General features: G+C 42.6%; 1 protein-coding gene across 4 annotated transcripts; it reads left to right on the forward strand.

The window, feature by feature from the left end:
* The first annotated feature begins 2973 nt into the window (after positions 1-2973).
* Positions 2974-29856, forward strand: LOC116990118 (RNA-binding protein 4B-like). 4 transcript variants are annotated; one of them, XR_004416420.1, is made up of 5 exons: positions 2974-3277; positions 6024-6330; positions 22743-22843; positions 24823-24950; positions 29409-29856. XR_004416420.1 is itself a non-coding variant. In XM_033047649.1 (4 exons), the coding sequence occupies exons 1-3, from the start codon at positions 3173-3175 to the stop codon at positions 14000-14002; spliced, it is 1125 nt and encodes a 374-aa protein (XP_032903540.1). In that variant the 5' UTR covers positions 2974-3172; the 3' UTR covers positions 14003-14008; positions 18524-18841. The 4 variants fall into 4 exon arrangements, 2 of the variants coding, with proteins under 2 accessions (XP_032903540.1, XP_032903541.1); XR_004416421.1 differs by having other exon boundaries at positions 24823-24938; XM_033047649.1 differs by lacking the exons at positions 22743-22843; positions 24823-24950; positions 29409-29856 and adding exons at positions 13290-14008; positions 18524-18841.
* The last annotated feature ends 42233 nt before the right edge of the window (positions 29857-72089 follow it).

Consider the following 72089-nt stretch of genomic DNA (forward strand, 5'->3'; position numbering starts at 1 on the left):
AATATGAATGAGATATGAAATATGAGCATTAATTTGCTATAAGGCCGTCTTAACCAAGGTGAACTCCTGGCGGCCCAGCACTTCAACTCCAACTCCCATTTCTAATGTGACCTTTCTGTCCTGGGCCTCCTCAATTGTCAGAGTGAGGCCCAGCACAAATTGTAGGACCAGCACCTCATATTCCGCTTGGGTAGTTTACACCGCGGGAGATGCAACACCTGTCCCTTTACCTTCCCCCCTCGACTCCATCCAAGGACCCAAACAGTATTTCCAGGTGAGGCAGAGGTTCACTTGCACCCCCATCGAAACTCATCTACTGCATCCGCTGTTCCATGTGTCAACTTCTCTACATCGGCGAGACCAAGCGCAGGCTCGGCGATCGTTACGCTGAACACCTCCACTCAGTCCATCTTAACCAAGCTGATCTCCCGGTGGCCCAGCACTTCAACTCCCCCTCCCATTCCCCTTCTGACCTTTCTGTCCGGGGCCTCCTCCATTGTCAGAGTGAGATCCAGCGCAAATTGGAGGGACAGCACCTCATATTTTGCTTGGGTAGCTTACACCCCAGAAGTATGACCATTGACTTCCCTAACTTCAGGTCACCCTTGCTCTCTATTTTCATTGACCCCCCCCCCACTTCCCAGTTCTCCAAATATTCTACTATCTCCGCCATTTCCACATTCTTTCTTTGACCCCCTGAAATCCCCTGACATCGCCAATTCCTGCTTTCCATAGATGCTGCCTCACACACTGAGTTTCTCCAGCATTTTGTGTCTACCTGGCATTCAGGTACATCACAGCTAATTTATGAAACCTCATTTTCACTACTTTGCCGAGCCCCCACAGCCAATTGATTCTCCAACTTATCATGAATCAAAATCCTTGCAAGAATTTCATTGTTCTATCTGGGACACATGACAATAAACTCTCTTGATTTGACTTGACTTGATCCTAATTTTGATTCCTCCTTCTTAACCGTAAAATATTTAGATTCAGATTCAAACTTTATTGTCATTGTCCAGTGTACAGTACAGAGACAACGAAATGAAGTTAGCATCTCCCTAGAAGAGCGACATAGAATACGAGCAATAAATAAATATATTTACGTGCATAGTCATAGTAGTGCAATTATTTTTTTAAATTAAAGATTACATTACAATAGCTCTCCAGAGGTACAGCAAGATTTTCATTGTACCTGTCCCACACCATACTCATGTATATTACAGTAAATTTGAACTTGAAATAGAGCAGCGAATTCCGGAGATTCATGATTTTTTGTGGGAAGAAATTCAACTTCAACATCATATGGGGGACCATTTATCTGGGATCTAACTGGACAAAAGAGTCTGGACAAAAGGGCATTCGATCCAATTCGTGATCCCAGCTACAAAGACAGATGTGTACAGCAATTCGTTCTTCCCCCGCACAATTAAAGCATGGAATTTGATTTGAATTTGAATCTGAATTTGATTCCTTTATTGTCATTCAGACCTGTCGGTCTGAACGAAATTACGTTGTAATCTCCACCCTACTATAGTTACCCAACCATATGCAACTAAATTTAAAGTAGCTCTTTGTTCCCAATAACCCTTTCTGGCTTAAGCCCTCCCTTCACCACCTCCAGTTTAAATTCCATTTGGAATATTTTGGAGGACCAAGAAACCAAGAACCAAGCAAAGGTACTAGAGGAGCTCCTCTAGTATCTTTGGTCTGAAGAAGGGTCTCGACCCGAAACGCAACCCATTCCTTCTCTCCAGACAGCTGAGTTACTCCAGCATTTTGTGCCTATCCTCTGTTTAAACCAGCATCTGCAGCAAAGATCATTGATTGCATCATTGATCTGCAGTTCCTTCCTGCACAATAGACAGTTTTAACCCAGACTGATCTCCCGCCCCCTTTAGGCCCGCTGTTGATTGGCTCCCGCACGAGCAAGTAGGGGGCGGGTCTATTGCGATGATTGACAGCGCAGCGTCGAATGAGAGCACACGTCCTCTGAGTATTACCCAATCAGCACAGTCGGAGTGATGATTGACATGCCCGTCTCCAATCAGAGCACACCTCCACCGTGTATCACCCAATCAGCACAGTCGGAGTGATGATTGACATGCCCTTCGTCCAATCAGAGCACATCTCCACCCAGTATCACCCAATCAGCACAGTCAGAGTGATGATTGACATGCCCTTCGTCCAATCAGAGCACATCTCCACCGAGGGTACACAAAATTGCTGGAGGAACTCAGCGGGTGCAGCAGCATCTATGGAGCGAAGGAAATAGGCGACGTTTCGGGCCGAAACCCTTCTTCAGACTCCTTCGCTCCATAGATGCTGCTGCTGCACCCGCTGAGTTCCTCCAGCAATTTTGTGTACCTTCGATATTCCAGCATCTGCAGTTCCCTTTTGAACACATCTCGACCGAGTATCACCCAATCAGCACAGTCAGAGTGATTCAGTCAGAGTGATGATTGACATGCCCTTCGTCCAATCAGAGCACATCTCCACCGAGTATCACCCAATCAGCACAGTCAGAGTGATGATTGACATGCCCTTCGTCCAATCAGAGCACATCTCCACCGAGTATCACCCAATCAGCACAGTCAGAGTGTTGATTGACATGCCCTTCGTCCAATCAGAGCACACCTCCACCGAGTATCACCCAATCAGCACAGTCCGAGTCATGAATGACATGACCTTCAGAGCACACGCCCGCCGAGTATCATCCAATCAGATTGGAGTATCATCCAATCAGCACCGTCGGAGTGATGACTGACATGATGGTCGTCCAATCAGAGCGCAGTCGGAGCACACGCCCGCCGAGTATCACCCAATCAGCACAGTCGGGGAGATGATTGACGTGCCCGTCGTCCAATGAGAGCACACCTCCGCCGAGTATCACCCAATCAGCACAGTCGGAGAGATGATTGACGTGCCCGTCGTCCAATCAGAGGCGCGGGTGCGAGGAGCGCGCGCGACGTCAGGAGAGAAGCGGGGAGACGAGCGGCGCCATTTTCTTTGCCCTCGTTGGCGGAGCCGGAGCCGGAGCCGTTGTTTGTCGTTGTTTGTCCTTGTTTGTCGTTTTTAAACTCGTGTTTATCGCTCATTGTCCGCGTGTTTCTCCCCCCTCCCCCTGTATCTCCTGCTTTATCCCTTATTCCTCTGCGAAACGAAGAAGAAGATGGTGAAGATATTCGTGGGCAACTTGTCGCGGCCAACAACCGTGGACGAGATCCGCTCCCTGTTCGAGAAGTACGGGCCGGTCAGCGAGTGCGACCTGATCAAGGTGGGGACACGGACACGGACACGGGGGCTGTGGGGCCCCGAGTGCAAGTTGTGTGGGGGGAGGGGGGGAGGGGACAGGTGGCGCCGAACACCATTCATAGCAAAAGGATTTCAGTATAGAAACAGAAACATGGGTGCTAGTGTCGAGTTATCGGCTTAAAAAACACACACACACACATATATTTATATATATATATATAGTTATATATTCATTTATTACCACTGCTAGTGTCGAGTTATCGGCTTAAAACACACACACACACACACACACGCACACATATATAGTTATATAGATATATATATATATATATAGTTATATGTTCATATAGAAACAAAGAAAATTGGTGCAGGAGTAGGCCATTGAGATAAGGGGCTGGAAAGTTGCACTTTATTTATTTATTACCACTGCTAGTGTCGAGTTATCGGCTTAAAACACACACACACACACCACACATATTTATATAGTTATATATTCATATAGAAACATAGAAAATAGGTGCAGGAGTAGGCCATTGAGATAAGGGGCTCGAAAGCTGCGCTTTATTTATTTATTTATTTATTACCACTGCTAGTGATATATATTACCACTGCTAGTGATATATAGTTATATATTCATATAGAAACATAGAAAATTGGTGCAGGAGTAGGCCATTGAGATAAGGGGCTGGAAAGCTGCACTTTATTTATTTATTACCACTGCTAGTGTCGAGTGATCGGCTTAAAACACACACACACACATGTTTATATAGTTATATATTCATATAGAAACATAGAAAATAGGTGCAGGAGTAGGCCAATGAGATAAGGGGCTCGAAAGCTGCGCTTTATCTATTTATTTATTTATTTATTACCACTGCTAGTGTCGAGTTATTGGCTTAAAACACACACACACACATATTTATATAGTTACTAGACCAAGTGCAGACCCGTTGGGTCTGTTTCCACAACAGCGTTTGCGGGGGGGGAGGAGAGGAGGAGGAGGAAACGGGAGAGATTTGGGAGGGAAAGGAGAGTGGGGTATGTGGTGAGAGAGGGGGATGGGGAGAGAGGTGTGGGGGAGGGGGGGGGGGGGGTGAGGAGAGGGAAACATAGAAATTAGGTGCAGGGCTAGGCCATTCGGCCTTTCGAGCCTGCACCGCAATTCAATATGATCATGGCTGATCATCCAACTCAGTATCCCATCCCTGCCCCCTGATCCCTTTAGCCACAAGGGCCACATCTAACTCCCTCTTAAAGATAGCCAATGAACTGTGGCCTCAAATACCTTCTGTGGCTGAGAATACCAGAGATTCACCACTCTCTGTGTGAAAAATATTTTCCTCATCTCGGTCCTAAAAGATTTCCCCCTTATCCTTAAACTGTGACCCCTTGTTCTGGACTTCCCCAACATCGGGAACAATCTTCCTGCATCTCGCCTGTCCAATCCCTTAAGAATTTTGTTAGTTTCTATAAGATCCCCCCTCAATCTTCTAAATTCTAGCGAGTACAAACCGAGTCTATCCAGTCTTTCTTCATATGAAAGTCCTGACATCCCAGGAATTAGTCTGGTGAACCTTCTCTGTACTCCCTCTATGGCAAGAATGTCTTTCCTCAGATTAGGAGAACAAAATTGTACGCAATACTCCAGGTGTGGTCTCACCAAGATCCTGTACAACTGCAGTAGAACCTCCCCGATCCTATACTCAAATCCTTTTGCTATGAATGCTAAGTATAGGAGCAGGGAGGTTCTACTGCAGTTGTACTCGCTAGAATTTAGAAGATTGAGGGGGGATCTTATAGAAACTTACAAAATTCTTTAGGGGTTGTACAGGCTAGATGCAGGAAGATTGTTCCCGATGTTGGGGAAGTCCAGAACAAGGGGTCACAGTTTAAGGATAAGGGGGAAGTCTTTTCAGATTCAGATTCAAACTTTATTGTCATTGTCCAGTGTACAGTACAGAGACAACGAAATGAAGTTAGCATCTCCCCAGAAGAGCGAACATAGAATACGAGCCATAAATATATACCATTTTTCACACAGAGAGTGGTGAATCTGTGGAATTCTCTGCCACAGAAGGTAGTTGAGGCCAGTTCATTGGCTATATTTAAGAGGGCATTAGATGGGGCCCTTGTGGCTAAAGGGATCAGGGGTATGGAGAGAAGGCAGGTACGGGATACTGAGTTGGATGATCAGCCATGATCATATTGAATGGCGGTACAGGCTCGAATGGCCTACTCCTGCACCTATTTTCTATGTAAAATCTGGAGTGTTCGTGAGTTTGGACTGAATTTGTTCATCCACTAGACCACAAACAAATCTGTCGCGCAATGCGCGTCCGATAAAGGTTCCAAAGTTACAGTGCAGAGTTAAGTTGTTCAAAGCAACAATGTACTCATTGATTGCCTCATTCTGCTTTGGTTTCTAGTGCCAAATTTATAGTTTTCTGCAATTTCCGGAGGCTTTGGGTTGAAATGCTCCTCCAACTACTTCATAATGTCATTGAATGGCACGTCTTTTGCCTTTATAGGCGAAAGGAGATTCACGAGTGTGCCGTACACTTCAGGGCCGATCTCCATGAGCAGAATCGCTTTCATACATTCGCAAACAGCCTTATTTGTTTCAGTCTCTATCTCTCCTTCACCACTAATCTCCATTATGTTGTTTCCCAACATGTGAATGTAAAGTGCAAATGCACGTGCTATTGCTTGTGTATAGGAGGAATTGATTTAATTTGATTTGTAACCTCTATGTCCTTGTCCCTCAACAGAATTATGGCTTTGTGCACATGAAGGACAGGGAGGCAGCAAAGGAGGCAATTGAGAACCTGCATCACTATAAGCTGCATGGCGTCTGCATCAATGTCGAGGCCAGCAAGGGTGGGTCCAAGTCGTCCACCAAACTTCACGTGGGTAACTTAGGCAGTGGTTGCACCAGCGAGGAGCTGCAGGCCAAATTTGAGGAGTATGGGACGGTCCTGGAGTGCGATATCGTTAAGGATTATGCCTTTGTGCATTTGGAGAGGAGTGAGGATGCCATGGAAGCCATCAGGGGACTTGATGGCACAGAATTCAAAGGTGAAATTCCTGGAATTGGCTTATTCAAAATGCTTTGTTTTATGGTGATGTACTAATTTGGTGCATATGCATGTACTCTTCACTGCTGGCTTAATTCTGTCCAAATACAATGCATAATATCTGTGGCATGTTCTTTTGAGCTCTGCAGTGTCCCCTTGAAGGACTGCAGTGATCTAAAGTGTTGAATAATGCTCAGTCTCTTTGCTTCTGCATTGAGCAACAATCTAATTTTCATTGATGTATGAGGGCTTTCAATTTCTACATTAGGTGCTTATCAAGTGGGAATACTTTCTTGGTGAACATAAATTTAAATCTGATCTACAGACTGTTGGAATATTTTGAAGTTACTAAGTCTCTCCGGAACTTGTTTCAGTAGCATCTAAGTCATTGCATTGCCTTGTTTCAATAACATCCAAGTCAAAAAGCATCTTTGTCAGGATGTCCGGTGGGAAACAGGCTACTGCTAGTCATTTAAATGTGGCACAGATCATAAAATGTCACAACAATTTAGCACTGCTGAGCCTTTCGATAAATCTACATAGTAAATCTACATAGTATCTCATAGAAAATATGTATAGTGTATTATTTAGAAACATAGAAAAATAGGTGCGGGTGGGCCATTCGGCTCTTCGAGCCAGCACCGCCATTCAATATGATCATGGCTGATCATCCAAAATCACTACCATGTTCCTGCTTTTTCCCCATATTACTTGATTGGTTTAGTCCTGAGAGTGAAATCTAAAACTCTTGAAAACATCCAGTGGTTTGGCCAAATAGTTGGCTTAGTTTCCCCACTATCTTGCTGGGTTATACCTACTCTGCACCTGCTGCAAGTTAGAGTGTTATTATTTTTCCTTTAGTCCATTGGGCACCAGATATATATCTATATGTCCAAGTTATGGGCTGTCCTTGAATTGAGAAAATTGTACAACTTTCCACATCAATGACCCAATAGCACAATTTAACATTATTAAACATCTTAAGGGGATATTGTTATGTGTTGTATTCATGCAGCTGAGATGGAAGTAATTGTGTCAGTTAAATCTTTGCAGCTAGCCCAGATACTCTTTGTACTCTCCCAGCTGCGTGGTTGGATATATGCATGTTTGCTTGTTACATTCTTCTGCCATTTCATTGGCAAGTTAAATACAGGCACTCTCCGACTTGCATAATTGTGTGTAATCGGTGACTTGTATAAACTTGCACTGACACAGTCGTAATCGTAATTAATTTACTAGCCAAGTATGTTTTGTAACATACAAAGATTTTAGTTTTGTCATACCAAAAACAAGCAACAAGACACACAACTACATGAAAATTAACATAAACATCCACCACGGCGGCTCCCCCACATTCCCCAGTGTGATGGAAGGCAATAAAGTCTTATCTTCTTTCCTCCTTTTCTGCCGCGGTCGGGGCAAACAAACCACCTGTAGTCGGGGTGGTCGAAGCTCCTGCGGCTTCGATCTCCTGAAGTCGATCCCTAAACAGGGACCGCGTGCTCCACGATGTTAAGTCCGCACCTCCCACGGTTGGAGCTCCCTCGGGTGAGAGATTGCTCTGGCGTTCACTGTGACCCGTCAGCAGTCAAGACTAAGAGAGCTGTTGGACTCTTTTGAGCTTGTCGATGCATGGCAGAATTTCCATCCTGACTAGTGCCTTCTTGTACAGGTTTGAGGGTGGATGGGCTGTATGGGCTGACGGTGGGAGTTTCTTAGAGCCTTCTGGGATGTCCTGGGGGGGGGGGTGACTATATGAAGGTCCTGGAGGAGAGCCTGGCGACCGGGGAGATGCCCTTCCCGTGGCGCAGGGCAGTCGTTGTCCTGCTACCGAAGAAGGGCGATCTCCGCCTTTTGAAGAACTGGCGCCCGGTCCCTCTCCTCAGCACAGATTACAAAATCTTTGCACAGGCAATGGCGAACCACCTGGGCTCCGTGCTGGCCCAAGTGATCCACCCTGACCAGTCCTACACAGTCCCGGGCCGGTCCATCCAGGACAATATACATCCTGGATGTATACAGGGGGCTGGACAATCAGTCGCCTTTCTCTCCCTTGACCAGGAGAAGGTGTTTGATAGGGTGGATCATGACTACCTTCTTGAGACTCTGCAGGCGTTCGGATTTGGCCCACACTTCGTGGCCAGAGTACGCTGCTGCGGTGTGCCTTGTTGAGCTCAACGGTTCTTTGTTGGCACCCATTCACTTTAGGAGGGGGGTAAGTCAGGGATGTCCCATGTCCGGCCAGCTGTATTCCGTCTGTGTAGAGCCATTCCTGTGCCTTCTACATAGGTGGTTGACAGGCCTGTCTCTACCTGGGCCGGGGGTGGAGGTGGTTCTTTCGACCTACACCGATGATGTCCTTTTGATGTTCACCGACCCTGTTGACCTGCGGAGGATGCGCGAGTGCCAGCCGGTTTACTCAGCTGCATTCTCCGCCAGGATCAACTGGGGGAAGTGTTCTGGTCTCCTGGTGGGTCAGTGGGAGATGGACTCCCTGCCGGAGGAGATGACATCTTATGCGTGGAGCACCAAGCACCTCCTCTACCTGGGGGTCTACCTGTGGCCCGCTGAGGGGGGTTGGCCGGCGAACTGGTAGGGGCTAGAGGCGAAAGTCGTTGCCCGGCTAGGGCCTTGGTCAGGCCTTCTTGGTGTGCTCTCTTACCGGCGGAGACCTTTGGTCATAAACCAGCTGGTGGCCTCTATGTTGTGGTACTGGCTGGCCACTCTAGTCCCACCCTCTTTATTTGTCACCATGGTCCAGAGGAGGTTGGTGAACTTGTTCTGGGGAGGGAAGAATCATTGTATCTCTGCAGGGGTTCTGAGTCTCCCGTTGGAGGAGGGCAGTCAGGCACTGGTTTGCGTCCGTACCCAGGTGGTGGCTCTCCACCTCAGAACCCTGCAGAGGTATATGTATTCCGAGTGTCCTCCTAGATGGCACGCGCTGGCAATTTACTTTTTCCGCCAGGGTCGCTGCCTTCAGGAGGGCACACAGCTCCCAGTAGCGGGCGTCAGTCGACACGCTAGGCGGGAGTTACCTGGCTTTTATCGAGATATACTTAAAGCCAGGAATCTGGTCACCTTCAGCCAGGGAGTTGCTCCACAGGGTGTGGGAGGTGTTGTGGCTGCGAGGGTGGGCGGTCCTCACCCTGTTATGGTGGGTATCGAGGTGAGGCGTGTGCGTGGAGTGATTCCGGCCGAGCTTGTCTCTGCTCCATCGGAATTGCTCATAGGACCTTTCCGAGATGCCCAGCGTGCCGTTCCATGACGCGGAGAGGCACGTACTGTACAGGCTGCTCCTGTATACTCTGCACTTCCTCGCTCTTTTCTTCCGTCTGGATATGCCCTGGCGGTCTGTGTTACCACCTGATGGCGGGAGTGGTCCACAGTGGAGGTTGGTAGATTCTTTAAGCCCATTGGCGCCCACATGATCTCCATGTCGGATAGCATATTTACATGTGCGCAGTAACACAGTGTTTCCAATTAACATAACATTTGACTTGCACAGGGTCCGCGGGGCGTAACCCTTGAGTAATATTCAGGGAGCATCTGTATTGAATTATTTTCATTAGCCTTCCCTATGATGTTTCTTCTTTATCATTTTTTCTGTTAACGGATCATGTATATGAAAACTTGAAAAGACATTTTGTAAGGTTTAGGTAACTGGTTGTAATTATGTTCTGGTCATGCCCATGGACACTTGGGAGAGGTTCTGCCTCCTTAAGATGCTTGGGGCAAACGTAATAGTTTCATGGTAATGAAATAACTAAGATCCAGAAGAATGGGGGTCTCTTGTGTCACTAGAGTGCGAGAGTCAGCCATGTCTGCTTCATTCTAGTTTACTGAATGAAAAAATGCCATCATGTACCGAAGTGCGATTGGAATGTGCTTTTGTTTGTCAGAATAGGAAATGGTGCTGCGATGGAGTGCTGCACTTCCCATTTCAAGTCATTATGAATGCCCAAGAGCACATGTGAGTAAGGAATGTTGTGAATTGCGCAGGAATAAAATGTCTGCCCACCAATGATTCCAAATGAATGGGTTTGACCTGGCCCTTCAGAAAGGATACTTCGATGCACGGATGTGGAAATTGACAGGCATTTCTCTAGTTGATGCCTAACCCATACTAATTTTTGTGGCATTTATATCACTCGTTCCACACCAGATATATGGCCAGCAGAACAATGGTTACGGCTTCTTGAAATCAGATTGCGATCATTGAAGACATGAAGAATTAGCATCAGTTGTGGGACCCTTTTGCAAAATGCATGAAGAGTGAGGCACATGTGCAATGTTGTGTCCGGTTGTGTTTTTTTTTTTTGCATTTGTGCTCTTTTCCTTAAAGTTAGCCATAAAAGCCAGGAAAGATGTCTCACAAATATTGTCAGTACTGAGAAAAATTTGGGATTGAAATCCAAGATGACCATGTTATCACCGAAAAAAAATGGATGAGAATAGTCCCCTGGATTCATGCGGTAATTTTGCCTGGGTCCATCAAAAAATAAACTGTCGGAAGAACTCTGTGTGTTAGGCAGCACCAAGAAACAAAATTGCTCCGCAGTTTTTTCCCCATCTTCCAACAGCTTCAACTCTGCAAATGTATACCAAATGCACACCCATGTACTAATTAAATATTTAAGAAGGAACTGCAGATGCTGGAAAATCGAAGGTAGACAAAAATGCTGGAGAAACTCAGCGGGTGCAGCAGCATCTATGGAGCGAAGGAAATAGGCAACGTTTCGGGCGGACACCCTTCTTCAGCCCCAAACGTTGCCTATTTCCTTTGCTCCATAGATGCTGCTGCACTCGCTGAGTTTTAAATGTGCCCCGTTTCTTTTGTGGACAATGAGCTCCAGATCATACTAACATCTGGGTGAAGATATTTTTTTCTCTTGTCAATTTCCTCTGATTTTAAATCGGCGTCCCAAAATGGATTTTGAGTAATGGTTTCTACTTATTTCCTTTGTCCAGATTCCACATAACTTTATGTATCCAAAATCAATATCTGCTCACTCTGCTCCGTCTCAACAATAAAAAAACACATCCTACATACCATTCATAGATGGACACAAAATGCTGGAGTAAATCAGCATGGCAGGCAGGCAGCCTCACCAGAGAGAAGGAATGGGTGATGTTTCGGGTCGAGACCCTTCTTCAGACTCTACCATTCTTTTAGCTAAAATATCCAGCACAAGCAAAGTCTTTGTAAATCTCAGTCGGTCATTTGTGGAAAGAGATACGCTTTCATTTTGGAAAGCCAATGTCTGAAACTCTGATAAAGTGTCTCAGAAAAGCAAAAACCCGTTTTGTTCCACAGTTGCTCTCTGGCCAACTGACTGTTTCTACCACTGTTTGCATTTAAAATTCCAGTATCTGCCGTTTTCAAGATTTTCCATTCTTTTAAATTTGCATTGTACAGTCTTGAAACAATTGTATCTCAATATGTTGTGCCCATCACTCTTTCCGCTGTGGTATATAAATGATGTCCATATTTCAAACCATAGCTTCCTGCCACTGCATTTCATAGCATGGCTAAATAAAGGAAAGCATCTGGTGCGCCCTTTTAACCACCGTTATTTACCCTGCCCTACTGTTCTTAAAACATCTGTGGACATGCATGCACACACCAATATCCACTTATCGCAAAATATGAGGTGCTGTTCCTACAATTTGTGCTGGGCCTCACTCTGACAATGGAGGGGATGGTGGTGACGTCACCCATTCCTTCTTTCCAGCGATGCTGCCTGTCCTGCTGATTTGGTACACATATAGCATTTTTTGTCCATCTTCGGTTTAAACCAATATCTGCAGTTCCTTCTTATCCTGAGTTGCTGAATGACTGTTTCTGCAATGAATCAATCCATGTGTATACCTTCAATTTTCCCCTGTCTGTATTGTCATCATGTGAAGTAATGTGTTTCTTGGTGCGATTGCCTGGCGAGGTAAGTGAACAACCCCACAACTGTTTCCAGACATTGAGTTTATGAAGTCATGTAGCTCAAAAATGGGGCCTTTGGCCCACCGAGTCCATGGCAACCACCCAGTTACAGTAATCCTAGATTAATGACTATTTTTACTATCGCTCACCTACTCTCTATGGGTAATTTACTGTAGCCGATCTACCTACCAACCATTCTTGGGGATGTGGGTGGAAGCCAGAGAAATCGGAGAAAACCCAGGCAGACACAAGGAGAATGCATCTTCCCCCACCAACAGCATTTGAAGTCTGGATTCAACGTGCATTTGTAGCATTAGGAGGCGGCAGCTCCACGAACTGTGCCACTGCTACCTCTAATTCGTATTAAATAGCCAAAATGCTGTGAAATTTATTAAAACTTCCAACAATATTCTATTGGGTTACCTTCTAATCCACAATAATTATGTAAACAACTTGGGCAGAAAGTTTCCTTACTTGGTAACAAACTTTATTGTGGTTAACAAAAAATCTGTGAGCTACATTAAATCCAACTAACACTCTATAATTGCATTACTGAAATTGATTTCATATTCTGTATCCTTTGTAACAAGCATTGGGTTACTTTTTATTTGTGCATGACTGTTTTGCAAAAAGTTAACTCGGCACTCATTGTTCATTGACAACTGAACGTCATTGTATTTGGATCAAATATTCCAACTTTTTATTTCCCAATGAGCAAGTGTATGTTTTCCACGCTTTAATTATGATTTTTGCATTCCACAGCTCGGAGCTATCACGAAAGTCGGTAATCTTGTGGATAAGCTGTGGCTTAAAAAAAAAAGCCAAGTCATCACTGCTCAAGAAATGAGCTTTGCACTTCCAGGCCTGGTTCAGATATACAGTGATTATGTCCTGTGTTAGTTAAGATGTGATGTCATTGTATTGTTTGACAAGCAAAGCAAAGATCCTTATTGATGCTGATGTGTCAGCCAGTGCATCTGGTTAATGTTCTTCATACTGATATTGTATTGCATCTCCTTTTAAAGGCAAACGGCTGCAAGTTGAACTGTCCAAGAGTCGGCTGCGGATGCAACCTGGGATGGGCGAAAAAAACGGCTGTTTCCGGTGTGGTAAAGAAGGCCACTGGTCTAAAGAGTGTCCCAAAGATCAAGGCGGTCTCGAAAGCAGTTTTGATGGCAACTTCTCACGCGATTACCTAGATCCTTTTTCGATGACCGCGCGCCCCATAGCTGGGTATGGAGACCGCCCTCTATACGATGAGCGATACGAGGCCGCCGACTACTACGAGAAGTATCGGGCAGGATCATATGGAGCAGTCGGAGATCCTTATGGACAAGCAGCACAATATACGGCAATTGGCACTTCCCTGCGAGATCGTATCCCCGGTGCGGTAAACCTATATGAGCGGCGGCCATTGTCGACTCCCTCTACCTATTACGGTCGCGACAGGAGCCCTATACGACGGCAAGCGTCCATGTCTGCTGTGGGCAGTGGATATGGGTTCGAGCGCGGTGGGCTTTCTCCATCTGAGTATGACCATACAAATACTGCCGCGAGGGATGCGTACGCTGCCGCTCAGTACACTGAAACTCCGTACTCAGCAGCACATTACACTGCCGCGCAGTATTCTGCTGCTCAATACTCTGCTGCTCAGTACTCTGCCGCGCAGTACTCTGCCGCGCAGTACTCTGCTGCTGCAGCCGCCCAGTACCCTCGTGCTCAGTACCCCACATACTAACTTAAGGTGAGGATTGTTTAACATTGGTCATGCGTTTGTATTGTCATTGGCTGGTGTTGGGGAGGGTCCAGAGGAGGTTTACGAGAATGAAGCTGGGGATGAGTGCGTTTATGTATGATGAGCGTTTGGTGGCTCTGAGCCTGTACTTGCTAGAGTTCAGCAGATGAGAGGGGATGGCATCGAAAACTACCGAATAATGAAAGGCCTGGATATAGTGGATGCAGTAAGGATGTTTCCACTAGTGAGAGATTCTGGGACCAGTGAGCACAGCCTTAAAATAAAAGGACGTACCTTTAGAAAGATTGGATGGAATTTCTTAGCCTCTCGGTGGTGAATCTTGGAATTCATTGCCAATGATGGCTGTGGAGGCCAAGTCTTTTAATGAATTTTAAAGTGGAGATTGATAGGTTCTTGATTAGTTAGTGCCAAAGGTTACAGCGAGAAAAAAGGTGAATGGGATTGAGAGGGAAAGCGGTTCGCCATGATTGAATGGTGGCGTAGACGGGATAAGCTGAATGGCCTAATTTTGTTCCTATGTTTTATAAAGCTCTGGAACGTCAGCCTTGGTTTATGAACGTGAATTACAAAGCATCGGTTGTCACAGTCACGGACTCTAGGTTTGCATATTATGACCCATGCAAAGGCTGCCATCATTGTGCATGGATTGTTGTCAAGTCTGCACGGTTATGGTTTTGGCTGGCCTGGTGTGGAATCCTCACTTTTTTTTCCTACCAAGGACCGTGCCTTCAGTTCCCATATGCCCACAGAAATGTTGCTGGGCCTTAATTTGCAGTAATATGGATTGCCATATAATTGTCTTCCCACTGCTGGCCTGTGATTCTGCATTTAAATGTGCAGATCTGATTGGTTATACTTTGCACTGGTAAGCACTACATGCATTAACAGATATTTGATGCCCATTACATTCTGGAAGGCTAGTAATCCATACAGCCACAGTGAGCTTTTTTTTTTTTTTTTTTGCCCCATCCCAAATTTATTCACCAAGTTTTATTTTTTTTCTTGACAAGAAAAATTTAAGCACATTGCCTCATTGTGTGGGATGCTATTAGGTTAGAACATGTAAGAGTATGTGACAAAAATGTGGTAGTGGTAGACTGATGCGGTGAGGTCTGTTTTAGAACTGAACTGTAGGAGAGAAGGGATTGACAGGAGGAGAGGATCTAGCCTGATATAAAACGAGTAAAAGTTGGAGAGTGCACAAGAGAAGCAGTAGCGGGGAGGCCAAACTGAAGTTGGGGTCCGAGAATAGGAGCAGAGCATTTAGCGCGTCTTCTGCAAAGCCCACTGAGCTTTAATTAAACAGTGCTCTGTGTCACTAATCTAGATCAGTCCAATTTCCAGAACCGTTTGACTCCTGTGAAGGATTGCACAAGAAAACCAATTAATATATTATATCTTTATCGCAACTGAAACTCACATTCCAATGGTTCGGGAATATGATTGGGTATATTGTTTAATTATTTTTCTTCCATCACTAGCAGAGATGTTCCAAGCTAAGTTATCATACCTGATTTTCCTCGGGGTGAGATTAACTCGCAGCATGGAATCTGACACTTCCCATATCTCTCCATTTCCATGCTGCAATAAACTAGTTGGGTCAGTGGTGAGAATATTAAAGAGAGAAGCAAAGGACACCTTTGGTGCGGGTTGGGTAAGGTAATGAAGTATATGCCAACAGTTTTCCCAGGCAGTGAAACACAAGGGCAGATAACTGCACCTCAATGAAGCAAAATAATCTTACTAAATTTCAACAAATTGAGTGCATCACAATCATTAGGACCAGAGTTAATAAAGATCAAGACACAAACACAGTTTTCTGGAAATTTGAAATGGAATTTGTAATTTTTGTGAATTTTTTTATGCTCGATCCTATCTAGTCATAATGTAGATACCCTTCTGAGAAAGGTGACACCTTTGTCCCACCATTTCAATCTAGCGTTTCCTATTAAGTTCTATTCATTATAGAGAGGCAGTTGGATGCATACTGTAGTCACATTTTGTATGGACATATACTTTTCGACTTGTATGAGAAGCTGATCAGGAAATCAATAGTCAATTTGCATTCATTGAGCTGCATGGGATACACACATCCCAGTTTGTTACCTAGTACAAAGGTGGTGATGGCATCAAAGAATAAGCCCTGGAAGGTGTATCTGACAGATGTTGCTACTGTTCAATCCATTCAGCATATTGTCAGTACATCCATTCTTTGTATTCAGTGGCTAATTGTTTGGCTAAGAGTCTGTGGGCTTGGACAAGAAATGTATCCCAGAGGCCTCTTGCACTAGGTAACAGAATAAGTGTTCACTTTTTTCCAAACAGTACTGTGAGGTTTTGGGTGCCCTCTCTGCTGACTAAGTGGACTTTAATTTCACAAATCCATAGATGATGTTACAGTTACTCCAAATTTAAGTGTGTAGAAGTAGTGTCACTTCAGTAGTGCAAAAAAATTTGAAGTGCAACTGGTACCTCCAAAAATCTGCTAAAACTACATCGATCGAGCCTCTACCTTCGTCGTAAAGTCATTTTTATTTGCTAGATAAATAAATCCTGCTAGAGTGGCTGCATTTTTTCTTTGGGTATCTGGTGTACTTGTATCCAGTTTTTAATAACCTGCAATTGGGAGATTCAATATTGTCTTTCGTTGTGCAGACATATGACAATGTACCCACTAGCCTCGGTTAAGTTTTGAAAAAAGAGTATATTTGTTGTCAATAACCTTTTTTTGCTATTTACTGAACCGTTGTCAAAGATCCAAATAGTGAGGCGTGTTGCTCTATTAATAGCAAGGGATGTCCCTTTTCCAGACACTGAGGGGTGGTCGTTGATGTGCTACGCAGGTCTTGAGTCTTGGATAGCAGGTATTCGGACTGCTTCCTGGCCATGTGTATGGTGCAACTGATTGAATGTCGCTAACATAAATGAAGATGTGGTTGTGTCCCATTTGCAGTCGCTGCTTGGGTACCACAAGGTTCAGACAAGACTTGTTGGCAGGTCGAGATCAGGATTGTTGATAAGCATTTGATAAGGTCCCACATTGGGGATAGGTGGGCAAAATTAGGGCACATGGTATTTGGGATAGAGTGCTGACATGGATAGAATATTGGTTGGCAGACAGGAAACAAAGAGTAGGGATTAACGGGTCCCTTTCAGAATGGCAGGCAGTGACTAGTGGGGTACCTCAAGGCTCGGTGCTGGGACCGCAGCTATTTACAATATACATCAATGATTTAGATGAAGGGATTCAAAGTAACATTAGCAAATTTGCAGATGACACAAAGCTGGGTGGCAGTGCGAACTGTGAGGAGGATGCCATGAGAATGGAGTTTGTGTGTTCTCCCTGTGACCGTTGGTTTTCTCCGGGATCTTCGGTTTCCTCCCACGCTCCAAAGATGTACAAGTTAGTAGGTTAATTGGCTTGAGTTGTATACTTGGTATAAGTGTATATTATCCCTCGTGTGTGTGGGATTGTGTTAATGTGCGGGAATCACTGATCGGCTCAGGTCCCCTCCGTATCTAAAAACTTAAAAACACTAAACTCAGTTAGTTCCCAAAGTGACATCTAAACTTGCTTTCTTCTAGCTACAGTCACTACAGTAACTTTTATCCAGCCTTGAGAAAGCAAATTGAAAAGTTGCGTGGACAGGTTGCGGGAATGGGCAGATGCCATAGCAGATGCAGTTTGATGTGGATGAATGTGAGGTTATCCACTTTGGTAGCAAAAACAGGAGGTCAGATTACTTTCTAAATGGTGTCAAGTTGGGAAAAGGGGAAGTACAACGGGATCTGAGGGTCCTTGTTCATCAGTCAATGAAAGTACGCATGCAGGTACACCAGGCAGTGAAGAAAGCAAATGACATGTTGGCCTTTATAACAAGAGGAGTTGAATATGGGAGCAACGAGGTCCTTCTGCAGTGTATAGGGCCCTAGTGAGACCACACCTGGAGTATTGTGTGCAGTTTTGGTCCCCTAATTTGAGGAAGGACATTCTTGCATTGAGGGAGTGCAGCATAGGTTTACAAGTTTAATTCCCGGGGTGGCGGGACTGTCATATGGTGAGAGAATGGCAAGCTGTGCTTGTATACTCTGGAGTTTAGAGGGATGAGAGGGCATCGTATTGAAACTAATAAGATTTTTAAAGGTTTGGACATTTAGAACGAAGACGAGGAAACACTTTTTCTCACAGAGCAGTGAGTCTGTAGAATTCTCTGCCTCAGAGGGAGGTGGAGGCCGTTTCTCTGGATACTTTCAAGAGCTAGATAGGGCTCTTAAAGATAGGGGATATGGGGAGAAGGCAGGAACGGGGTACTGATAGGGGATGATCAGCCATGATCACATTAAATGGCGGTGCTGGCTCGAAGGGCCTAATGGCCTACTCCTGCACCTATTGTCTATTATAGAGTCCTGTTCTTAGTAACATATTCTCAGTGGTATGCACCTGTGTGGCGGAGAATTCAAAGGATTGTTTTTAATCAATCTGCACTGTCCCTTCTTTCGCAGGTTTGCTTTGCATCGTGACGAGAGCCGCGGGTCCCCTTGGTACGTGCAGAAACTCGGGTCATATCTTTTGCTTGTTGGTTTTAGCGTGGACAAATGTTAGTGCGACACTAACTCTTAAAATATTGGTGTTAATTAGCTGCTGACTCAACTACTCACCAAATTGTGAGCGTTATTTTAAAAAATCTTTTTGGTTTTAATTTTTCTCTGGGTTTCTTATTGCGTTCAGCAAAAATGACGCGTAATTGTGAAACATTTAATTCTGAAGCATTTGGATTTTCTGTAATGCGATTTACAATAAACAATCAGTATTCAGCCTGAGCGTGTTGCGTCCGAGTTAATCTTTAAAACTGACCGGTGAAGGTATTCAGTAGTATCTTTGTCATATTTATTAATGTACAGTCTCACCTGATGGTATGTACGTTGGGGCTTACCATCTATGCAGGGGTTTGCGATCAACTTCTATGGTGGCGTGCTGCCTACTATTAGGTATTTCGAAGTAAAGACGAGGACGAAGTCTGTTATAGTTAATTCTGCCGCTTGCTGTACCTTTCCAGCAACATGTACTAGTTGAACTGGTGTCTGCTTTAACAGATTTCAGACTAATTTGCTGTGGTTCCTACTCATCATTAGGCTGTAACCTTGAGTGTGTGTGTGACTTTGCTTCATGAAGAATGGTTGGTCAGATATGCAAGATGGACTCCAGCTTGGAAAATGAGGAGAGGAGAGGACAGTGCAATTTTGTTTCTACTCATTTTTAGTGTGGGTGGTCATCACTGACACAATAGGGCAATTCACTGGGTTATTCCTGAGATTACAATTAAGCCTTAAGGTTGTTAAAAGCAAAATATGACAGATTATAGAAATCTGAAATAAAAACAAGACTGCTCAACCAAATCAGGCAGGGAGATCACACTTGACAGATAGCAAATGTGCAAGGTCCAAAGACTTTCAGTGCTTTCGCAACAAGGGCAGAGTCCCCCTGGTCCTCACCTTTCACCCCACTAGCCGGCACATACAACAAATAGTCCTCCGTCAGTTTCGCCACCTCCAATGTGACCCCACCACTCGCCACATTTTCCCATCTCCCCCGCTGTCTGCCTTCCGCAAAGACCGCTCCTTCCGTAACATCCTTGTCAATTCTTCCCTTCCCTCCCGCTCCACCCCTTCCCCGGGCACTTTCCCTTGCAACCGCAAGAGATGCTACACCTGTCGCTTTACCTCCCCCCTCGACTCCTTTCAAGGACCCAAGCAGTCGTTCCAGGTGCGACAGAGGTTCACCTGCACCTCCTCCAACCTCATCTATTGCATCCGCTGCTCTAGATGTCAGCTGATCTATCCTCCTCCCCCCGACTTTCAGTGCTCAATGGGAGGAATTGGCAGTTTTTATTTTCCATTGGGTGGATTTATCTTTTCAAAGCAAATTTTTATTCCTATCTTTCCTGATAATTAGTTAGTTTGGTAAGTTAAGTGCATACCTGCAATTTGGGCCGCACAGTGGTGCAATTGCGGCCTTACAGTGCCAGCGACCCAGGTTTGATCCTGACTATGGGTGCCGACTGTACGGAGTTTTGTATGTTCTCCCTGTGCTAAAATTGGAGAATTCAATGTTTGTACCGTTGGGTTCTCGACTACCCGAGTAGAATATGAGGTGCTGTACCTCCAGTTTGCTTGTAGCCTCAATGTGGAAATGGAAGAGGCCCAGTAGAGAGAGGTCTGTATGGAAGGGGAGTTACAATGGTAGAAACAGGCAGGTTCAACAGATCTGCTAACTTAATTTTAGTCTCCATAAGTGGTATCAGCCTTGACTAAAATTTGCAAAGCTAGAATTTTAAATCAAGGTAGTCGTGACTTGGGAGCCAGTTGAAGTTGCTGAATGCAGAGGAGATAGATTAAGTACAAGTTATAATATGGACTGTACAGTGTTCATGCTCAAAGCATGACAGATGGCCGAGTAGAGTTTTCAGTGAAATATCAAGTTGGGAGTAATAATGGAACTGATGGCTATTTTCGCAGCAGAGAAGCATGGGTGATGTTCTGGATATCGTACTTAAAACCAAGGTAAATAATGTCTGGTGATGATCCAGATGTTATACTTAAAAGCAAAGTAAATTAATTAGAATCATAGTCATACAGCACGGAAACAAGCCCTTCGGCCCAACTTGCTCATGCCGACCAAGATGCTCTATCTACACTAGTCCCACCTGTCCCAGTTTGGCCTATATCCCGCTAAACCTTACCTGTCCATGTACTGGTTAACAAGCAACACAATAACAATAAAATAAACACATGTCCAAATGTGTTTTTGTTTCTTTTTGACAATTATTCTCCTGAAAATGATTTGACAGGTGCTTTATAATAAATGTTTTTGGACATCGGGCAAAGCCGCATATATCACCTCCGCCTAATTTCTGCTGAAAGTGAAGGAGGCTAAACACATATTTGATCTGCTAAAATCTACAGGTGAAAGGTGAGACACGAGGAGCTTTACACAAAAAAAAGACACAAGGTGCCGGCGGCGTAACTCAGCGGGTTAGGCATCACCTCTGGAGCACATGGATAGGTGACGTTTTCAGGTCGGGACCATTCGCCAGACTGCTCTGAAAGTGCTCTCGCAATGTTGCTGTAACTTTATTGTTGTTGTCTGTATGCGTTGTTAAAAGCAAAGCTTAAACTTCATGTCCAATCCTAGATTCTCTGAGTAGGTTGTGGATCTTCTGTTTGATTTTTCGGGAAGATTTAGGAGTCAACCACGTTGCGTCATCGGAGTCAATCTAGCCCAAGATGGGTAAGGACGGTGTTTTTACTTATCTCAATGGTGCAGTTTGTTTTGATTGAAAGGCTGCTGTAGTGATAACTCATTTCCCAGCTTTGATTTGGCTAATTTCACCATCAGTCAATCTAGTGACTGAACTGTTCCAACCAAACTGAGTCCCATTGTTACATATTATACATGCGTCTGCCACTTAGGGGAAATTAGATTGCTTTATGTAAAACAAAAACTTTTGTCATGGGTTCAGTATCCTTCACACATCATGGGCTTGCTTTCTGAGTAAATTGACTGCTTATTGAGGATACTTTTAGGTTTCTAGCTTGCCACTATCATTGGTTGATGCAGTGTTGTCAGTAAGGTTCCTTTCTGAAAGTCCAATACTTTGCTTGACACTTTGTCAGTGATTATTTCTAGATTCTCTCATAATAAACTATTAAACTAAATGAGGGGCGGCATGGTGGCACAGCGGTAGAGTTGCTTCCTTGCTGCGCCAGGGACCGGGGTTTGATCCCGATGACAGTTCCTGTCTTTACGGAGTTTGTGTGTTCTCCCGGTGACCGCGTTGGTTTTCTCCAGGATTTTCGGTTTCCTCCCACGCTCCAAAGATGTACAAGATAATAGGTTAATTGGCTTGAGTTGTATACTTGGTGTAAGTGTAAATTGTCCCTAGTGTGTGTGGGATTGTGTTAATGTGCGGGAATCACTGGTCGGCTCGGACCCGGGTCCACTCTATCTAAAAACTTAAAAAAACACTAAACTCAGTTAGTTCCCAAAGTGCCATCTAAACTTGCTTTCTTCTAGCTACAGTCACTACAGTAACTTTTATCCAGTCGTGAGAAAGCAAATTGAAAAGTTGTTCCAAGTTAGAGTGGACATAGTGGGGATTAGCACCCTTGTCCTTCCATAAGGTTTGGAAGGTCCTGTGAATGAAATTTTCGCAAGTTATGTCAGTTACAGTGAGAGATGGGTGAACAGTTAAGCTACTGAACAGTTAAGCAGACAAGTGAGGCAACCCATGATATCCTGGGATGAAGCGAGCCGCACGTGTTTATGAGGACATTAAATAAAGGAGACTATTCCATCACAAAGCTAACTTGCTGCTGGGTTTTGGTGAAGTAAACAATTACAATATATTTTAATCTCAAAGCCTTTATAGCTCTTGTAACTTGACGTAGGCATCTCTGCTTGGCTTGCATGAAACAGCCATGCAGAAATAGTTTTCTCACATGTCTTAAGTCTAAGCATAAGATATAAAAAAATCAAAAGATATCTGCATTAAATAATCTTAGTGTAGCTCCTTTACATTTCAGTGATTTTTGTTTTGTTTTGTTTTGTTTTTTGTTTTAAAATCAGGCAAGCAACCTGGAATGATGGGACAGCAAAAAATGCCGGCTGGCCTAGGTGATCAATATTAATTATGGCTAACTTTGGTTTGTTATCTCTTTCAAGGTTGTCATCCGGCTTCTTTCTTGCTGGTCCCAGCACCCACACAGTTAAAATTGGTTTCTGCTGACAGTTCTTGCAAGCTAAGGAATATGCATTATTTTCTGGTAAGCAAAATATCTGCTTTGCATCTGACATTTGCTTTTCATTGGTGGTAAAAGGGAGTTTAATATGCAATTGTTTAATTTGGAGCAATTGAGGATTAATTATCAACTCGCATCGTTAATAGTCAACTGCACTGACGTAATAACCAGGCACCTCAAATTAAGCATAGGTGAGAAATTCATCCTTTTCAGAGTATTGGAAGAACTAATTTCTTCCGATCCCTTTTCAGTCACAAACATTAGACTGGGCTATTTATAAATAACTTGGGTATAGAGCAGTGGTTCCCAACGTGGGGCGTACGCCCCACAGGGGGGCAATTTGATTTTTAAGGGGGGCATCAGGTAAACATATGTAGTTTATGTTTCAGATGTTATTTTGAGTAAATTCAATTTTCTGAGAATTATTTCTTTGTCTGCTCGTGCTAAAATATGGGGGGGGGGCATCAGGATTTTAGAGGTGATTAGGTGGGGCATGGCCAAAAAAAGGTTGGGAACCACTGGTATAGAGGGAAGGGGGAGGGGGGCTCTCAAGCTGCCTGCCTCTCACAGTGTACGGTCATTGTGGCAGTCTGCATGCAGCTTGAGAGCCCATTCTGATCAACGTCCCATTCTGAGAGCCCAATGGTGCATTGTAAGAGGCATTGTGACATCATCACTGGACGCTCTATGACAAAGCGGTTTTGGCTTTTTTTTAAACTTTAAATCATGAATAACTTCGGAAATATAGGTCGGAATGCGACGGGAAGATGTTTATCATTTTGACGGGAAACATGTGAGTAGAATATGTGAAAATGGGCAGGCTGAGGCGTAGCGTTTGGAAGAAGATGGGGAAAAAGCAGAGCATAGTGACATTGCCAGCACAGAGTTTCAGTAATATAGATGGCGATAGATGTGGCCCTCCATCCGCTCATAGACATGGGTCCTGGCCCGTATGCAGAACAAGGTTGCCTACCCCTGGTCTAAATCCTGTGGCTACATCTTGCCCCATGATACCATGAACACCCGCTTGAATGATTGTTTTGAAGAATAGGTGTATTTGAATAGATCAAGGGGGGAAATAGCTTGCTTCATGATTTCATGTGAAAATTGTGAATTGGATAGGCTCATTGTTGGAGTGTACAACAGTACAGCTCAGAAATGGGCCTAATGGCCCCATTTGTGCTGCACATGATGCCGTGAAACTAATCACTTCTGCCTGTGCATGATCCGTATCCCTCTATTCCCTGCAGTTCCATGTGCCTATCTAAAAGTCTCTTAAACACCACTATTGAATCTGTCTCCACCATCGCCCCTGATAATGTATTCCAGACCCGCTTTACAATCTGTAGTGTAAAAAAGATTGTCCTGCACATCTCCATTAAACTTTTTCTCCTCTCACCTTATAGCTACTATCGTATCGTAATTCCCTTTTATAATCTGAGCCTTAGTTTCCGCATTGCAGGTAAGTATGCTCGTTAGAAATAGGGAAAATGTGTGGTAATTTACAATATCTCGTGTTTCACTTGATATTTAGCAGGTGCAGCCAAACTCTTGTTCCTTTGAGAATAATGAAATGCAGTGCTATTTGACCGTAACATCAGCATGTCCAATTACGCACTCCAGGGTCTGTGGCACTGCACACACTTCCAGCCACTTTTAGTTTAGTTCAGAGGTACAATGTGGAAACAGGCCCTTCCGCCCACCGAGTCTGCACTGATCTGCGATTGCTGCACGTTAACACCACCCTGCACACACTAGGAACAAATTTACATTTACAAGCCAATTAACCAACAAACCAGTACGGCTTTGGAGTGTGGGAGGAAACCGAAAATCTCGGAGAAAATCCACACAGGTCACGGGGAGAACGTACAAACTCTGTACAGGTAAACACTCGTAGTCAGGATCAAACCCGGAAGTACGCCTCTGTGCCGCCACTTGATAAGCATTTTTTAATTGCGTCATGAGGTATTTGCTTGATGTAATTTTTTTTCATTCTCTTGCAGGATATGGGTATCACTGGCAAGGCCAGTATTTAAAGCTCTTCTCTGACTGTTCTTGAGGAAATGGTGGTGAGCATCTGCTGGCAGTTACAGCAGTCCTTTCAATGAAGGTTCTCCTGGTATGCTGTTAGGTAAGGAATTTCATGGTTTTGACTAAGCGATGATTAAAGAATGTCAATGCTGAGTTACTTCATCATTTTGTGTCTTATCTGCAGCACCACTTGCTTGCTGCGTTCCTTAATGTTTGACTGCACACTACATGTGCTAACCCTGTCGGTTAATGTGTTGCATACACAGGAATTAAAATGTTATTTTCAACTAAATACCCAGATGCTGAAATGAGAGACCCCAGCCCAAATGTCTTTACTTTCTTGTTAACATTCAGCAATTAAACTTCCATACAACAAACAAATTAATCTTCCATACAACAGAGAAATAAGCATTTTTTTAATTGATAAAAGCACAGAGCAATATTAGCAAATTGGTAATCTCTTTTCATGCTTCGTGCATGGCAGATACACACTTCTGAGAAGCCACAATGAACATTAATCAGATCGATTAGAATGAAGTAATATTGGGCATTCATCCTCTGCTCAGCTTTGAACACTAAAATCACTGCGCTGTGATTGTGTTGCAAAGTGAAGCCAAAGAGAAAATGGCACACATATATGTGTGCGTATTAGGTGGAACGAAAGGGGCGTGCTGACCACATTAGAGAAAGAAGGCGACAGGCCAGCAAAATGTTCACTGACTATCATAGATTCATAAGAAGTCATTGCTATTAGTTGTGCGCATGACATCCTTTCTGCACACAAACATTAAGGTAGTCCCAAGGAATCTGAATGAAGACTTGATTGGAGGAATTATTTTATTAAGTACTTTGCCTGGAGTAAATCTTTTGTTTTACATATTACAATGTAATACGTTATATTAATCATCATGGACTGAATAATGCAGAGGTGCCTCAATGTCATGTGCCACGAGTACTAAATGTAAAAAATTTTAATAACGGATTTTTCCCGAGAGTGGTCACTGAAAATCTCATGATTATCTAATGTGACCAAGGACGTTTTGAAACCTATCTAATTGCACTGGCAGGGGGTGTTTACCAAATGGATGACATTAATGTTGTTTTTGCTCAATAAACAGGAAAGTAAGACCAGGAGATAAGTGGTAGGTAGCTGTTAAATATGCACCTTTTGTGATCATGTGCATTATATTTTGGTAAAAGTAAATAATGTGTGTTTTATGGCCTTCTTATTTCCACGTATTTTGAGTTCTTAATGTATGGAGTTCGAACTAATGAATATTGTCTGTCTGTTTATCTGTCAGTAATATTAAAATATTCTTTGTGTAAAATGAATAACTGCACTGCCAGTTGAGTTTAACTAATTTTCAATTGAAATTATCTGCACTAAGCATGTACATTAGATACTGCCTTCCATGTCATTCGTTTGATATGGTTACCCAAGCTTTTATTACAATATCGAATGGATCTACTAGTTTGCAAACATGGCAATAACATTTATTATTAGATTAGATTAGATTAGATCCTTTATTTGTCATTCAGACCTTTCGGTCTGAACAAAATGTCGTTGCCTGCAGCCATACATATAATAATAAACAACAAAACACAATAAACACAAATTAACATCCACCACAGTGAGTTCACCAGGCACCTCCTCACTGTGATGAAGGCAAAAGTCTTAAAGTTACTGTCTCTTCCCTTATTCTCCCTCTGCGCTGAGGCGATATGTTGTTACCCCACCGGGCGATGATAGTCAGTCCCGCGGCTCAACCGAGCTCCACGAACGGGCCGGTTCAAGCTCCGCGGCCCGGGGTGGAGTCGTTAGGGTTTAGAGTCGTGGTTAGGGTTTAGAGTCGTGGTTAGGGTTTAGAGTCGTGGTTAGGGTTTAGAGTCGTGGTTAGGGTTTAAAGTTAGGGTCAGGGTTATCAGTGAGTAAATGAAGCAGTATGAAATCTGTGCTGGCATTTGTCTAATGCTGTGAAATCGTACTATTCAAATACATTCCATTAATTGCAAGAGAATATCAAGCATTTCTCGAGTGGATCACCAGCAAGATCGACCATGAGAAATGTTCACACTGCTATGACAGAAATGTTATTGCAAAATGTTAGCTGGAGAATTCATCTATATTTTCCACTGCAATGTTGAATGTTCCCTCAGCTTAAGAAATAACAGATCTTTGTTAATCACAAATTTAGTATGCAGAAAACCTCCCGATTCCAAGCAAGTCAGTTGCAGTTGAAAGAAAGATGCAGAGATTTTTTTTTAATCAGATAATTTGTCTTGTAAATCTAGTTTTCTGTATCTTCAATTGCTTCTGAAAAATAGAGATTTGAAGGAAGATTGTCATTAATAGTTTTTCGCAAATTGACTTATTTCTCTGACCCAGTTATTACCGATTTTTTTAGTTAAGGCAAGGTACAGCAAAACGTATGATTGGTTAACCACGTGAAATGTCTTTACCCATTATTTGATAGAGGGTAAGATCTAGCAGTGCAAGTACATAGTTCCTTGAGGGCGGCATCACAGGTAGATAGTGTGCTCTGGAAAGCTTTTGGTTTATTTGCCTTTATCAGCCTTTATTGAATATAGAAGTTGGAATGTTATATTGCTGCAGTTGCAGAAGACGTTGGTCAAAGTGTGTTTGTGGTGTTGTGTTCGGTGTTGATCACCCTGCTCTTGGAAGAGATGTTGTTAAGAGGAAAGATTGTAAAAGTATTTACAAGAACATTGCAAAAGGAATTGTTTGGGCAGATGAGCACTTTATACTATGGAGCGCATGAGGGTGAGGGGTGATTTTTCAGAAATGCAGAAGATCATGAGTGAAATAGACAGGGTGGCTGCGCAGAGTCTTTTACCCAGAGAAGGGGAATCAAAAACTGGAGGCTATATGTTTTGGATGAGAGGGGAAAGTTTTAATACAACCTTGAGGGGAATACTTTTATCACTCATATGTTTTGGGTGAGAGGGGAAAGATTTAATAGGAACTTGAGGGGGGTACTTTTATCATGCAGAGGGTGGTGGGTGTATGGAATGAGCTGCCGGAGGAGGTAGTTGAGGCAGGTACTATAACATTTAAAAGACAATTGGATTGGTAGTTCCAAGCAGGCAAGTGGGACAGGCGTAAATGGAACATCTTAGTTGGCGTAGGCAAGTTGGGCTGAAGGGTCTGTTTCCGTGCTATATGATGCTGTGGTAGTAAAAGAAGCAGACTTTACAAATGTCTGATTCCAGTTGATCTGGTTTCAACTGCTGTACATTGATGGAAAGATTTAAGATAACTATATATCGTTTCCTCCATTGTGGAACGGGAGCGCACATGCGTGTGCGCATATGTTTATGGTCGGTTGATGCAAGCACGTTGATGGCTGAAGAAATTAATTGACCATGCAGTGGAAAGCATGATACTGTGAAAATGATGTGTATGGCTTGAACAGTTAGCAGTGATGGCTAATTGATTTTAATCCAAAAAACTAATGGTGGGAGGTACAACTGGTATTGGTATTAATATTTGTTAATTATTGTAAACGTGTACCGAGATACATTGAAAAACATTTCTTCGCATGCTATCCAGTCAAATAGGATAATACTATACATGAATATACGCAATCCAGACACGAGAACAATAGGTAGAGTACAAGCTGAAGTGCTGATAGATTTGCAAGCAGAATAGAGAATTAAAACTGGAACAATTGTATAGGATGATTGTAGATCCTCTTCTGGGACTGGCACGCAAAGAGCCAACACGCTCTGGCGTTATGTGCAATATTGAGAAGGTAACATAAAGGATAGCATGACTTTGAGTGGCATGACAGAAAAGAAATGCCACCGTTGGTAAGAAGTGAACTTCCTATCTGGAAAACGGATGGGAAAACAATGGTGTGAATAGTCTCCGGGTGTCAAGTCGTACTTTTTATCGATGACTTGCTGACGCTATGAAACTCGTCAAGTGTTATCACTGAAAACTGTTTCATGATTACAGCACCCTAACCACACATCAAATCAAATAAACCTGTCGACCAACAATAGGCACGATTTTAAACACACTCTCAGAGCGTATATATATATATATAAATGGTCCGAGTGTGAAAACCTGGAAACTTTGATTTCCCGGAATATTTCAACATATTTTGATTTATAAGGTCTCCCAGGGTCAATTACAATGATGTTTATAGTACCAAAAATAATGCAATAAATAACTCCATTTCAAAAGTGCAATATGATTTTGTGAGTTATCTGGGGAGAGAATATAATTGTAGGTAGTAACTGCATCAGTCTTACTTTTAATATCCTCGCCTTTTCCTGGAAAACAGAAATTATCATTTAACTGATTAGGCAAAATGAAACCCGAGATTCCGTGCTCAGCACTATTTTGCTGTTGCACTTGTCCGAATTTTTGAATGTCAGAATCGTGTTTCTGATTGTGTAAAATATGAGGGATGTGAACACATTTGACATTATTGTTATCAAAAGTATGTGATGTAAAAATTAATGTAATCTATGGCATTAAACAGATGGTAGAGAGTGCATCTCTGATTGCTTCCTTATTATGTTTTACTAGGTTGCATCTTGCATACTTCCAATAGGAGCTTCATAGAAAACTTTTGGCTACATCTGCTTATGGATCAGATCGTTTCATCTCCATATCCACACATTGCAACACACAAGACTGAGATAGTTGCCAATATATCTGTGGATGGATGAGCACAGGGCACGTATGTGAGAAGGTTGGTGTTGGGCAGAATGGACAGAGCCACATGAATGCTTTGCGACATAGATATGGAGCAGAGGGCTGCATCCTGACATGCACAGCAAACGTGGGTGATTGCTTGTGACTGGCAGTGCCTTCCCTGTGTGTGTACAGATCGTCTGATGTCCTGTTCAACTCTGGTTGAGTGCAATGTAGCTGGAGTCTACACCAGCACTTCGCTGCATAGCCCTGTGCAAAGTTTATCTTTGGTGACAAATAAAACCTGGCTGACGAATGTTGAGTCTGTCTCACAAAATGATGTCTGATTTGCTGACCATCCTTGGCATATCTCTGCTTTTACTTGCATGTAACACAACCAGTTGGAATAATAATTTTCCATGCAGATTTTCCAAATCGTATTCACTATTCGCACACCCTTCAAACCGTCTTCATCACATTTATACTTTCAGTTGAATCTCAGATTTTGAGACCACCCCTCCTTTTATTGGATGGCCGATCAAATTATTATAAACCTCATATCAGCCAAAGCAAATTTCTGTTCTACAAACCTTCGTTTGATGTTGGAGTTATTCTGATAAACGCTACATTAGGCTCCGCTGGGATGCATTACAATTCTACATATGCGGGACTTCGAGGTCGGTCTTGCATTTCAACCGAAAAGTAATAAAAGCACGCAGCGTGTAAATATCTAATGTTTTACTAAAATTAGATGTGGATGATAACATTGCAACGTTAGTCTTCGATATGTAAACATGTAATCAGAAAATAAGAAGTTACTTACTGCAAATGGCACGAAGATAATTTAGCTCTAAAGATAAATATGGCAGAGATGAATGAAATAGATTTTTCAAATAATTTGTGACATGTTTTTGTTCTGTGTCTAATGCAAATGTAAAACTTGTAATAGTTGATCTGATTTTTATTTTTAAGCTGAATGAAGAGGACCACAGGGCTATTGGAGGCTATTTGGATTGTTGAGTTTGTACTGGCTCTACATATGTAAAATACAGTTAGACCCATTCAGCCACTTCATTATCCTGAAAACTATGTACTAAGAGATAACTATCCAGCTTTTTGAGCGCTGCATTTGAATTCGCACATAAAAGTGAATTCCAAAGTCAATAAATTAGTCAATTTGGGGGGTATCACCTTTGGCAATCGCTCTTCAACCCTCAGCCAAAATAAAGGATATCCTCTCTCTACCCCCCCCCCCCCAGCCTTTGAGAATTTCAAATAGCTTTGCCAATCTGGTACACTATGTTTGTTGCATTGAGTTCCAACTATACAGTCTATTCACAGAACAAGGCTCCCTCATCAATGTTATTATTTAGGGAAATCTGCATTAATTCCAAGTCTTCATGTATGTATTAAGACATGCCACCCGACCATCTGTAATCTCCCTTCTCTCGGGCATAAGGTACCAAAGCTTAAAAGCACGTACCAACAGATTAGGGAATAATCCCTGCTGTTAGCCGACTCTTGAAGGCCAAGGATATTTTAGGCTTGGTCCTGATCTTCCATTGTACCTCATTGTGGCCCTTGCATGTAGACATTTGCAGGTTCTCTGCAACTGTAACACTATGCTGTGCAGTTTGTTTATTTTTTCTTTAGCTTGGATGTGGGATCCAGGTCTGCATAGACTAGTTTGGTCGCAGGGGCCGTTTCTGTGCTGTATGAAATCATACGCAGTTTGATTTGAAAGGCAAGATGCCTTGGCTGTAACGGACTGAGCGCTCCCCACTGCGCATGCCATTTTGCAAGTACAAGATTTGGGATTTCAAATAGTTTTCGCATATTGAAAAGCATTTTTTTTTTCTATTTCTCATATTTCCGCAGGAATCCCAACTGTTTTCAATCAATTGTTTTGTTTGATATTCATGAATTTATTATGAACTCTATTAGAACCCATGCATCTTTGTTTTAATGCTTATCTCTCAGTACATTGATGGAATAAAAAGATACATTATGCTCTCCCTACAAACAGTCCCTACGTCCATCGTGACGAATGCAGCGCTGCTTAGATTTACAGTAACAAAAAATCTTCGATGTTATTTGCAGATCATTGAGTGTAGAAGCCAGGACATAATTCTCACCTGAAAAATAATTTTAGTGCTCTTTTCAATGCATAAACTACCACTGAGAATATAATTTAACTGTACATTACCTGACTCCTTTTCGCGCAATTTTTCCTCTGGCGAAAGATTAAATTTCAATTATTAGCATGGCTTTGCAAAATGATTTGGCACCAAATCGATATACTGTATAAATAACCAACTATTTGTAAAATGTTCAGAATTGTCATTGGAATTTGGTTCTCATAGAACTTTTACAATGTGCAAATTCAGAGCTATTTGAATTCCCTATGATAAATATTGTATATAATTCACTGCTAATATTCCTGCTCATTATAAGGCTTCTATTGAATTGGTTTCCTCAAGTAATACATGTTGGCATGAGAGTTCCCTCTGTGTTATCAGGAATAAACATGGTTCCTGGTGCACAATCAATGACACCGGAAAGTTAATGAAGATGATACCACACATGATAAAACTAAAGTTATGAATGATTAAGATGATTTTGAGAAATCGTTATCTATAGATAACCATAGAATTCTGCCTTTAAGAGGTATGCATTGATTTTCCTTCTCTCCAACACATCTACCTATCAATGTTTTTCACTACTGTTAGGCCACGTAGGTTTCATTCTTTCCATTACGGTCTGCTTTTTTTTTTACCTCCAATGAGGTCATGTCGAAACCTATGCACAAGGATATTGCATGTTTTGTCTGCATGGACATCTATTGAAAACTGTTGTTGATGTGATTAGTTGAACATTATGCTAGTGAATGATAAAATATGGGGTGGAGGTGAAATTAGGGCATTTTCAAACTACATCAAGTTGCGCATGCAAGCACCTTGTGAAAATCATAATTACTGTATTAGCCAAGAATGTGGGAATGTGGTGGATATTTATGTTAACTTTGTGTGTCATGTTGCTTTTTTTTTAGAATGGCTGCATGGTAATTCGAGTTTCACTCGGTACATGTGACAAACTAAACTTTGAACCTTTGATAATGCTATTGGTTTAGTCGCATCTTTCAAGACACCAATTAATTTTGAAACAATTTTAATTTGTGTTTTTATTTCACATGAAATGCAAATTATGGAGCCCTTTAAGACCAATATTCTATCAACAACGTGTGCAATGAACACCACCATTATTTGTTGTATTTGACATAAATATTTGGTGAATTAATTTTAAGAATTAACCTAGTTCTTCGCGGATATCTTCCATCTCCTTAAGATCTAGAAAAAAAATCACAATTCACATTGATGGCAAGCAGAGCAATCTGTCGAGGTTTGTAATTGCTGATGCGAATTTATGACTCGGAGTGACAATTATGTTTCTTAGAGTTACAAAGTTTTTACCATTTTTTGGTGCATATAGTTACTTTACTTAACATGACTCGTGCAAATCCAGATCCATGTTTATCGATATCAAAATAATGTAACCCAATTCATGGGAAACAGAAACATGGAAAGTAGGTGCAGGGGTAGGACATTCCACCCTTCGAGCCAGCACTGCCATTCAAGATGATCCTGGCTGAGCATCCAGAATCAATACCCCGTTCCTGCTTTCTCCCCATATCATTTGATTCTGTTAGCTCTAAGAGCAGGATGTAACTGCATCTTAAGGAGATGGAACTTGTGCAACTACTCACCGTTGCTTTGATCAACTCTTGGTTCTGAAACAATAAAATGAATGGATAGAAGCACTAATACCAAGCACTGGCAAATTATGTACATTTTAAACAATTAAATTCAAACATGGTGGTACAAAGCAGTGAAATATTTTTGGACGTACCAATTTCGTTCCGACGCAGTTTCCTCCCTGTCGTGAAAATTAGAGGACTTGATCCACTTTTTAGTACATTTGTACATAGTTAAATTCATTATTCAACATCAATCTTTTTGAGAACATCAAATCTGAGAAAATACATTCTTGCATAGAGGAAGTGCAGAGAAGGTTCACCAGACTGATTCCTGGGATGTCAGGACTTTCATATGAAGACAGACTGGATAGACTTGGCTTGTACTCGCTAGAATTTAGAAGATTGAGGGGGGATCTTATAGAAACTTACAAAATTCTTAAGGGGTTGGACAGGCTAGATACAGGAAGAGTGTTCCCGATGTTGGGGAAGTCCAGAACAAGGGGTCACTGTTTAAGGATAAGAGGGAAGTCTTTTAGGACCGAGATGAGAAAATAATTTTTTACACAGAGAATGGTGAATCTGTGGAATTCTCTGCCACAGAAGGTAGTTGAGGCCAGTTCATTGGCTATATTTAAGAGGGAGTTAGATGTGGCCCTTGTGGCTAAAGGGATCCGGGGGTATGGAGAGAAGGCAGGGAAGGGATGCTGAGTTGGATGATCAGCCATGATCATATTGAATGGTGGTGCAGGCTTGAAGGGCCGAATGGCCAACTATCCTGCACCTATTTTCTATGTCTCTGTCATCGCTATATCTGATAATGCCCTAAGCTTTTAATGACTGCAAATCTTTCCTTCTGAGCCATTCTCAGAACTTCCACCGTAGAACATTCTGTGGTGCAAAATTCCAAAACTCAACGGACTGGGAATTCTAATCCCTGTTTATAAGCAATGCCTACTGCATCAAGGTGCATGTAGAATGTTTAAAATTTTGCACTGATATTCCTTTTGTCAAAATTTGTAAGGGTTAATCAGGTTAGTTTCGACAAAAGTTATGAGAGCAATTGTTGGCAACATAATTTGAAACTTTAAAGAATGGACGGCAACTAAATAGATGGCAACTATGGAACATGAATCGTCTCTTCTGACAATAAACTGAAAACCAAGCATGTGGCATGGATAAGTGGTAATTTTCATAGTCAACAATATATTCATGAAAACTAACATTAAACATGTCTTGCAATAGAAATACATCTAATGTTTTCTTAATTACAACACTGTGCTGTAATTACTTGGAAATATCAGTGCCAATTTATGCTGCCTTACCCATGTCACGAACAGCTTTCCGAAGTTTCTGCATTTCTGGAAAAAAAAAGTTTTGTTATTGCAATACCCTAGCACGTTACCCATTTCTATATGCGCAAGTTTCAGTAATTTTCTGCTCAAACAAATTCCATTCAGATTCTATCCTGCTCACATGGAAAGTGACATTGGAAGTGGCTTCCTTCACATTATTGTTGTACAATAGCTGATCTCTTACATGCAAAGCCATGCTGACTATCCCTATCCAATGCTAAAATAGACACATAATGCTGGAGTAACTCAGTAACAGGCAGCATCTCAGCACGGAAAAGAAAGAATGGGTGACGTTTTGGGTCAAGACTGGGAGTCAGGAGAGCAGGAGGTACAGTGATAAGGATGTGCCAGGTGTGAGAACGAGACCTCAAAGACGGTGGAGATCAAGGAAAGATCAATAATCTAGAATAGCTAAGAGAAGGTAACAGCAAACAGATAAATGTACAGTGCCCTCCAGACTGTTCGGGACAAAGATCCATCATTTAATTATTTGCTTCTACTCCACGATTTGAGAATTGTAATAGAAAAAAATTTCATGTGGTTAAAGTGCACATTGCCAGATTTTAATAAAATACATTTTTATACATTTTGGTTTTAACGTCGAAATTACAGCTGTTACGCATAGTCCCCCCATTTCACTGTATAAACACTGCTGTAATTTCTACTTGGCAAAGCCAATTTTTAAAAAATTGCCTTTATTAAAATCTGAGAATGTGCACATTAACCACATGTAATTTTTTCTATTCCAAATCTCAATTTGTGGAGTACATAGGTAAATAAATAAATTATGGGTCTTTGTCCCAAACATTGTGGAAGGCACTGTAATTGGGGACAGTCAGAATGGTCAGAAAACTGGAAGGGGAAAAGATGGAGAGAGGGAAACAAGGATTACTCGATGAAAGAGAAATCAAGATTCGTACCACTGGTGTATGCTACCCAAGCGATATATGAGGCTCTGTTCCTCCAATTTGCACAGGGCTCCACTCTGACAATGGAGGGGGCCCACGCCAGAATGGTCAGTGTGGGAATGGGAGGGGATATCACTCTGTTTAGCAACTGGGAGATTGGGTAGGTTAGGCGGACTGAGCGGAGTTGTGTTGCAAATCGATCTCCGAGCCTGCTCTTGGTCTCGCCGATATATAGGATTCTACATCTGGAACAGCATATACGGTAGATGAGGTTGGAGAAAGTGTGCCTCACCTGAAAAGATCGTCGGGGTCCTTGGAGGGTGTCGTGGGAGGAGGTATAGGGACAGGTTTTGCATCTCCTGCAGTGGCTGGGGAAAGTACCTGGAGTTTGGGTGGGACGGGATGAGTTAACTAGGGAGTGCGGAGGGAACGGTCTCCGCTGAAAGTGAAAACGGGTGGAGATGGGAAGTTTTGGCTAATGGTGGGATGCTGTAGGAGGCGGCGAAAATGTCTGAATTATCTGCTGTAAGCGACAGCTGATTGGGTGAAAGGTACGAGGACATCTCGTATGTCCTGGTATGGAACACCTCATCTTGGGCGCAGATGCACTGGAGACGGAGGAATTGGGTGTGGGGGATAGGTTTTGCAGGATGCAAGTTAGAAGAAGTGCAGTCTAGATAGCCGTGGGCGTCATTAGGCTTATATTAGATGTCAGTTATATTAGATAGTCTATCTCCTGTGACGGAAACGGTGAGATCAAGAAGCGGTAGGGAGATGTCGGAGACTGTCCAAGTGAATTTGAGTGCAGGATGGAAATGAGTAGCAAAGTCTGTGAGTTCTGCATAGGTGCAGGATTTAATCATCCCATGCCAAATGCGTTGGAATTAGACCAATTCCCAGGTAGAGGAATGTCCAAAAATATTAAAGGCATATGTTTTCCACAGGACAGAATACCTACCCGTGCACTTACTTACCCGTTTCTTAGTCACGTTGAGTTTTGATGAAGGATAGAAAGAGCAAGCATTTAATTATTGTAATGATGATGGTTAATCAATGGAATATATACGTTAAATTACGTTAAATAACTCTAGTAATTTATAGTCTGAAAATATAAGGATATTTTTTGTATTCATCCAAATGAGGCGAATTTTCAATAGGGGGGTTGCACGTAAGGTGGTATGGTCAAAGGGCGTGACGCACGGTGTAGCTCAAGCCTTCTAGAGTACAAGGCAGCACCAAGGTGTAAGCGGCCGAAGGAACGGATCCCTCCGGACAGCCCCCACTCACACTCCCGACCCTCACCACCACACGGTGTTATTCAAACCCACGACCCACACACGGGGTGACTCTCCTCCCCGACACCCACACCGGGTGATTTGCCACCCTCGACCCACGACCCACACGCCGGGTGATTCACCTCCCCCTGACCCCCACACGGGGGAACAGACGGCCCGGGGTCCGTGAGTGTGGAACCAGTGAACGTGGAGTCCGGAAGCTGGGACAGAAGACGGGCCCATTGCACTGGAAGCCATAGTAAGTGCTTACCTGACGTTTATCGCTTGTACTCCAGAAGGCGTTGCGTGGCAAGTACGGGTCGTGACCTCGACTGCCGTGCAACCTCCCTATACACACAATGTCTTGATAAAAGATTGTAAGATTGGTTAAGAGTCAATTATATTTATGAGTGTGAATCTAGATAAGGAGATAAACTAGTCCATTGTTGATTAGTACGGGTATCAGGGGTTACTGGGACAAGGTGGAAGAATGGGGTTAGGAGGGAGAGATAGATCAGCCATGATTGAATGGCGGAGTAAACTTGATGGGCTGAATAGCCTAATTCTTCTATTACTTATGACCTTTTGGCCATTGATGGTTGCCAGATATTTTTCCCAATGGGTACTGATGAAATGAAGGATGATTTATTTGAATGGAATAGTTTCACACCGAGAAAGAATAACACAAGTGCATGTTATCAAATGTTCTTGATGGACCTTTATTCCATGTTCCCACAGAACAACTGCGTGGCCCTGGATTTCACGTCCAATAAAGTAACTACCTTCACAACTCAAGCGTTTGTTTTCCACCTGCTTCTGGCACAAACATAATTGGTGGATCTATCATCTGAGCAATAATTGATCTTACCATTTTCTTGCAAAATCATATTAAGCGCTTGAATTTCTGAAAGCAGATATGAATCAGATTCCAGCTCAGTGTAAATAGCAGTATTTGCACAATTGGTATCAATATATTGTTCAAAAGGGAACTGCAGATGCTGGAATATCGAAGGTACACAAAATTGCTGGGGAAACTCAGCGGGTGCAGCAGCATCTATGGAGCGAAGGAAATAGGCGACGTTTCGGGCCGAAACCCTTCTTCAGACTGAAGTGTGTACCTTCGATATGTTCAGTTCAACATGAAGGATAAAGACATGAAGGATCGAGCAACTCCGGAAATTGGAGGAACAGCACCTCTTATTCCGTTTGGGGAGTCTGCATCCTGGTGGCATGAACATTGAATTCTCACAATTCTGTTAACCCTTGCTGTCTCCTCCCCTTCCTACCTCTCCCTCAGCCCTCGGGCTCCTCCTCCTTTTTCCTTTCTTCTCCCCCCAACCCCCATCAGTCTGAAGAAGGGTTTCTGCCCGAAACGTTGCCTATTTCCTTCGCTCCATCGACGCTGCTGCACCCGCTGAGTTTCTCCAGCATTTGTGTGTACCTTCGATTTCCAGCATCTGCAGTTCCTTCTTAACCATGAAGGATAGAGAACTTAACTTTGAATATGATTCTGAGCTGGCTTCTATTTTTATTCAATGCATCTGCGAACTCATGCCATTTTTTTCCTACTGTTGTCATTAAAAAATCTATGAGGAACGAAATTGGAAACCTCACCTCCGTAGAAGTTCTGATCGGTGAGTTTTTTCATCGTTACACTTGTTGTTTGTGCAAGGACCAAAGAGAGCGATGGTTGTTGGATGGTACGAAGAGGCTGGAGGCTGCTGCGTAATACATATAGTGACCATATTTTTGACGGCGCATCTTTTAGACATTCCTTTGGACCACCATGATGGCACTTTAACAAATTAGGACCACCAACGGCATTTATGTGGTTTATAAATATCACTGAGAATCTTATGCGTCCTACAGGTTGGACCGCATTACTTCAGATACCCAAATGCAATCCTTACCTCCGGTCCAATTCCCATTGTAGTCTGCATGTTCTGCCCGTGACGGTATTGCAAGATCTTTGGTTTCCTCCCTCCAAACACATACAGGTTAATTGGCTTGGTATAAATAGTAAATTGTCCCTTGTCGGGTGGTGTTAACATATCGGGAAGCGCTGGTCGGTGCGGGCATGGTGGGCCGAAGGGCCTGTTTCCGCACTGTATCTCTAAACTAAGCTAAACTAATGGAATATTTCTTTAGGGTTGAGCAGTTTTACAATAGTTAAAATCTCCGGCTAAGCAGTGCCAGTTGATTCTGACTTTGACAGCTGCCTGTGTGGAGTTTGCAAATTCTCGGTGACAGCTTACCAAAGGCATGCTGGTTAGAGGGTTCAATTTCTTCTGGGTGGGTGGTCGGACAACGGAGAATTGAGGGGAATTTGAATGGAGTAATGGACGCAGATGGGTGGGTGCTTGGTGGCAGATGTAGGCGCGGTGGGACATACGGCAGGTTTCTATGTGTTTACCTCCATGTCGTATTTACCTGCCTCTTTGTCGCCGGCTTGTGTTTCTGGAATTAAAATAATGCATTGGCAAAGCATGTATTCAATAGGACATCTTTTCCGCAGGCGAAATGAACATGTTCATGGTTTTGGTTATTATCTGACCCTTATGTAATTGTAAATAGTTATGGACGCAGCCCGGTAAACCACCCAAACCAACCTGAGCTCCGTCAACCTAATTTACGTTTCACGCTGACTCGAGAATGCAGACAATATCATCAGGAACCATTTACAAACAGCAATTTCCCCATACTCCGTTCCCCCTGTTTGGTATAAGATCTAAAAGCCTGAAATCACATACCACCAGATTTAAAAATAGTTTCTTCCTCGCTGTCACCAGACTCTTGAAAATACCACTCAAATACTATTAAATACCATTAAATACTACTGCTAAATACGTTTCTAAATCTGCCTCACGTTGGTAATTGGAGTTTTGTCTCTACACTTTTCTTTATTATTATATCATTGGAACTATCGGTGGTGCTTGTGTATGGTTTGATTGTACTTATATATGGTATGTGGCCGATTAGGAAAATGGGAGATGGAACGAGACCTGGGTGTCATGGTACACCAGCCATTGAAAGTAGGCATGCAGGTGCAGCAGGCAGTGAAGAAAGCGAATGGTATGTTAGCATTCGTAGCAACAGGATTTAGTATAGGAGCAGGGAGGTTCTACGGAAGTGGCGGCGCTGCCTTGCAGCTGCGGCTCGCCTGCAGTCCGGTTGTCTTTTCTGTTTTTTTGTTTTCTTTTGTCCCGTTTTTACAGTTTATTTCGGTTTATCTGGTTGTGTATGTGTGTGTGAGGGGGTGGGGGGGGGGGGGGGGGGGGTGGGTGTAACATGTTTTTTGACTTCCTTCGGGGGGGGGGGGGGGGGTGCGACCTTTCCTGCTGTATCCCCCGCCTCCGTGTCCGTCTGCGTTGAGGCCTATCTCGGAGCTGGCGGCCTCCAACTGCGACCGACCTCGAGGCTGCGGAGACTGAGCCAGGACTTACCAACGCGAGGCTGGCCGACTTCGGGGCTGTGGTTGCGGGGCGGCACAACTTCCGACCCGACTTTGGAGCCTTGGAGGTTCGGCCGCGGGCCAGTGGACGACATCATCGGGAGCTCGAGTTCTGTTTTCCGGAGCTCCCGCAACTACAGCTGCGTCCGCTGGACTGGAGGGCGGCAGCTTCGGCAGCTTCGATCGCCCCGGGCCGCGGAGTTTGAACCGCCCCGTTTGCGGAGCACGGATTCAGCCGCGGGACTTACCTACCATCACCCGGCGGGTTCACAACACCGGAGGCTTGGATTGCCTCAGCGCAGAGGGAGAGCAAGGAGGGAAGAGATAATGACTTTGGGACTTTAAACTGTGTTGAGTGTTTGTTATTTATTCTATTTTATGACTGCAGGCTAAACCATTTCGTTGCACTGAAAAGTGCAATGACAATAAATTGAATCAAATCAAATCAAATCAAATCAGTTGTACAGGGTCTTGGTGAGACCACCCTTGGAGTATTGCGTACAGTTTTGGTCTCCTAATCTGAGGAAAGACATTCTTGCCATAGAGGGAGTACAGAGAAGGTTCACCAGACTGATTCCTGGGATGTCAGGACTTTCATATGAAGAAAGACTGGATAGACTCGGCTTATACTCGCTAGAATTTAGAAGATTCAGGTGGGATCTTATAGAAACGTACAACATTCTTAAGGGGTTGGACAGGCTAGATGCAGGAAGATTGTTCCCGGTGTTGGGGAAGTCCAGAACAGGGGGTCACAGTTTAAGGATAAGGGGGAAATCTTTTAGGACCGAGATGAGAAAAACATTTTTCACACAGAGAGTGGTGAATCTCTGGAATTCTCTGCCACAGAAGGTAGTTGAGGCCAGTTCATTGGCTATATTTAAGAGGGAGTTAGATGTGGCCCTTGTGGCTAAAGGGATCAGGGGGTATGGAGAGAAGGCAGGTACAGGATACTGAGTTGGATGATCAGCCATGATCATATTGAATGGCGGTGCAGGCTCAAAGGGGTGAATGGCCTACTCCTGCATCTATTTTCCATGTTTCTATGTTTCTATGTTATGCACGGATGTTACACCTGAAGAGCATACACATCGATGTTGTCCACGGGAGTTTACAAAACGTGAATAACGAATACAAGCTTCTGTCTTTCTGGGGATGGTGTGTGCAAAGAGCCTACGTTACAGCCTAGTCACGCCAAACCCAGCGTTCAATTTGCACATAATACAGTATGTGTCACAGGTGTGTGTAACGTGTAATATGTGTCAATAATATTTGCCACACTTCCGCTGCGTTTTATCTGATTGGTTTTACTCACTGCAGAGCTCACGAAGTTCATCAATTTCTGTAAAATACATAGAGAAGAGGAGAATTAAGAAGACGTAATGACTAAACCATCTAATATTACTCCAGACCAAATTAATCGACAAATGTAACAAAAATGATAGAAGCATTTTAATCAATATTGCATGAAATTTCCTTTGGAGTCAAAGACACATGCATAATTAAAGGACGCAATGTGGTCAGTGCAAGCGTCCTGGTGCAGCTACCAGCAAATCTGCCCATTGGTTAAATGCCCATTGCCCATTGAATGCCGAAGGTGTTTCCTGTCGACATTACCGCTGGTTACGATTAGAGTCATACAGCATGGAAACAAACCCTTCGGCACAAACTCCCATGCCATCCACGATTCCCCCATCTACAATAGTCCCACTTCCTTCGTTTGGCCCATAGCTTTAAAACCTTGCCTATAAATATTAATGTCCAAATGTCCTTTAAATGTTGTGATTGTCTCTATCTCTCCCTCAACTAATTCCTCTGGATTCTAGTGGATTTTCATGCCTACATTTCATCCATGCGTTAAGATGTTTTAGTGAAATCTATGTGTGTCACAGCCAGACGTTTACATATTCCCAGGTTTGCTCTATTTGAAATTACTTACCAGGAGATACCGATTGTTTTCAGCAGCAGAATTGCCAATAAAACAGACCGATCGTTCGGTGCAACCTTTGATTTGATTTGTTGCTTGCATCACCGAGTCCAAAAAAGTAACACAAGCCAGGTGGCGAATTCAGAAAGGTCTATCTAACGCTGACATGCGTATCTTACATACATGATACCCATGATTATATAGTTAATAGGACGTGGTAATCACTGCTGAAGACTAAGATATTCTGCACATTATTCCCGAAACTTTCTTTAGTAACTTGTCAGTTTCTTTGTTGAACTAAATTAAGGCGCATGTTGCAATCAAAAGCGCTTGAACAATTGGTTGGGAAGAAAGCCAAACTGTAAGAAAGACGACAGTCAATAATAGTTTTCAATCATTCGCCGATCACAGGATGTCAGAGTTTTGTGTTCATAACCAAATTGAATGGCGGTATATTTTGCACACTCCATTCTATCTTCCAGATTCTCAACGTGATGAGCGCCTATGACGTCTGCTTACATCTTTCAGACATACGCATAGTGACACCTGGCTTAAAGGATTTCTGGCACATAGTGGTAAAAAGGAATGTGTGTATTCTTTGATTGATGTGTTGTTGCCGCTCACGTTTTTCTTTGTCCTTCAGTTTTTCTTCTGAAAGATAGAAAGTTAGCTGCGAATTAACGATAATGGAGCAATGTAGTAAATTGTTTCTTACTTGGCAGGTTCAAATTTTGTTGATAAGGGATCATTGGCTTCGAGGATTCGAAGTATGTCCACGCATGAAATGTCCACGCACGCAACATGGCATACAGTGACAGTTAGGAATGACTCAGAAAACACTAAACATTCATAATAATAAAACACTAATGATAAAACACCATTCATCAAACATGTGAACCAACAAAATACCAGATCAAAGGGAGGCTACAGATTTTTGGCTGTTGAATAGAGCAACTACTCGTGGATAAAAACTGTTTTTATGTCTGGCTGTGGCTGCTTTGACAGTCCGGAGTCGCCTTCCAGGGGGAAGTGATTCAAAGAGTTTGTGGCCCGGGCGAGAGGGGTCAGAGATGATATTGCCCGCTCGCTTGCTGGCCCTTGCAGTGTACAGTTCATCAATGGAGGGAATGTTTTAGCCAATAACCTTCTCTGCTGATCGGACAATTCGCTGCAGCCTCCAGGTGTCGTGCTTGGTGGCTGAGCCAAACCAGATCATGATGGATAAGGTGAGACCAGACTCTACGATGGCCGTGTCCTTATATCCATGTAAAGTATAACATGACTGGATGGGTAGCAGATAAACGACCCCCCCCCCCCCCTGCATTTCAGTATATGTGGCAATAATAGCAAAACATTATTAAGTTCATTTCGAGCAGCCTCTTATCATTCAATTATGAGCAATGCAATCGGTTTGCTATTTCTCCTTGATCTTCCAATTGATGTTAGGTCAGAGGACATCTTGATTTATTGTCTGGAGACAGCTATAATATTTAATATGCAATATGGATGACATTGGTAACGAGAATTTGAGAAGTGATAGTTGAACATAAATATGTTAAAAAAAACTCTACAATATCAACTCATAGTTCGTAATTCCGCATGTTATTGCTCACCACATTTCTCCAAAGAAAATCTGGTATCTAGAAGATAAACATTGAAACATAGTTTTGTTTTATTCATAACTATATGAACAATAAATTCTAATCTCAGAAAGCTCGACGTAACCTGAGAAAATTCACAGGAGAGATCAAATGGTGGAGTAGCAAGATGGATTCAACAGTGGCTGAATGGGAGATGCCAGAGAGTAATGGTGGATGGTTGTTTGTCAGGTTGGAGGCCAGTGACGAGTGGGGTGCCACAGGGATCTGTGTTGGGTCCACTGTTGTTTGTCATGTACATCAATGATCTGGACGATGGCGTGGTAAATTGGATTAGTAAGTATGCAGATGATAATAAGATAGGTCGGGTTGCGGGTAATGAAGTAGAGTTTCAAAGTCTACAGAGAGATTTATGCCAGTTGGAAGAGTGGGCTGAAAGATGGCAGATGGAGTTTAATGCTGATAAGTGTGAGGTGCTACATCTTGGCAGGACAAATCAAAATAGGACGTACATGGTAAATGGTAGGGAATTGAAGAATGTAGGTGAACAGAGGGATCTGGGAATAACTGTGCACAGTTCCCTGAAAGTGGAATCTCATATAGATAGGGTGGTAAAGAAAGCTTTTGGTGTGCTGGCCTTTATAAATCAGAGCATTGAGTATAGATGTTGGGATGTAATGTTAAAATTGTACAAGGCATTGGTGAGGCCAATTCTGGAGTATGGTGTACAATTTTGGTCGCCTAATTATAGGAAGGATGTCAACAAAATAGAGAGAGTACAGAGGAGATTTACTAAAATGTTGCCTGGGTTTCAGCAACTAAGTTACAGAGAAAGGTTGAACAAGTTAGGGCTTTATTCTTTGGAGCGCAGAAGGTTAAGGGGGGACTTGATAGAGGTTTTTAAAATGATGAGAGGGATAGACAGAGTTGACGTGGAAAAGCTTTTCCCACTGAGAGTAGGGAAGATTCAAACAAGGGGACATGACTTGAGAATTAAGGGACTGAAGTTTAGGGGTAACATGAGGGGGAACTTCTTTACTCAGAGAGTGGTAGCTGTGTGGAATGAGCTTCCAGTGAAGGTGGTGGAGGCAGGTTCGTTTTTATCATTTAAAAATAAATTGGATAGTTATATGGATGGGAAAGGAATGGAGGGTTATGGTCTGAGCGCAGGTATATGGGACTAGGGGAGAGTATGTGTTCGGCACGGACTAGAAGGGTCGAGATGGCCTGTTTCCGTGCTGTAATTGTTATATGGTTATATGGTTATATGGTTAAACGTTATCAGCAAGAATGGTGAACTGTAGTGGTGAATAGGTCGCATTTTCTGAAACGTTTGCATCTGAAAGCTTTCAGAGTCATAGTGATATAGTGTAGAAAAAGGCCCTTCGGCCCATCTTGCCCACACCGGCCATCATGTCCCAGCCACACCTGTCCCAGCTGCCTCCATTTGGTCCACATTCCTCCAAACCTGTCCTATCCATGTACCTGTCTAACTGTTTCCTGAAAGTGGGGATAGTCACAGCCTCTACCACCTCCTCTGGCAGCTTATTCCATGCACATTTGTGTGAAAAAGCTAACCCTCTGATTACTGTTAAATCCTTTCCCCTTCACCTTAATCCTATGTGCTCTGGCCCTCGATTAACCTCCTCTGGTCAAGGGACTCATTGCAACCACCCGATCCATTCATATCATTATTTTAATCACCATTTCTTATAACCCCTCATCCTCCTGCGTTCCAGAGAACAGGGTGTCAGGCTACTCAACCTCTCCCAATAGCTTAGACACTCTCGGCCTGGCAACATCCTGGTAAATCATCCCCGTACACTTTCCTCCTTGACAACATATTTCCTATGGCAGGTGTCTTTTCTGTACCACAGGTACACAGATAAAGCATAAGCAAAGGAAATGCAGCAAAGGAAATATATACGTTCATTGGGCAGACTAAAATGTCTTCACGTACCTTATAAACACCAACTGGTGCATATTGGAACATGTTTCCATTTTTCGAACTCTAGCCCTTTCTGTCGAGAGACTCTTTTAACGTTGCCTCGTGCAATTTGTGTTATGTTCTTTATTTGGTAAAATTGCAACGAACCAAGGAGAGGGATAGAGCTAGTTTTCAAATTTTCTGATGTTTTGTGAACAATTTTATTCAAAATCCGGGGCAATAATTAACCAAATCTAGAGAGGAGTGCATTTCTGAAATCATAAGTTAAATCCCTACCGACATGTGTAAAAATCTCCGCGTTTTGCGTCTGGTTTTCGAGGAAATACTTTTCAAAGGCAAAATGGCACACACACACACACACACACACACACACACACACACACACACACACACACACACTCACACACACACACACACACACACACACACACACACACACACACACACACACACACACACACACACACACACACACACACACACACAGTTTTATATTATAGATAGATAGATACTCCATAATATAATATCAATATATGTGAGTATGGGTATATATACACAATGGACTTTGTTTTCTCTCCCTCTCGTTTATCATATTATTTACAGTGTACTATCTTTACATATTATGTTGTGCTGCAGCAAGTAAGAATGTAATTGTTCTATCTAGGACATATGCCAATAAAACACGATTGACTCTTGAAATGTGAACTCACCTTGTGTGGTAGCATTGGAACAATCGATGGGATATTTGTAGGAAAAATCTGAATATTGCATTTCTACTATGTAATATATACTTAGAAAAAATTATATTTATTACCTTCATCTAACGCTTCTGCGTCTCCTGCACACAAAAAAAGATAGTCAAGAATGTTAATAAAGTAAAAGTTGGACATGTGCCGTCTCCATCCATAGTTTTTACGTTACTTATTGCATGCAAAGTGGTTTCCAAAGAAGACATAGCGAATCAAGCGGACCCATCCAACTCTGCAATTTACCCAGAAATATCAATGGTATTAGTTTAGGATTGCATCTCACACCATGACTACGAATGAAGAGATTTCTGCATTCGCTGGAGAATGAATTAGAGAAATATCAATCATGGATATCTAACCAATCCCGGCAGAAGCCGAATCAGTGACAGGCAATAGAGTGAGGGGAACTTAGTATTAAACTAAAGTCGCAAAATAAGTCACAGAGGGCAGTGGAGGCCAAATCACTGGATGGATTTAAGAGAGAGTTTGGTAGAGCTCTAGGGACTAGTGGAGTCCAGGGATATGGGGAGAAGGCAGGCCCGTGTTATTGATAGGTGACGATCAGCCATGATCACAATGAATGGCGGTGCTGGCTCGAAGGGCCAAATGGCCTCCTCCTGCATCTATTTTCTATGTTTCTATGAAGCATGGTCAATCAATATAAGGCGTCCATTATTTATGCGCGTAATATCGTTCAGCTGCTGCTATTCCTTGCCATTGCGTAAGAGATCAATAAGTTTGTGTTCATTCATAGCATAGAATACCACGGCATTAGAACTGCTGCCTTACAGCACTTGAAGCACCTGAGACCCGTGTTCGACCCTCCTGATGCTATTTGTACGGAGTTTGTACGTTCGCCCCGTGACCTGCGTGTGTTTTCTCCGAGATCTTCGGTTTCCTCCCTCACTCCAATGACGTACAGGTATGAAGGTGAATTGGCTTGGTATAAGTGTAAATTATCCCTAGTGTGTGTAGAAGAGTGCCAATGTCCGGGGATCGCTGGTCGGTGTGGACTTGGTGGGCCGAAGTGCCTATTTCCGTGGTGTATCTCTATAAACTAAACGACACCGTTCACAGGCTACTCATATGCAATCGCCCATTGGTCATTGCGCCCAACTAATCGGATGCTTTGTTAGGGATTGGAACTGGTAATTTCTTCATAATTCATCAGGAGTATAGGATGCAATACCTCTCTTCCAAATTTATTGCACGTTCAGGTGATGCAATTGAAAGAGTTTGCTTCTAACACGAACAAAACAAAAGATTACTTACTAGCTTTGTCGCGAAACCTTTTAAGCTCTATTAAGATAGAAGGAAAACATTTATAAAGTGTAGTTCCTGAACCTTTTTTTAAATAAAGTAACCAAACAAGAATAACAGATTCTACCTAAGAATTACATAATTCCTAACTGTTTTCTGGTTTAAGTTAGAAATCACTGGGAATATAATTCTGAGGGAACCTTGTATTCGAGGATCATAGGTTGATGGGATTTATGTTTTAATGTGTGCATCACCAAAAAAAAGTGATTAAAATATGGGATAGATTCTTTACTCACAGATGACTGCCCTTTTGGTCGTCCCATTTAACGTTTGCTGTATTAGTATTAGATGTCCAATTTCTTATAAAAAAATACGTAAAGAAGCATTCGAATCAATCGAAACACAAAGTACCTGAAGAACTGTGCGTGTCAGGCAGCATTTGGGGGAGGGAATGGACAGGTGACGTTTCAGTTCGGGACATTCTTTAGGCTGAATTAGTCTATATATGCGACCGTGGTATATTTGACTCTGCAGTTGGGGCGCCAACAAAGGTGGCGAGAAAACATTGCGATCGGGAATAACATCGCGTTTCCTGCCAATCCAGTGGTTACAGAGATACCTCACAACAATCAGGTCAGATCCTCATTCCTGCTTTGTGGCGTTTGTGGTCTGTAAGTACTTCCATGTTTGATGTTCTATGTAATGCTCAATATATTCATGTTTTATGTTGCCACTAATATTAACAAAGCACCACCCTAAGCAATATGGAATATTTCACAGTGCAAGCGATCTTCGGCATAGACTATCCCCGCCCCCCACCCAAATTGCAGTTTCTATGGTTGTTCGGGAAATAGCCAATTTAATAATGTCTCTTGAAAAAATGTAGTTAGCAGATATTGAAATCAGGTTAATTCCCAGGATGGCGATCTGTCATATGTTAAGAGAATGGAGCGGGTGGGCTTGTATACTCTGGAATATAGAAGGTGAGAGGGGATATTATTGAAACATATAAGATTATCAAGGGATTGGACACGTTAGAGGCAGGAAACATATTCCCGGTGTTGGGGGAGTCCAGAACCAAGAGCCACAGTTTAAGAATAAGGGGTAGGCCATTTAGAACGGAGATGAGGAAAAACTTTTTCATCCAGAGAGTTGTGAATCTGTGGAATTCTCTGCCTCAGATGGCGATGGAGTCCAAATCTCTGGGTGCTTTCAAGAGAGAGTTAGATAGAGTTCTTAAAGATAGCGCAGTCAGGGGACATGGAGAGAAGGGAGAAACGGTGTACAGAATGTGAATGATCAGCCATGATCCCAGTGAATGGCGTCGCTGGCTCGAAGGGCCAAATGGCTTACTCCTGTACATATTGTCTAATGTGTATTTTCTGATGCTGGTACTAGTGTACTAGCGATCTTTGGTCAGCGAGCACGCTGTGGGCAGAAAGGCAGGTTTCCATGCTGTATTTCCAAACGAAACAAATCAGCGCATGAAACAGCCTTAGAATCTTAAATATTGGTAAATTAAGCTACTTCGATTCATCCTGGCAGGGTTGCTTCCTTTGTCCAACACATCACACAACCGTTACCCCTCCTACTGAAAAAGTAACGTGTGCTTCTGTCTATTCAATCTAACAAATGGTGGCAGTTCCGCAGGATTTACTGTTCGCCTTTCTGCAGGTGCTATTCACCTGAGATCATTAAGCACTTTTTAGTTTTTATTCCAGTTTTCCGCCTTTTGCATATTTCTGGGACTAAGATGGTAATGTAATTACACATATGTACGAGTGCTCACCGAGTTGTGCGCGAGTTGCTCTCGTTTCTAACCAAACAACAATAATAGAAGTTAAATTAATTAATGTGATACTTATGCAATATCAGAGCATCGTTTTGACAACATAACGAATGGTAACCAAATAAATAGATTTATAGATTATTTGCCTTCCTGTCAGCTAGTAATTAATTAAAATTACAATTTAAGTTCCGTTAACTTTGATTGAACAGTTGGAAAGCAGAGAGCTGTGGGATATATGCGGAAAAAAACGTCTGGAAGGCGGCATATTTCATCTTGGCCGTCACTGAATCAATTGATGCTTTTAGGTTCTTCATGAGGGCAACGTACGGGATATATTAGCGACAAATGCCCCTTTGTGTCAGTGGATCGCTGATTCAAATTACTGAAAATAGTTACACTGACGCATCGTTCACAAGTTGGACACCAAATCTTCTATCTCAGAACATAAGATTCACTGTGCTGGTTTCGTGAACTCTTTCACGTCGCAAACAGAACCATATACAGAACCAGCCCCCGGACCAGGAGTCTCGGGGCTGGGAGAGGCAGCGCCGAGGATTCGGTGCCTGGGCGCTGAGGCTGGCTCTGGGAGCGGCGGCGCTGCTGCTCAGGGCCAGCAAGGAGGGAGAGGAGCGGGACTCTCGAGATCATGGGGAGGTGAGGAGGGAGAGTGGGGGGAATGAGGGAGCGGAGTGGTTAGGGAGGGAGAGGAGGGGAAAGTGGGGGAGGTTAGGAGGAAGAGTGGGGTAGCAGGAGGAATGGAGGGCCAGAACGGGGGCAGTATGGAGTGGGGGAAAGATGGAGAAGCGAGCAGTGGGGGAGGTGAGGAGAGAGAGTGGGTATTGGGATAGGGGGCGGTGAATAGTGGGGGATAGGAGGGGTAGGGTGGGGAGAGGGGTTATGGAGGGAGGGAAGGAGTGACTGAGCTTAGGGGAAGGCAGTGGGAGGGAGAAGTGGGGGAGCGGAGGAGGAGAGGGGAAATAAGATGGAGCGTCAAGAGGAGGGGGAGGGAGTGCTGGGGATGAGGGGGAATGGAGGAGGATAGGGGTAGGAAGAGGGATGGCGAGGCGCAGTTGGGGAGGGTTGCCGTCACTCGCGTCACAACGGGGATCTCTGGTGACACAACGGGAACCCGTCAGCCACGCCTTCGCAGTTGGGGGCTATGGGTGTGTGGTGGAATATTGCGTTCGGGGACCAGCCCTCCCGTGTGACCGGGACTCAGCGGGTCCCACTTGGTCTTGGATATAAATAAAAGGCAAATGTTATTCTATCCTACAAAGAATGTATATGAAAAATACTCTATTAATTATTGAGGTAATTGGGACTTGCACACAATTTCATTTGAGTAATTCTTTGCATATACGAAACACATACGAATCAGATATTTTTTGCCAGGAGATCTCTCACGTAAAGGAATTACAGGTCAGTAAGATTTAGAATGGTAGCTTTGGTTCTGTCTGATATATTTCAGTATATTGATTATTCAATCAGACAAGCAGATTCTTTAATATGCATGATCCTTTAGAATGCATATACTTCAACTAGTTGCTCCTTTCAGTATATTTTTGAGCTGGTTTGATCAACTGTGGAGGGAAACAAAAAATAATCTAGTGGCCATCAACGATCCTTTATAGCCTCGTCCGGGTTGGACTAACAGGCTATTCGCTACAAATCAGAGACTATTAGGTGGCACCACAGTATATGCGCCTACATATATCTGACGCCATCTTGAGAGGAGATTTCGAATTTCGAATCCAAGTGTTTGAAAGATATATAAATGGTGTTACAGACAGTGATTTTTTTTATAATACAGTATTCCCTCTTTTTTTAAATATACATTTAAATGGATATTAAAAATGTGGAATAACATTATACACTGCAATGTCATATATGCCCCTGTCCCACTTAGGAAACCTGAACGGAAACCTCTGGAGACTTTGCGCCCCACCCAAGGTTTCCGTGCGGTTCCGGGAGGGTTTTGTCAGTCTCCCTACCTGCTTCCACTACCTGCAACCTCCGGCAACCAACTGCAACCTCCGGCAACCTCCTGCAACCTCCGGGAACCGCACGGAAATCTTGGGTGGGGCGCAAAGTCTCCAGAGGTTTCCGTTCAGGTTTCCTAAGTGGGACAGGGGCATAAATGTGTAACTGTCAAAATGGCATTCCTCGCTCACTCGGATGTCCCGGTGAAACCATTACCCTGACCTTTTTGCTCTTTGCCCTTTGCCCAACATTCAAAACACAGTCATCTGATTTTTATAAAAGAATAACCTCTGAAGAGTGGTTTAATTTCTCCGAAGAGTGGTTCTGTTTCTCGCAGTGTTTGCTTAATGCACAGCTCGTATCAGTCCGAAATTTCATTTTACCACAGTATATTCATCGATAGAACGCACGCACAACTCCAGGACTCACGTGACCCAATTAAAATGTAAATCTAGCGCACCATCACCATCTATGCCAAAGCACTAGGTATTTTCAGATATTCTCTCATGAGTGCTCAATTAACCCTGACGATAACCAATTTTAAATAATACTCATGTAAAAACACTGCCGACATCTGTTTATTAAAATTATTTGCGAATCAAATAATGTTTGTGTTTCCTGACCTGCTTCAATTAGAAGTCTCCCCAATCGTTTTATTTCTGGAATTGTTGAGAAAAACATATCATTAGTGGGAGAGAATGGCAAAAACGGAAATGAGGGGGGGGGGGGGGGGGGGGGGAGAGCGGGAGAGAGCGGGAGAGAGAGCGAGAGAGAGGGAGAGAGAGAGAGCGAGAGAGAGAGAGAGAGAGAGAGAGAGAGAGAGTGAGAGAGAGAGAGAGAGAGAGAGAGGGAGAGAGAGAGAGAGAGAGAGAGAGAGAGAGAGAGAGAGAGAGAGAGAGAGAGAGAGAGAGAGAGAGAGAGAGAGAGAGGGGAGAGAGAGAGAGGAGAGAGAGAGAGGAGAGAGAGAGAGAGAGAATTTAGCTGCTAAAATGGAAATATTTCTTTTAAATACATATATTTCAGTTTAGTTCATTTTACAGTTTGATCTGGTAGTCTTAATTTCTAGCATAACTCAACAACCACGTGTGGAAACATAGAAACATAGAAAATAAGTGCAGGAGTAGGCCATTCGGTCCTTCGATCCTGCACCGCCATTCAATATGATCATGGCTGATCATCCAACTCAGTATCCTGTACCTGCCTTCTCACCATACCCCCTGATCCCTTTAGCCACAAGGGCCACATCTAACTCCCTCTTAAGTATAGCCAATGAACTGGCCTCAACTACCTTCTCATAGTGTAGTTTATCATCTTCGATTCTATTCCTTTCTACATCATGAAATGGTTGTTCATATCGCAGTTATCTTCCGTATGAATGCCAATGCAACGAGCAATCCTATTGTATCTTTTCCATCTGCTCATATCAATAAATGTAACCAGGTAGAATCTGCAAGGCGCAACAGGACGGGTCACACTGAACCCGCAGCATCTCGCGAATTTTCTTTTTGTGATTTGTCCCTCCTTTACCTAGATTTTGCAAAGATAAGCTTTCAACATCCATCCAGCTTAGTTGCTGCGTCCTCTCAATGCAGCTGCGCGGACAGGGAGGACCAACCTCACAGGTCGCCATTATTCCCTTCTGCCACATTTTACTCAAAATACACTATGTCTTCTAAAGATCTAAGCTGAAGCATGGCATTTCAAAATGGCTGAATCCGTAGGGCGCTTTCATAAACCCATGTCGTATGTGAAAAAAAAATCCTATGTCAGTGGTTATGCGAAACTGCATTTGTGTTTGTAAAACGTCTATACGGTTACCTGCGTCTTTCAATCGCAGTTCTTGTTCTAAAATACACAAGTACCAAGTGAATTAATTTTATGCAACGGTGTGATTTTTACTTGCATCTTTTTCGTCATGATTGCTGCTTCTTCTTGGTGCGAAAGTCGACTTCGAAACAAAGTCTGCAGCTTTCCGCAATAAACCTGCGTATAGCGCAGAAGGAAATTGCGCCTTTCAGCTTCTCAACTGAAACTCCTAGCAAAATTCAATTCAAGAATACCTCACATGTGCAAGTAGCGCTTTTCTTATATCATTTGACTTTTCTATTGATATGTGTTACTGTGAAGGTCAAACTCAAGTACCGCCCAAGACTGAATTGCTCAGAACATTGCAAGTAGAACACCACTGGCAGGTAGTAATCCACCAATATTGCCAAACCTCCTCTTGTGATAGAAGTCAAACGGTGGATTAAGATGAATAAAACGGACATATCAAGGGAAGTGACTTGGTGACACCTAATAATGAGTAAATCAAGTCAACTTTATTTGTCACATACACATACAAGATGTGCAGTCAAATGTGTAGCCTGGATTTTATTAGATGCCATACTGCCTTTGGATAAATCGGATTTGTACAACCCTTAATGACATTCCACATGTTAATTATCTGCTCCAACCGCAGTTCTGCACTGCAGAGCAAATTTCCGAGTTTCGTTTATTTCGGAAGAAGATAGTAGTATTTCTTACAGCTTAAGATGTGCACAAATGAAGCAAAATTACATTTTAGTCATGGATATCGAGAAACGTTGTGTAAGTAAAGATATATCATAAACGCAGAAGTTTGCCGCTTGGAAGTGCCATCGTGGACTACAAAATATAAGTTACTATGCCAAAGAACAAGCTACGTACCACAATAAGTGTTATATGTACAGCAACGCGAGCAAATTAATCGGAACAGGGTTTGCTAATTGTTAAATTGAAACATGATGTTCAATAATGTTCATTCTTTAATGTTCATTAAATAAGTTACAATCTATCACCACGATAATTTTCGAATTTTGAGTATTCGAGTTTTGCTCACCATTTTCTTGACGAGATATTCTTTCCTCTATAGTTGAAACATTTGTTGGGAAAAGCATTCATTATAACCCGAGAACACGATCTCCACGCAGCAAACTAGTGATAGAACATACAGCACAGGCAGTGGCGTAATAAAAAATGTCCAAAACAGGAACAGTGGTTAGAAATAGTGCGAGACATCTTTAATATGGAGAGATTGACATGAGAGTCCTTGAGAGTCAATGATAATTCATTTGGGAAGATCTGGGGGAAATGGACCGTTTATTTGAGCCATGACACCAATTAGATAAATGCCGAGCTAGATATGGGAAGATTGTGTTATATAGAACGAGATGGTATGTTTGTATGAATATTGAATTATCTCCAGATCACCAATCAATGTAATGTTTTTTCTTTTTTAATTTGGTAAGTGAATCACACGGTCTTATTCCAATTTTTTTATTTATTCACCCCCCCCCCCCCCCAGCTACTTATTTTTTTATTTTGAATACTGTTTTTCATATTTTGTATTATTTATGGTGATGGTGTTGCACTGTTTTGTATATAAGTCTGAAAAATCAATACAATTTAAGTGAAAAAAAGGAACATGCAACACAGGACAGTACAGCAATGGATTACCTCCCTCAGCCCAAGACGCCGCTGCCGAACATGGTTACAAGACAATCTAATATCATCTGCCTGCAAATGATCCAAATACCTCCACTCCTGGCATATTCATGTGCCTATTTAAACGGCTCTTAAACGCTGATACATACGATAGTATAGTTATTTGCAAGATGCAGAACTAATCGGACATCCGTGATTTAGCAATCGTAAAACATCAAATGAACTGGAGAAGAGGTACAATAAGTTCAAATAAAAGTGGCGGACACCTAGAATAACAGAAATGCACGGAATGTTTTACTGGGAGTCCCTTTATCATTGGAGGGATTGCAGGCCACTGGTTGCATATTAAATGCTGAACATAGACTGATGTGGATTATTGCGGAGGGATAATTCATAGTTTCCTCGCTATCAGTTATGGCCCAATTTAATGCATTAGATTTTTGCAAATAAGGTCTACATTATATTTACATATTGTGGAGTGCAGTTGATTTTGTTTGCCACGTCCTCAAGCATTAATTTGACCCGAGGGACAGGTTCGTGATATTTTCCCAGGTGTCTGGGCCCTCCGATAATAGCAAATGTTGACTTTTGTCTAAATTGTCGAACAATCCGCCTGTGGATAAAAATGTTGTTCAAGAGACATAGAACAAAGGAATAAAAGATATGCACCTCTCGACATCATCGTCGAAATCTCTCCTTTCCCTTGACTTTCAGTCACCTATTCCTTCTCTCCACAGATGCTGCCTGTCCCGCTGAGTTACTTCAGCATTTTGTGTCTATCTTTGGTTTAAACCAGAATCTGCATTTCTTTCCTCCGCAGAACGACGTTCATCTCGGTTTTACATCCCTCGTATCGTTCCACGTTAATTTGTCCGCAGATAAAAAAAAATGGGTCTACGAACCACTTAAATGTGACGGTCACTAAGAATTGTGGCTGTAAATCATGGGAATTCACGGTGGAATATTGTAAGTGAACCTAAAACCTGCATTCGCCAAACTCTTAGGCATTTTAGCGCAATATTTCGCCGATATCTGGGGAAATTTACAGCGCGAAGCTTCCATTCAGCGTATGTTAAGATTAATAGCACGGACACTATAATTACCATTTGAAAACATTATAAAACCCGCAACGCTAAACACTTTGCTACTGTATGTACACATACTATTACTATTCCATTATTCTATGTTCGCTCTTCTGGGTGAGATGCTAACTGCATTTCGTTGTCTCTGTACTGTACACTGCACAATGACAATAAATATTGAATCTGTCTGAATTTACCTTCATCTGTTACGCCTATGTCATCTATAATTAAAAAGATGGAATGGACATGAACGTTACACTTTCATCTTCATTTTTTTAAAATCAGAGTTTGTTAAGTTTAGACGCCTTTTCGTGTATGTTCTGAAGGTATGCACACTGTTGGACAGTTTCTTGAATGAAACATAAGATGGGGAACTTAAGCTAACAGCGCCTCATATTTCGCTTGTGTTGTTCACAACCCAAATGTATGAAAGTTGAATTCTCTCAATTTTGGTCACTTCGACAGATTCTTCCCCCCCAAAAAAACCCAGCATTTCCTCCGCTTCCTCCACTAAATGTCGGGTAACATTTAACGGAACGCAACGATGTATCCGTCTAGGAATAACATCGTTTTAGCCTAAGATCGGGCTATCAGGGAACCAACTTGCCTGCGGTCACCTGTTGCGGTGCCCGATTTGTCGTGTGTTTTTATCTCATCTCCAGTGTCACCACAACGCGTCTGAAGAAGAGTCCCGACCCGAAAGGTCGCAATTTACTCCAGAGATACTGCCTGCCCCACTGAATTACTCCAGCATTTTGTATCTATCTTTGGGTAATTTGCAATTCGGCTAAATCTGAAGCTCACGCGGATGAATCCAAAAGTTAAACGAGATAGATAATGTGTCTGCATTGCCCGCCCTTACCCACACCCATCATTCCTATCCTTTACACCTAATGGTGGAAAATCAGATTGAGAAAAAGTATTATTGGTTTGTGACTGTCACGCTCCACTGAGATACAGTGAAAAACTTTGTTTGCGGGCTATCCAAGCAAATCAGACCACGCATGAGTGCAATCATATCTCACACGAATACCACTGGTAATAGGAAAGTGAAAAGTAATCCCAGAGCCAATAAAATCATAGGAGACCCCTTCCACCCCTGCAACGGACTGTTCCAGCTGCTACGGTCAGGCAAATGCCTCCGTTGCCATGCTGTGAGAACGCAGGGGTTGAGAAGGAGTTTCTTCCCAGAGGCCATTAGGACTGTAAACTCCTATCTCACCAGGGACTAACTTTACTCTACCACTCTACTGCTTTTTTTAAACATTGCTGTTTTTTCCCCTTTTCCTTCCGCCCACAATATTTAATATGAAAAAGAATATGTGATTCTGTTCCATTCTGTTTGTAGTTTGTTTGTCTTTTTGCACAAAGTCCGCGAGCATTGCCACTTTTCATTTCACTGCACATCTCGTATGTGTATGTGACAAATAAACTTGACTTGACTTGAAATAGGGTGTCGAATAAAACATTACAGCTGCCTAGCAAATGCAGACAGAGATAGTGTGAAAGGGCAACTAGGTAGATTGGGAGATAAGGCATTCGTTCTTAGAATATGAGGTGAGCGCTCTGATGAAGCTGTTATGAATCTGGTGGTACATGCTGTCAAGCGTTTGAAGACGAAATAATGCCCAGGATGCCACTGATCCTTGATTATATTGACTGCTTTCACTAGGCAATGCGAAGTAAAGATTGGGTCGATAAATGTGTGAAGGGTAGTGCGGGCATTTGGGTAGTGATGGGCTGGGCCATTTCCACAGTTCTCTGCAATTGCACGAAGTGACAAGCTTCGTTCCTTCCCTCGTGCCATTTGTTCATTCCTAGCTCAGATGATCCACTGCGTTCTTCCGCGAGGTATTTTGCTTAATTTCAAGCATCTGCAATATCCGGTATCTCTGCAATTGCTTGCGGTTTTGGGCAAAGGAGTTACCATATCAAGCATTTCATGGGGTTTTTGTAGAAATTGGTAAGTGGTTGGAGACATGCCGAATATTCATCTCAAAAAGTTGAGCCGTGGTTGTGTCTTTTGGCCACCGCGTCATCATGGTTAATATTTTGTTGATATGTACTGTATACAGACGCACTTTAGTTCCACTACAGCAGCCCAGGCATATTTTCCATCCACTTTCGTAAGTCGTTGGCCAACTACTTTGCTTAGCTGACATTGAAATGATGGTTGTTACCTTGTCAGCATGCTTATAAACTCAGCATTTCTTTCGTTTCATATTTATCAATTTGTGGAGATCACCCCAGCGCTTTTAAGGTGTGTAAATGTTTGCCATGAAATTGGTCGCTGAGATTTTGGTGGAAGTGTATTAGGGTGCGTTGTTTTAAACGATAAATTAATAACATCCCATATGCATTATAAAATTGAGAAAACTGAATGCATATTTTTACCTTCAGATGATGATCCTGATCCTTCTGCAAATCAGAAATAAAAATCGGTCAATTGGAATGAATTCTACCCTTCATGTTCAGTACACGAGGTGGATTTGGTATGTGTGGGGAATAGTGAGAAAAAGACAGAGGCACGTCCTCGTAACTCGTCATATTGAAAAGCAATGAGTGCAAAACACCCGACTACTTACTACGTGTGGCACGGCTTCTTCTAAAATCTGACGGAGTGCAACAGAATTTAATATTTCAACGATCAGGTTAGAGTGTGTTATTTCAGGAAAAGAACAAGGACACGACCCGATGTTTTCAGACCACAGGTACCCTGCTGATGCTGCAGAGCAGCAATGTGATAATAAGCAATTGACAATAGGTGCAGGAGTAGGCCAACACCGCCATTCAATGTGATCATGGCAGATCATCCACAATCAGTACCCCATTCCTGCCTTCTCCCCATATCCACCTGACTCAGCTATCTTCAAGAACCATATCTAGCTCTCTATTGAAAGTTTCCAGAGAACCGGCCTCCACCGCCCTACGACGCAGATAATTCCACACTCACAACACTCAATGTTTCCTTATCTCCGTTCTAAATGGCTTATCCATTATTCTTAAATTGTGGCCACTGGTATTGGACCCCCCAACATCGGGAACATGTTTCCTGCCTCTAGCGTGTCCAAAGCCTTAATAATCTTATACGTTTCAATAAGATACCCTCTCATTCTTCTAAATTCCTGAGGATATAAGCCAAGCCGCTCCATTCTATCAACACGCGATTCCGGGAATTAACCTCGTGAACCTGCGCTGCACTCCCTCAATAGCAAGAATGTCCTTCCTCAAATTTGGAGATTATCCACAATCAGTACCCCAAACCTGCACACAATACTCCAGGTGTGCGGGTCTCACTGGGGCCCTGTACAACTGCAGAATTACCTCTTTGCTCCTATACTCAACTTCTCTTGTTATAAAGGCCAACATGCCATTCGCTTTCTTCACTGCCTGGTGTTCCTGTATGCTTACTTTCATTGACTGATGAACAAGGACCCCCCAGATTCCGTGTACCTCCCCTTTTCCCAACTTGGCACCATTTAGATAATAACCTGCCTTCCTATTTTTGCTACCGAAGTGGATAACCACACATCTATCCACATTAAGCTGCATCTGCCATGCATCTGCCCACTCACCCAACCTGTCCAAGTCAACCTGGATTATCATAGTATCCTCCTCACAGTTCACACTGCCACCCAGCTTTGTGTTATCTGCTAATTTGCTAATGTTACTTGTAATTCTTTCATCTAAATCATAATACATATTGTAAATAGCTGCAGTCCCAGCACCGAGCCTTGCGGCACCCCACTAGTCACTGCCTGCCATTCTGAAAGGGACCCGTTATTCCCTACTCTTTGCTTCCTGTCTGCCAACCAATTTTCTATCCATATCAGCACTCTACCCCCATTACCCGTTACCATACCTATAATTGTCCAATAATCTCCTATGTGGGACCTTATCAAATGTTTTCTTAAAGTCCATCTACTGGATCTCCCTTGTCCATTTTCCAAACATCCTCAAAAAATTCCAGAAGATTTGTCAAGCATGATTTCCCCTTCGTAAATCCATGCTGACTCGGACCGATCCTGTTACTGCTATACAAATATGCCGCTATTTCATCTTTTATGATTGACTCGAGCATCTTCCCCACCACCGATGTCAGGGTAACTGGTCTATAATTCCCTGTTTTCTCTGTTCCGCCTTTCTTTAAAAAGTGGGATAACATTAGCTACCCTCCAATCCACAGGAACTGATCCTGAATCTGTCGAACATTGGAAAATGATCACCAATGAGTCCACGATTTCTAGAGCCACCCTTGGATGCTCTAGAAATCTCTAGAGCCACCCTTGGATGCTCTAGAAATCTCTAGAGCCATCCTTTAGTACCCTGGGATGCAGACCATCAGGCCCTGGGGATTTATCAGAATTCAGTTCTTCCCTCCTTCCCTCCTTCCCTCCTTCCCACCTTCCCTCCTTCCCTCTATCCCTTCCCTCCCCCCTCCCTCCCTCCCCCCATCCCTATATAATTTATTTTACTTCATGTTTCCGTCTGCTTATTATTATTATATTCTCAACTGCTTTAAAGGTATTAAAATTATATATTCTTTGCATATATATCGCCAGAATTGGAGCGGTGAATATACTTCGAATGCACCACGCTCCACAACATAAGGCGTTGTCGTCATTCCTTGGCCTCCAGAAGCCATTTAGGGGGAGATTGGGATTTTTTTTGTTGGACTTTATCACAGGAATGTTACCGAAAAATCCGAGGTCTTAGTCATAAATACCTTCTATTCTACTCACATATTTGTGAGTAATATCATCTGGCAAATCCTACGCAAATAGAAACCCTTGAAATAATCTCTCAATAATATTTACTTATCTTGCTGAAATTTTCAGTCACCTGCATCCTTCTCTTTCGTCTGTTTGACTGAATAATTGAAAGTACAGACAATTCAAATATATGCTGTTGTCCGCATAACACCTTGTCCGAAAGGTGTTATATTTGATACACTGACTTCATTCAGGAGAAGACGATATATTGTTTATGTTTAAAAACGGATCAATACTAAAATAAAGTTAAATACAAATGTTTGATTCGTTTCTAAAATATCTTCAGCTAAGTTCAGATGAATTAACATAGCCCATTCCGTCTGTTGTTTCACAAAAATAACAAAAATGTTTCAAATGTTCACAAATAAATGCATCCTCATTTCTACTGGAGCACCATATTTAACAATTATACAAGCGGCCCTTCTTTTGTTTCTGTAAATAGACAATATAATTCTTATGAACACGAGTGGATCAATTACCTGCGAATTATGTCGAGACATATCTCTGAGCTAATGTTTTTCTATTCCACAGTTTGGCCGATATCCTTCTCAATTATTCTCATCCATTTACATGCTTACCGCATTTCTCGCGAAGTCTTTTAATTTCTAGAACAGTTATAGAATGTCAATGTGTTGTGAAACAAAGGAATACGATTACAATGCAGTTTTGGCGCGTACATTATATTTAGCTAAGTGCTCTTATTTCTTCAAATATGTAAAGGCGACATGTTAAAATCGTAGCAATTGAACACATTTTTGTCCTGCGTTAAAATCAAATTTACAGAAGGTATGCTCTTACCGCAAGGATGGAATGCGCCAAAGCATTCAGGGCTTAGGAGTATGGATTACAATGTTAGGACTCAGATAGATGACGTTCCTGGCGCTCGTTTATACTTTGCCACCATCAGAGATTGCGAAAAGTGTTTAAGCCAAATCAAATATTTTTAGAAAATGCAGGACATTAAATATATTGAAGCATCGTATTTAAGAAGCGGGCGGAATTTGCTGAAAAGATACTTCTAACAAAGTTAATGCAACAACCACCACAATCAAGATGTGGATTATGGAGATGTCGGAGACCTTACATTTGGAAAACATTAGATATGTCTTAATTGACAAACCAGAATTATTCATTAGAATATGGTCTCCATTTATAGATTACTTGAAGGGGTAGGTCGGACCGGCACGGAGGCCGGACTGAAGCCTGAATCCAGGACTAGATGAAGAGTTATGTTCTCTGGCCTACGGACCTATCTCCCAAGTTGTATTATTGATAGTTTATTCTATCTTTCTAATTTCTTTCTTTCTTTATTTTTTTCTATCTATAAATATAAATAAATAATTAGAGGCAATGTTAATAGGTAACCGATAAAGGAAGATCCCAGCTACTTTGGTAACTGGGTCCCTGGAAACCTGGAAATATGTAACCGTTAAACAAAGTCTGTACTGGTTTGGATTATGATATGCAGATGCCTCTAATAAAAGTTTAGTAAAAAAAAAAAAAAAAAAAGTTAATGCAATATTATATTAACAGTAGAAATAGGAAGCAAATAAAATGATGACTAGTTTGATGGTGTAATTGAAATTCACGTCTCAGCGCCTTGGCCTGCAGCAGCGAGGTGCAGAATGTGTGTAATCCTACAAAATATTCGCTCTATTGTTTTAAACATTTTCCCCCATAGGACAAACAAGGAATATATGTTTTATCGTAAAGAAAGGCCCGTCTAAAAACGTGCATCTTCTTTACGTTTAGAAATTGTGAAAATACCGAAGTGTGTTGAAAGATATTTTACCTTCGTTCTTCAATCTAACTAGTTCAGCTGTGGGAAAATAAGCATAAATCGGAGAAATATGTTGTCACTGGATTTAAGATATATTCCGTATATTTCAGTTTTCAGTGTAGTTCCGACAACCAGATCCTCGTGAAGATTAACAACATTAACGTGAAGATGAAATTTGACTTTCCTGTAGCAGTTTGTAAAACAATTTGTAACACGTTCAAATGAATAATTACCAACATCTTTCTGGATGATTGTCAGTTTCTCTAGCTCTGTAAGATACAACATCACATTACCCTGTACGTGGATACCAATATCAATGTATTTACATTTGTAGAAATAATTAATGTGCTGAGGTATCTCATAAAGAGGAATGCATTCCACCGCCGTCGGAGGACAAGCGCCGTAACTGGAACTCGGGGACGCACTTACATAGAAACATAGAAACATAGAAATTAGGTGCACGAGTAGGCCATTCGGCCCTTCGAGCCTGCACCGCCATTCAATATGATCATGGCTGATCATCCAACTCAGTATCCCGTACCTGCCTTCTCTCCATACCCTCTGATCCCCTTAGCCACAAGGGCCACAATTAACTCCCTCTTAAATATAGCCAATGAACTGGCCTCGACTACCCTCTGTGGCAGAGAGTTCCAGAGATTCACCACTCTCTGTGTGAAAAAAGTTCTTCTCATCTCGGTTTTAAAGGATTTCCCCCTTATCCTTAAGCTGCGACCCCTTGTCCTGGACTTCCCCAACATCGGGAGCAATCTTCCTGCATCTAGCCTGTCCAACCCCTTAAGAATGTTGTAAGTTTCTATAAGATCCCCTCTCAATCTCCTAAATTCTAGAGAGTATAAACCAAGTCTATCCAGTCTTTCTTCATAAGACAGTCCTGACATCCCAGGAATCAGTCTGGTGAACCTTCTCTGCACTCCCTCTATGGCAATAATGTCATTCCTCAGATTTGGAGACCAAAACTGTACGCAATACTCCAGGTGTGGTCTCACCAAGACCCTGTACAACTGCAGTAGAACCTCCCTGCTCCTATACTCAAATCCTTTTGCTATGAAAGCTAACATACCATTCGCTTTCTTCACTGCCTGCTGCACCTGCATGTCTACTTTCAATGACTGGTGTACCATGACACCCAGGTCTCGCTGCATCTCCCCTTTTCCTAGTCGGCCACCATTTAGATAATAGTCTGCTTTCCTGTTTTTGCCACCACTTGCGTTCAGATGTATGAGAGCTCCGACAAGGAACAGTTAGCTTCCGTAATGGATACACGCTATGGGCGTGGGGGTCGTGGGGGGGTGGGGGGAGGGGGCTGAATATGGACTTTTTGCTGATATGTCTCATATATTTGCTATCTTCCCTAGCGCATCTCCTTACTATTATAAGAATGGGATCAGCGCTGTCTTCGAACGCAAAGTAATGCCCCTGTCCCACTTAGGAAACCTGAACGGAAACCTCTGGAGTCTTTGCGCCCCGCCCAAGGTTTCCGTGCGGTTCCCGGAGGTTGCAGGTGGTTGCCGGAGGTTGCAGGTAGTGGAAGCAGGCAGGGAGACTGACAAAAACTTACGGGAACCGCACGGAAACCTTGGGTGGGGCACAAAGTCTCCAGAGGTTTCCGTTCAGGTTTCCTAAGTGGGACAGGGGCATAAGCCACTTCTTTGTCTTCTTCCTACTGTCAAAGCATATTCATGTTTACAATGGATGATTCATTAAATATTGCTAAAATCCCGCTATTACTTAGCAATTGATTTATAATGTTTAGTCTTAGATATTCAGTGCGTTTCAAAGGTAAGTGCTTGTGTAAAGGAATCAGGATTCCACCGCCGGTATAGAATAAGTAATTATAGGCACAAAAAGCTGGAGTAACTCAACGCGCCAGGTATCATCTCTGGAGAGAGGAATGCGTGACATTTCTGGTCGAGACCGTTCATCGGACGCGTCTCGACCCTAAACGTTACCCATTCCTGCTGTCCATAGATGCTGTCTGTCCCGTTGAGTTATTCCGACTTTTTGTGTCTGTCCTCAGTTTAAACCAACATCTGTTGATCCTTCCTATACATATATAATAAGTGATGATATGTTTATATGATAAGCACTTATTTTTTTAAGCAAATAGTACAACCATTATTAATATCACCTGACTTGGCTTCATTTATCATTGCGTCTGCAGGATTAATCGACCAAAAGTTTGAATTACTTTCAACTATATATATCGCAATGGCAGGTATATGTCAATCGTATTGTAAACTTTGAATGACAATTTATTGTTCATGTGTTCATTTCCAGCACACATTTGACAGCTGGGGTTAATTATTTTAGATGGTAATATCCTGGATGTGAAACACAACGATTCCAAGTTCCTTGTGTGGCGCAGGAGTGTATCTGACAAATAACCAATAATTCAGAATCCCCCCCAAAAATAAAAAATCAATTGAAACTGGTAGATGGTCGAAAATAATTAGCTGCAATGAATGCACCTCAGACCGTCATTACCATGTTAATGTTAATTTACATCGAGCAGACGTCTAAGCAACTGAGAGGCCAATACATTCGAAAATATATATTTATTTGCGATCTAATGAAAGGAAAAATACACTGAAACACGTTCAATGAGGGACTGGAAAATTCCAACTAGAAGCATAAGGGTGTAGGAAATATTAAACAAGTCGTTTAACTAATGTGGTATCCAAAAAAAATATCATCAAAGTTTAATCACCACCGGGACTGATGGTCGCCGCACGATAGTGATGATGTCGTTGGTGTGGTGAAGGGACATAGAAACATAGAAAATAGGTGCAGGATTAGGCCATTCGGCCTTTCGAGCCAGCACCGTCATACGATATGATCATGGCTGATCACCCAACTCAGTATCCAACTGAGTGACAGAAGAGGATCATTGGAGTGTGGATTAGATTGGTAATATCAGCTGCAAAGAGCTGTTAGAGGAACGTTGATTGTTTTCTCGTCAGTGGCCAAGGGCGAACTGATGAACTGTATAAACGATACACACACACACACACACACACACACACACACACACACACACACACGCACGCACGCACGCACACACACACACACACACACACACACACACACACACACACACACACACACACACACACACACACATATATATATATATGTTTAAGAAGGAACTGCAGATGCTGGAAAAATCGAAAGTAGACAAAATATGCTGGAGAAACTCATCGGGTGAGGCAGGATCTATGGAGAAACGGAGTAGGCGCCGTTTCGGGTCGAGACCCTTCTTCAGACTGATGTGGTGGGGGGCGGGAAAAATAAAGGAAGAGGCGGAGACAGTAGGGTGTGGGAGAGCTGTGAAGAGGGAGGGGAAGAAGGTAGAAAGCAAGGACGACCTGAAATTAGAGAAGTCAATGTTCATACCGCTGGGGTGTAAACTAGCCAAGCGAAATAAGGGGTGCTGATCCTCCAAATCACGCTGGGCCTCACTCTGGCACTGGAGGAGGCCCAGGGCAGAAAGGTCAGATTCAGAATGGAAGGGGAAGTTGAAGTGCTGGGCAACCGGGAGATCAGTTTGGTTAGTACGGACTGAGCGGAGGTGTTGGGCGAAGCGAAGTGAGACCAAGCGCGGGCTCGGCGACCGCTTCGCCCAACATTTCCGCTCAGTCCCTACTAACCAACCTGATCTCCCGGTTGCCCAGCACTTCAACTCCCCCTCCTATTCTGAATCTGACCTGTCTGTCCTGGGCCTCCACCATTGCCATAGTGAGGCCCAGCGTAAATTGTGGAAACAACACCTCTCATTTCGCTTGGGTTGTTTACAACCCAGCGGTATGAACATTGCCTTCTCTAATCTCCCGCTCCCCCCCCCCCCTTCCGAGCTCTCCCACATAGCCTACTCCCTCTGCCTGTTTCTTTCTATTTTCCCGCGCCCCCGCGTCAGTCTGAAGAAGGGTCTCGACCCGAAACGACGCCTACTCCTTTCCTCCATAGATGCTGCCTCGCCCGCTGAGTTTCTCCAGTATTTTTTGTCTACTAAAATATATATACAGATAAGATAAGTAGTAAGTCTTAATCACAGGGTGGACATTGCAAGTACGAGACAGTATAAGTTTAAGGTGAAAACTGAATTTAAGGTGAAAACTGAATTTTTAAAGGAGACATAGAAGAATAAACATATCCACAATAGTGACTTTGAGGTTGGTTAACGATGGAAAAAATTGATTTTCTCATTAAAATGATAAGTATGAAAATATAAAATGCCATGTTCTGAAAGTAATTGGGTAATTTTTTAAGATTTATTTTGCTCAGAGTATATTATTGGGCTCTGAAAATAATCTATCTGCTCCGTTCGCCAGGCTACTCACCGTCATCCTTTACGTGCGTGTCAATATCTAGAAATATATTCAATATATATTAATACTGGTACATTCTTACCATAATTATTTAGAGATAATTAGTTACATGCGGGCATTTGCGATGTAAGTAGGTCGAAAGCACAACACTTTTGAGGTATTGGCTCATGAACGACTTGCCTTTCTCTTTTTGTTTCAGCTTTCGCTCTGTAAAGCAAAAACAATTATAAAGTGATACATATTTTAATAATTATGAAAATATTACTTGTGTCAATGATAGAAACATGGAAAATAGGTGCAGGAGTAGGCCATTCAGCCCCTCGAGCCTACACCGCCATTTCATATGATCATGGCTGATCATCCAACTCAGTATCCCGTACCTGCCTTCTTTCCATACCCCCTGGCCCCCCAGCCACAAGGGCCACATCTAACTCCATCTTAAATACAGCCAATGAACTGGCCTCAACTACCCTCTGTGGCAGAGAGTTCCAGAGATTCACCACTCGCTGTCTGAAAAATAGAATTACATTAGAATTCCTAAATTACATGTTCATTATTTCTTTCACTATTGTAATATTACATGATGTTTGAGTTCAGATGCTACGAAATATATTTGATATATGCACATTTGAATAGACGTATATTGTATATTTGTAAATAAGGGAAGGTTTTGACCGTACGGTGGTTTTGTGTGCTGGGGGAGATGCGGTTTTGATGATCGGTAATTTGAGGGAAATATATTCAAAGGAATCCCGTTTTCTAGGGATTAAAGTGCAATAAAGCGAGTCACACGTTGTGAACTGAAGGACAAGCCTCATTAAACAAAGATGATTCCAAAACAATAGCAGTGTAGCTGACCGCCACTTCCTTTCTAACCCCCGCTCCTCGGTTACGTGCCTTACCACATAATGGACGAGGGTTCGATTAACCAGTGACCCGACCAACAGATGACGTCCCAATATCAGGTTGAATATTTAATATCCTTAAAGGAAAGAAAAGACGACGCAATGACACGGGCGTACGATTAATGAAGAATACTATTGATGATTAGTTGAATATTATTGTTATTGACCATTACAATATTACTTGCAATCGATCATTCGATATTCCCGGAGAGAGAAAAAATGTGCACTGGAAGGATTCCAGAACAAGGGGTCACAGTTTAAGGATAAGGGGGAAATATTTTAGGACCGAGATGAGAAAAACATGTTTCACACAGAGAGTGGTGAATCTGTGGAATTCTCTGCCACAGAAGGTAGTTGAGGGCAGTTCATTGGCTATATTTAAGAGGGAGTTAGATATGGCCCTTGTGGCTGAAGGGATCAGGGGGTATGGAGATAAGGCAGGTACAGGATAGTGAGTTTGATGATCAGCCATGATCATATTGAATGGCGGTGCAGACTCGAAGGGCCGAATGGCCAACTCCTGCACCTATTTTCTATGTTTCTATGATTCTAACTTGAGTGCAGTTCTATGCGGTGTTGGACGACAGTCTAATTAGTACATGGATTCAAACAGACTTAAAGTGATAAGCAACAATTGAAGCCCACTATGAATATGTGTTGAAGCGTAATACTGTTACGAGGTTCTGCGATTTTCTATTGTGGGATATCGATACTTCTTATTGAATTTTACTTTGATTTTTGGGTCAACCTCTATGAAGTTTGCAACTTGTTGGGACAAGTTTGCGACCTTTAATTGAGAGAGGATAACGTTAATCTCAAAGTACAAGAACATATCACAACACAAATTACAGCCATTATTTGATATTCCAGGCGCGTTCCCTTCTATCGATGCATTAATATAGTGGTCATTTCTCTTTATCAATATTCTTACCACATTCTTGGAGCTGGGTCGTCAGGGAATCTACCTCTGAAAACAGAAATCAACAGGATCCAAATTAATTTGGCATGCCCATTACTATCAACATCCGCTGATATAGTTGCAAACGGGCCAGCACCGCCATTTAATGTGATAATGGCTGATCGTCCAAAATCAATACCCTGTTCCTGCGTTCTCCCCAGGTCCCTTGATTCAGTTAGCCCTAAGAGGTGTATCTAACTCTCTCTCGAATACATCCAGTTTCTTGGCCTCCACTTTGCAGGAGCACTGTGCAGATTCACAACTCTCTGGCTGAAAACGTTTTTTTTCTCATCTCAGTCCTAAATGCCTACCCCTTATTCTTAATCTGTGTCCCCTGGTTCTGGACTCCCCCAACATCGGTAACATTCTCCCTGTATCTAGCCTACACAATCCCTTAAGAATGTTCTATGTTTCTATAAGATATCCTCTCATCCTGTTTGATTCCAGTGAATATGTCCAGTTGATTCATTCTTCCATCATATGTGAGTCCTGCAGTGCCGGAATTAACCTGGTGAACCTACGCTGCTCTCTGTCAATGACAAGAATGTCCTTTCTCAATTTAGGAGACCAAAACTGCACACAATACGCCAGATGTAGGCTCACCGCGGCCCTGTAAAACTACAGAAGGAACTCTTTGTTCCTGTACCCAATTCCTCTTGTTATGAAGGCCAACGTGCCATGAGCGTACTTCACTGCCTGCTGTACCTGCATGCCTACTTTCAACGACTGATGTACGACACCCAGGTGTCGATGCACCTCCCCTTTTCCTAATCTGACACCATCTGACATAATTTGGCTTCCTGTTCTCGCCACCAACGTGGATAACCTCACATTTATCCACTTTATACTGCATCCGCCATACATCTGCCCACTCACCCAACCTATCCAACTCACCCTGCAGCCTTATAGCATCCTCCTCGCAGCTCACACTGCCACCCATCGTTGTGTCATCCGCAAACGTGGAGGTTTTACATCTATTTCTGATATTTATTTGCTCTTTTATAAATCAAGAAAGTTGAATATCAAACCAAACAGGTATATAACTCATAGCCCGTGTCTCAGCTACTAGCATGGATGATATCCTTAAATGTTGGCGCGTCACAAAATAGAAAATAATTGGTGAATGAGCGTGAGGCATATTAACCTTATAAATGATCAGCCGGTGGGATTCTGTATTAATAACTTATTTGTATCTCTTCGGCATCAAGTTAGGATGCGATGCTCATTGATATGGAAATCAATGGGTGCAAAATTATCTGGTTAATAATGGGAATCGATAACCTTTTCCTCTTTACTCATCACGTGACGTCGAGAGAAATTTCTATTCTGCTGCTTTGGTCAAACATTAGATTAATTCGTGACCGTTCTCAATCAGAGAGATATTTCATTGGACTTTTCACTTTCATTACGACGAGGAACCGAAGTCACGAAGCCAACAGCAATATTTTAATCTGCCTCGGGTTATTTACATCTTCTCTTTAATCATTTTCATCATTTCAAATTAGAAATGAATGTGTAAATATTTTACATTTGTCCATGTAAATGTATACGTAAACTAATTCGAGTTCTCACCCAAAATTTTTCGCTTCAGTTTCAGTGCTGTACCAGAGAGAATCGCATTACAATATTACAATATTACTTTTAAAACGAGCGGCAAATGCCAGCGAGCCGTCAATTCGGTATGAAATATGAGTAGAAATGTCTTCGGATGCATTCAAATATATTAATATAATTAAAGGTAATGCATATTTTAAAGCTATGATATGAATGATACAGGCAGTTGTGGTGCGCAATTGTGTAGAATTCCTATTTGTCCACAGCTTGAATTGTCTCTGCAGCTCTGGGCGACGCATTGGAATAAAGTGTATGATTATCCCAAATGATTGTCCCAGGGGGCGAGGGTGGTATTTTATGAGAATATACAACATCAGTGCAGCAGGCAGTGAAGAAAGCGAATGGTATGTTAGCATTCATAGCAAAATGATTTGAGTATAAGAGCAGGGAGGTTCTACTGCAGTTGTACAGGGTCTTGGTGAGGCCACGCGGAGTATTGTGTAAAGTTTTGGTCTCCAAATCTGAGGAAGATTCTTGCCATAGAGGGAGTACAGAGAATGTTCACCAGACTGATTCCTGGGATGCCAGGACTTTCATATGAAGAAAGACTGGATAGACTCGGTTTGTACTCGCTAGAATTTAGAAGATTGAGGGGGGTGGGGGGGGTGGGGGGGGGGGGGGGGGGGGGGGGGGAGGTGAGGGGCTTATATAAACTTACAGAATTCTTAAGGGGTTGGACAGGCTATATGCAGGAAGATTATTCCCGATGTTGGGGAAGTCCAGGACAAGGGGTCACAGTTTAAGGATTAAGGGGAAATCCTTTAGGACCGAGATGAGAAAAATATTTTCCACACAGAGGGGTAAATCTCTCGAACTCTCTGCCACAGAAGGTAGTTGAGGCCAGTTCATCGGCTATATTTAAGAAGGAGTTAGATGTGACCCTTGTGACTAAAGGGATCATGGGGTATGAAGAGAAGGCAGGTTCAGGATACTGAGTTGGATGATCAGCCATGATCATATTGAATGGCGGTGCAGGCTCGAAGGGCCGAATGGCCTACTCCTGCACCTATTTTCTATGTCTATGTTTCTAGTTAAGCCGTAGGTCATATTCCACTGTTCATTTCTCGACGCCACGCGATAGGAGGAATATGATGAAGTTAATTTTAGGTAGGAGCATATTCACCCAAACGTTGTCTGAAATGCTGCTCAGGTGCGGTTGATCAATATGCGTGTGTTTTCCGTGGACCACAGAAGATTGTGAAAAACGTGACTGCGTAATAGAAAGTTATAAGAGACATACACAGGGATGAAAGCAAGCCAAAGGCGATGCAGAGGTGATGCGGCGTGTAAGATGAGGAACAAGGGATGTACGAGAGAAAGACTTCGTCCACAAGATGATTTGCATGTGGAACATATTACCAAAGGAGGTGGTGTAAATTTAACGTTTAACACAACATTATAAATGGCTTGAGAAGAACTGCTGAGAACCATGACGTAGAATGTTACAGTCCGAGTGCTTGAAAGTGGGATTAGCCTATTTCGAGAGGTAGCGTACAACGTGTCGGTTTCGAGGCTGCGTGACTCCAATTACTCATAATTTAAGAAAATAAAAAATAATGGAAAAAATCCCGAATGATGTAATATGTTTATTTGGCGTCCAAACAACGAACACCAAATCCAAAGGCATTTCATGACAGTTGCTCTATGATCCTTACTAACCGCAC

This window comes from Amblyraja radiata, chromosome 30 (assembly GCF_010909765.2).
Source record: "Amblyraja radiata isolate CabotCenter1 chromosome 30, sAmbRad1.1.pri, whole genome shotgun sequence".
NCBI classification, from domain to species: Eukaryota; Metazoa; Chordata; class Chondrichthyes; order Rajiformes; family Rajidae; genus Amblyraja; species Amblyraja radiata.

Bases quoted from the DNA above. Each gene is read 5' to 3' on its own strand.
- LOC116990118 (XM_033047649.1), top strand. From the start codon at position 3,173: ATGGTGAAGATATTCGTGGGCAACTTGTCGCGGCCAACAACCGTGGAC. The intron at 3,278-6,023 runs GTGGGGACACGG...GTCCCTCAACAG, and splicing joins GCGAGTGCGACCTGATCAAG to AATTATGGCTTTGTGCACAT. The intron at 6,331-13,289 runs GTGAAATTCCTG...CTCCTTTTAAAG, and splicing joins TGATGGCACAGAATTCAAAG to GCAAACGGCTGCAAGTTGAA.